This window comes from Pinus tabuliformis, chromosome 2_2 (assembly GCF_031772625.1).
Source record: "Pinus tabuliformis cultivar Carrire ecotype Pingquan chromosome 2_2, CPIR1, whole genome shotgun sequence".
Taxonomy (NCBI): domain Eukaryota; kingdom Viridiplantae; phylum Streptophyta; class Pinopsida; order Pinales; family Pinaceae; genus Pinus; species Pinus tabuliformis.
The window spans coordinates 690,395,356-690,467,444 of record NC_142300.1 but is presented as its reverse complement, the minus strand read 5'-3'; the positions used below and the strand labels follow the sequence as shown (position 1 = coordinate 690,467,444).

The following is a 72,089-nucleotide window of genomic DNA, read 5'->3' as shown; positions in this document are numbered from 1 at the left end:
GTAACAAAGCCTACTTACAAGTTAGTAATATCCATGGTAAACTGGGGTGAATATACATGATTACCAATCTTATTATATTGTAATTATTAATACTTAATTTAAAAAATATGATAAAAATAAATTAAATCAAAATATTATAATATATTTAAATTTTGAAAGGAGTTGTTGTTTTTGGTCATGTGGTATCAATAAACTATAGTATCGTGACGCAACCTATTTAGAAGTTAATAATATCCATGGTAAAATGGGGTGAATATTCATGGTTAAGAATCTTATTATGTTGTAAGTATCAAATTTTTATGTGCTTATTAATTAAATTTAAATATGGTTACAAAATCATTATTTATATGTTATATATTTAATGTGAAATCTATATTATGATTTTTATTCATTTAAAAAGTTGTCTATAATTTTATTAATAAACCAAAAAAAAATAAAAAAATTAGATATAACCTTTAACATCTAACACTTACACATCATTTTTTTTTTAATATATCTATCTATCTATATATATATATATATATATATATATATAATAATGCTTTTTCATATATTTAATTTTTATATTTTATTAAAATATTACATTATGGTGTTATATATATATATATATATATATATATATATATATATATATATATATATATATATATATATATATATATAAATAATTTAAGTGTACATGTTATAAACAAAAAATAAGATATTGAAATAGTGTGAAGATAAAGATAAACAAATAGAAATGAGAAATATTGTTAAAATAGAAATGAAAAATATTATTAAAAAAAATAATGTAAATTAACAACTTGACTCTCAACATACTCTGAAGGCTAACTTAATTTTTTTTTTTAATTTCATGTGATTCCATAATGAACCTAAAATGAATTTCCTAGAGTTTTAGATGAATTTATAGAAATTATTCATGTTTGTATTTGGCTTGAGATTTGTGAACCTTATTGAATGCAAATTGAATCAATTTTGCTAATGATTTTGGTTATAACTTATTTAATTCTTATGATTTTTTCTCAATTTTAACAACTTGAGATGTTTGATGAAGTGTGTGCATTGATGCTTATTATGGTTTGATATGTATCCACATTTACCAGCCGTTTAATTTATATGGTTGTGCTAGTTTATATGCTAGTTATGCCCATAGGAATGCCTATTTTGGAATAAGGTTTCCATAATTTTGATTCAATTCTTAATAATTAGGTGGATAGTATAGATTCAATATCTATATGATATTGTAGAATATTCTTAGTGACATATAGAAGCCAAGGCTTTAGATTTACTTCCAAATTAATTATGTTTTTCTGTCATTCTAATTAAATTCATTAATTAAAAAAAATGTGATATGAACTAGTGTCCTATGAAAAGAGTTATAGGTTTTGGGCATGTGCTATTAATAAGTGATGATATTGACCCATGACATTATAGTGAAGCCTATTTACAAATTAAGAATATCCATAATATTGTGGAGATGAATCTCTCTCTCATATATATATATATAGCTTGAGTAGGCCTAATGGTTAAGAGCATGTGTTTCCTCCTTAGAGGTCAGAACCAAACGGGGCAGAGTACAATGCCTTAGTAGACTTAGAGTACCAATTTGACAATTTGGTGTCTGGCTTGGTAGTGACCTTAAAATTGCATTATAAATAATAATAATAATAATAAAGAAAGTTATAATTTAGTTAATTCTTATATTTTTTTAATTTTAATAAATTGAAATGTATAATGAAATATATATATATATATATATATATATATATATATATATATATATATATATATATATATGGAAAGTTATAATTTAGTTAATTCTTAATATTTTTAATTTTAAAAAAGCTATGGTAATCATATTTGTTGATGGGGTAGAGTATGTATGCCTTGGTAGACTTAGTAGTACCAATATTGTGTTTGGCTCGGCTGTGACCTTAAAATTGGATTATATATATATATATATATATATAATAAAAATAAGGAAAGTTATAATTTAGTTAATTCTTGTAATTTTTTTTTTTTGATAAATTGAAATGTATAATGAAATAAATGATTTGATACTTTTGCAAGCTTTCTTGTAAAAATAAAAAAGCTATGGTAATCATATTTGCTTACGGGGTAGAGTACGCATGCTTTTGTAGACTTAGCAGTACCAATTTAGTGTTTGGCTTGGTCGTGACCTTAAAATTAGATTATATATATATATATATATATATATATATATATATATATATATATATATATATATATATATATATATATGGAAAGTTAAATTTAGTTAATTCATATATATATATATATATATATATATTTTAATAAATTGAAATATATAATGAAATAAATGATTTGATACTTTTTCACTTGCTTGTAAAAACAAAAAATCTATCTTAATCATATTTGTTGATGCCTTGACTTTGCACAGTGACATACAAATTTTTCTTGTGGATTGTCAACAGTCTTCTCCATTTCCAATCCAGCTCTCTTTATGAGATGTATAAATAACAACAAAATTTAAAAATTAAAATATATATTTTTAATTTAGATAAATTTATTTAATATATTTAACTTTTATATTTTCATGAGATATTACATTTCTATTATATTTATTTATTACTAGTACAACCACATTAAAAAAATTAATGTGGTTGACATAGCCTAAGATTTCATAAATATAACCAAAAAAACTATTGCAACACGAAGAATGTCTTACCAATGCACACATTTACCTAATTAACCATGTATAAGAAGGTTAAGAGTCAACTTTAACTTAAGAAAAAAAAAAGAATTATAAATTAATGTTATAAATAATAATGAGGAACTTATCATGGAGGAACTTATTAGAATTGGAATAATCTCAAATACTTAGGAAATTGGTGAGTGGGAGCGAGAATCTATTTTTTTAACTTTATTAAACGTAATGGACTATTTTTCTAAATAAAATTTTCTTATATATAAATGAATGTTATAACTTATTAGAATTAGAAAAATCTCAAATCTCTGGGAAATTGGTGGGTGGGAGCCAAGTGGTATAAGAATAATCTAATTTTTTAAATCTATTAAAAATCAATGGAACTTAATAAATTCTTTAATATACTCAAGTCCTTGATAAACATTAAGACTAAGCATATGTTGTGTGATGACCCCAGGAGAATGTAGATATTTAAATTTCACTACGGTAAAAGACTGAAGTAAAAATGACATTGCAAGACTATCTTATTATTTTGTTTTAAAAGAAAAGGACCTTATGAGTATTTCTTTTATTTTTCAAATGCATTGAAAAGGTTTAATAAAGAATACTCATGATTGTGTTGGCAACTCCTCGGAGGGAGTTGGCAAGAAAAGTCGGTTATTGGAATTGACTTTAACCACCCTCCCTAACTGGAAAAGTTCCCAGCGAAAAGGGAGGGGGGGTTGGCAAAAATCTGTGCTGTAGAGACAGGCAGAGAATAGAGAAAAAACGAGGAAGTGATTGAAAGACTAAGTCTGGTAAGGACCAGATAGTCAAGCACACAGTGCAACCTTGCTGAGGATAGAGATCCGGCAAGAGGGAGCTAGGGGGGAGACTCTGGTCTCGAAAGACGAGTCTCATGGATGGGCGGTAAATCGATATGCATGAATTTGCAGGTGACCTACTAAGGACTTAAGGCTGGCAGAGACCAGGTAAGTAAGACTGAACTCTTAAATTACTTTCTGCAAATACCTGTAAATCATTTGTGTTAAACCACGTAAGTACTTGTATGACTCATATGTATCTCTTATTTGTTTTGGGGGATTACCACTGCTACTGTCTGATGATGCTAGAGTGGGACAGAAACCCAAGCATATAAGCCTAGGAATCGGCGTCCTGCTTCCGGACAGAACCTAAGCGTGTAAACTTAGGAACCCGTATCCTGGGTTTGGACAGGGACCAAACAGAGTAGTTTGAGGGTCTCGCTGTCAGGGTAACCCGAGCAAGGGTAAATGAAAGCCGGTGGTAACAGAGAGGCTAGCGACCCTAACTTCCCGAACAGATAAACGGGGAAGAGAGTCGGCCAAATAAAGAGATTAAGGGTTATATGTATATCTATGCAAAGCAATAAAACCATAACCTCGGCATATTGCCGGCCGACATAATACCTCTTTCGAGCTTAGCTTATAAACTTGGAAAACGAACATGTAAATATATATAGCAGATAAAAGAAAGCATAAACATTTGCATCGGGTAACCCCTGTGATGCGGGCTGACCCTGTCTCATAAATCTCACTTTGAATCCATGAACAAAATATGTTACAGAATATAATACAGAATATATATCACAGGAAGAAAAGAATGTAACATAACTAAAGCAACGTAACCCCTGTGGTGCGGGTTAGCCCTGCGGGCAAGAATATTGTTAAAAGAAATATTTAACACTGCAAACCACTTGAGAACCTCAGAGCACATGTAAATATGCTAACTCAGAGCGAGAGAACCGGAATCTAAGCATGTCAACAAACAGAACTGTGAAATTAAAGCCAAGCCGTGTTCGGCTATCAACTCGGTTTTGATGCACAATAATAGCAGAAAACTGAGTTATGAAACAAGTAACCATTATGGCTCTTGGCAAGAGCAAATCTCGGGCTGGTTCCTTTCCAGAGTAAACACAGGGCCGCATAACCAAGCCATTTACTCCGCCCAAGGATAGTCGTGGAACAAAACTAAACAATAACGGAAGATTCTGAATATCTGCGACAATATGAATATGTATAAAACTTCTACCATAATCAAATAACCATAACGCAAATATTAATTGAGTTGTGTTGCAAGATTAATCAGCATCGGGTCGACAGAACCCATGCCACCCTTAATATAAAAAGAGAACTCGTAGCTGAACATAACACAGAACCAGATATATATATATATATATATATATATATATATATATATATATATATATATATATATATATATATATATATATATATATATATATATATATATATATATATATATGTTGCCAAAACTCAGACAAACCGCACGGCGGTAATCATTCATACAAATGAAGCAAAAGGGCTCGTGCCCATCAATTGTATGCAGTAGGCTGTGGCCTGAAACACTGTTAGAATACAAATAGTAAACAGTAAACAATGCAAATCATATTGAATGAAGGATGCGAACACAGTCCCCAAAAGTTCCATCGACTTCCAGCCTCAATATCGAACGCGCTAGGGTTGAGGGAACCCATAGCTAGCACCAGAAGGTCTCGGAATAAGGCAGAGGAGGGCCTTCCGTAGCCACCTACGACCAACCACAGCAGGGTTAGGTGGGCTACGGTGCGGCGTAAGGGAAACCCTCTGCCGGCAGGCCAAACAAAGAAAGAGAAATAGAACCTCATTCAAATATGCGCACCTTAGGTCTGTGAAGAACACAACCATCGCAAGACCGGAAGCACCATAGCCTTGAAGAGGAAGGGGCTCCTCATCCACATTGAACCCGGAGTGAGATCCATTGCATGCACACCCACGGTAAGGGCCATTAGTATCGTTCAAGTGGAATACATTGTGCGACTTGAAAACAAAGAAACAGCACAATGCATAGCATGAAACCAGAAGAGATGAAGCCGGTGGGATACCACCTGTGTCTTACCTCAACAGTTCGACAGAATGTATATGGTGAGCAGCGCGGGAGTTCGGCGTCTGGATACATGCTCGGCGGAGAAATGTGCGCTCGGCGCATTGAGAATTTCTCAGAGACTACAGCAAGGTGGCGCGGAGGATGGCAGAGAGTTGCCAAAGCTCATAATAAGCCGAACAGTCGAGAAGATCAACCTTATACCGCCATTACCCGGAGAGGGACACCTGGGGGCATCTCAGCCCTTGGATTTACCTCGAGCCATCGGCACCGTTGGAATAAGGCGGCAAAAGGGTAGCCGAAAGGGTTAATGTCAACCCATCTCCCCTTCACGTGAATGGATCAGGCGGAATGAATGCGGAGTACACCTGTTATTGCAGAAACGCCGGTGGCAACACTTGGGTTGCTAAATTGGCAACGCCGAGGCACATACGGAGACTTGCCTCGAATTAATCAAACATTCCAAAAATCATCCAAATAACCTTAGTCCTCATCGGTCATAAGGTGTGCAGCATAAAGGTTCACGCACTATGAATCAATTAGCCTACAGTAAAGATTGCACCATAATATTTATGTGCACATTCATATATAAACATATGTGTAGCCATACACGAGTCCATGTGTAATTAAGTCAGCGATATATATATTCATTGCATAATTATATATCTAAATCATACGCATAATCATGCGAAGTCAAGTCAACAAAGGTAAGGTGTTATTACCAGACCATATATATATGTATGTAAAAGAAATTTTTTTTTATGTAGACACGGGTATGTGACAAATTGGTATCAGAGCAGAGGTTCCCATACTGTGACCTCTGGGAACGAGCCTAACCTGCTAAATGGGAGGTGATCATAGTGTTGTATTTTTTGTAGCTAAACTGTGTAAGTAACTTATAGTGCTAATATTTCCTTAATTTTATACCAGGAAAGAAGAAAGAAGAGCAACAGAAGACACTAGATAGTAACAGCCAGTATGCAGAGAGCTAGCGGCGCCCCGCACAGGTCCCCAGCAGAATAGGGACCTGCAACCAATCCTAGAGATAATCCAAAGTTGTGGGTACAGCTTGGTGAGGAAACACGGAGCACGAACCTGGCTATATTGGAGACAGTCCAGGACTTGAAAAATGAGATGGCCCGGTTGCGGGAGGATAATGCGCGATTGACAATGGAGCAAGAAAGAATTTTGAAAAGTCTGTCTGAAAGGCAGAACCCACCGCTGGCCAATCCTAGTGCAGAACAGCAGAGGATGACGGAGGAACAGCACGATCAAGTGGAACCTGAAAGTTCGGCAGAAGGTGAGGATCGATCTGGCAATGCATCCGAGCTGCAGACCTCAAAACGTCAAAGGGTAGAACTGCAAGGAGAATTTCGAAAAATCAAACCCCCACACTTCGATGGAGAACAAGAGGAGGCAGCTGAAGCATGGTTAATTAATATGAACAAATATTTCCAGCTATATGAGTACGACCATAATTTGAAGGCACGATTGGCTATCTTCCAGCTGTAAGGGAAGGCAACCCTGTGGTGGGAGGAAGTCAAAATTGTTAAAGGGGTAAGTGAACGAACCATAACGTGGGAAAAGTTTCAGAAGTATTTTAAAGAGAGATACTTGACGGAGCGCTTTTATGATGAAAAGGCGAGGAGTTCCATGATCTGCGATTAGGACAGCAGACCATGGATGAGTTTATTAATCGTTTTACTTCCCTGCTTCGTTATGTGCCTTACCTGAAGGAAGAAAAGGCCAAAGTGCAAAGATTTGTTAGCAGTTTACCCATGTATATGAGAGAAAGGATTGAATTTGACAATCCTAGAACAATGGATGAAGCTATTCGCAAGGCCAGAATCTGTTATCAGTAGAACAAACAGAAAGGAGACATTTCCAATAGGAAATGGAGTGAGAAAAAGAATAGAAAAACTGCTGGAAACAGTAAAGGAGGTCGAGGAAGTGGAGTTAAAGGAAGCAGTAAAGAGCAGAACAATAGAGCAGCACCCAGAGGTTCGTTCAGAACTAAGACAATCGGCGAAACCAGAATGGGTGAGCAATCTACCAAGCTGGACAATGAAGGAATAACCAGACCTCCAGTGCAGTGCTGGGGTTGTGGCGGACCGCATTACATCAAGAACTGCTCGCAACGGAAGGGAACTAATCAGATATCCCAGATTCATGAGGCGTCAACTGTCGGCGATGTGGGACGAAGTGTGCCAAGGATAAATGCAGCCTTGGATGATCGCCAGGCGGAATACCAGCCCACCATGGTCGAATTTGAAGGTAAAATCTCAGACCTTTCAATCACTGTTCTAATAGATCCAGGAGCTACTTTAAGTTATATTAGCCCAAAGATAGTTGAACAGTGTAAATTACAACCTGAAAAATTCAGGAACCCTTGGCTGGTACAACTAGCTACGGGGGCTAAAAGGCGAGTAATGGCAAAGATTAATAACTGTCCCCTAACAATAGCAGGACAGCCAGTGGTAGCAGATCTGAATATGCTTCCACTTGGCTCATATGATGTCCTAATCGGAATGGACTGGCTGGAAAGGCATTGGGCAATAGTGAACTGCAAGACGAAAATCATTCGCTACAAGGATGATTTTGGAAAAGAACAAGAGATGCAAGGGATTAAGCGACCAGTTCAGGTCCGACCAATCACCGCATCCCAGCTAGCAAAGTGCATCAGAAAACGGTGCCAGATATATGCCATTCAGGTGGGATATGCAGAAACCAAGGATAAAACGGCCGCACTGGACAATATTCCGGTGATAAAAGAATTCGCAGATGTGTTCCCGGAAGAGATCCCGGGGTTACCTCCTAAAAGAGATATTGACTTCACCATTGAATTGCTACCGGGGGCTGCCCCAGTTTCGCGGGCACCTTACAGAATGAGTGTACCTGAGTTAACCGAATTGAAAATGCAATTACAGGAATTGCTAGACAAAAATTACATCCGTCCTAGTGTGTCTCCATGGGGAGCTCCGGTGCTATTCGTCCGGAAGAAAGACGGAACCCTCCGTATGTGTATTGATTACCGACAGTTAAACAAACTCACAATCAAAAACAAGTACCCCTTACCCCGGATCGATGAGCTTTTTGATCAAGTCAAAGGGGCAACGGTATTTTCTAAGATTGATTTGCGATCTGGTTACCATCAGATCAGAATTAAAGAGGAGGATATCGCAAAAACAGCTTTCAGAACCCGGTATGGACACTACGAATTTGTAGTGTTACCTTTCGGGTTGACTAATTCACCCGCCACCTTCATGTGCTTAATGAACAGTGTGTTCCATCAATTTCTAGACAAATTTGTGCTGATATTTATTGATGATATTTTGATTTATTCTCGTTCAAAGGAGGAGCACGAGGAACACCTCCGATTGGTACTACAAACTCTTAGAGATCATCAGTTGTATGCTAAACTCAGCAAGTGCAACTTCTACAAAGAAGAGATTCAGTATTTAGGCCATGTAATTACAAAGAAAGGGATTGCAGTGGACCCTGAGAAAATAAAGACCATAATGGATTGGCCTGTACCTAAGGATGTGCCGGATATCAGGTCCTTCATGGGACTGGCCGGCTATTATAGAAGATTCGTGGAAGCCTTCTCAAGGGTAGCATATCCTATCACTTCCTTGCAGAAGAAAGGAAGAACATTGAAATGGACCCCGGAATGTCAGCAAAGCTTTGAACGACTTAAGCATTTGCTCACCTCTGCTCCCATCTTGAGTATAGCCGATCCTGATAAGGATTATGTGGTATGTACCGATGCAAGTCGGGAAGGTGTGGGCGGTGTGTTAATGCAAGAAGGAAAAGTGATCGCCTATGAGTCAAGAAAGTTGAAGGAGCATGAGCAGAAATATTCTGCCTACGACTTAGAATTGGCAGCCGTCATACATGCACTTAAAATGTGGCGGCATTATCTACTAGGAAGGAAATTTCTGTTGTTAACAGACCATCATAGCTTGACAAACTATTTCAGTCAGCCCACCCTGAATGCAAGGCAAGCCCGTTGGGCAGATTTCTTAAGTGGATTTGATTTCGACATTAAACATCTGAAAGGAAAGGAAAACCGCGTGGCTGACGCACTGAGTCGAAAGGTGCAATGCTTATATGAAGTTACGCTCAGTAAATGGAAGAATTCCTTGCAAGAAATGATAAGAACAGCAGCAGACCAAGATGCAGTATATCAGCAAATGAAACAGCAAATACCACTTTCCAGCAAGGAAAGTCAGCAGGGGTATGAAGTAGGTGAGGATGGAATGCTGCTCTATAAAAAGAGGTTGTTTGTACCTAACGACAACAATCTTAAAAATCTGATTTTGGATGAATTTCATACCAGCCACTATGCAGGTCATCCTGGATACCAGAAGATGCTTACTGCGCTTCGAAGGGAATACTATTGGCCTGGTATGAAAAAGCACGTGGCTGAGTATTTAGCGCGGTGTTTGGAATGTCAGCAGATTAAGGCAGAACACCTACATCCAGCAGGGTTATTGCAGCCCTTGCCCATTCCGGAATGGAAATGGGAGATCATATCCATGGATTTCATAACTGGACTGCCTAGAACAAGGAGGAATAATGACTCTATTATGGTTGTAGTAGACAAGCTAAGTAAGGCAGCACACTTTATACCCGTGCAGTCTACCTACAAAGCAGTACAGATTGCACACATTTTTATGCAAAACGTGTTCAAACTGCATGGGCTTCCAAAGACGATAATATCAGACCGAGATGTAAAATTTACATCTGCCTTTTGGAAAGCATTGTTTACAGAACTGGGTACGCAGCTGAATTTCAGTACAGCTTACCATCCCCAGACTGACGGACAGACAGAACGAGTAAATCAGATTGTTGAGGACATGTTGAGAGCATGTGTCATGCAAAAACCAACGCAATGGGAGGATTATTTACACTTGGTAGAGTTCGCGTACAATAACGGATACCACACCTCGATCCAGATGTCTCCATTTGAAGTTTTGTACGGACGGAAATGTTGTACGCCCTCAAGCTGGAGTGGGCCGGAAGATAAATTAAGGTTGGGGCCAGAAATGCTCAAGGAAATGGAGGACATGGTAAAAAGAGTACGGTCTAATTTAAAGGTTGCCCAGGACCGGCAAAAGAATTTTTCAGATCGGAAGCAAAGGTTCAAAGAGTATGAGGTGGGCGACCATGTTTATGTAAGAATACAAGCCCGGAAAAGTACCTTGCAATGGAGTGGTTGCGCTAAACTCGCACCCCGCTATTTTGGACCTTTTCAGGTCTTAGCAAGGGTTGGGCCGGTAGCCTACCAGCTTGCTTTGCCAAGACATATTAGAATTCATAATGTATTCCATGTTTCCATGCTTAAAAAATACATTTACGACCCTAAGCATGTGATCAAATGGCAAGACATACGGGTAAGAACTGATTTCAGTTGAACTATTTGGTATGTATTTTTGGAAATGAAAATTGACTAATACGGTTGTTGCTTGCAGGTCGAACCGGAAGGAGAGGTCCTGGTCGAACCGTTGAGCATTCTCGACCGGAGAGAAGTGCAGCTACGGAAACGAATTATTACCCAAGTTAAAGTGCAGTGGCAGCACTATGGGCCTGATGAGGCCACCTGGGAAGATGAAGAGCTTCTTAAGGAAGCTTATCCGGGGCTGTTTTTGAACAGCAGACATCGAGACGATGTCCAATCTCAGGAGGGGGAGATGTGATGACCCCAGGAGAATGTAAATATTTAAATTTCACTACAGTAAAAGACTGAAGTAAAAATGACATTGCAAGACTATCTTATTATTTTGTTTTAAAAGAAAAGGATCTTATGAGTATTTCTTTTATTTTTCAAATGCATTGAAAAGGTTTAATAAAGAATACTCATGATTGTGTTGGCAACTCCTGGGAGGGAGTTGGCAAGAAAAGTTGGTTATTGGAACTGACTTTAACCACCCTCCCTAACTGGAAAAGTTCCCAGGGAAAAGGGAGGGGGGGTTGGCAAAAATCTGTGCTGTAGAGATAGGCAGAGAATAGAGAAAAAACGAGGAAGTGATTGAAAGACTAAGTCTGGTAAGGACCAGATAGTCAAGCACACAGTGCAACCTTGCTGAGGATAGAGATCCGGTAAGAGGGAGCTAGGGGGGAGACTCTGGTCTCGAAAGACGAGTCTCATGGATGGGCGGTAAATCGATATGCATGGATTTGCAGGTGACCTACTAAGGACTTAAGGCTGGCAGAGACCAGGTAAGTAAGACTGAACTCTTAAATTACTTTCTGCAAATACCTGTAAATCATTTGTTTTAAACCACGTAAGTACTTGTATGACTCATATGTATCTCTTATTTATTTTGGGGGATTACCACTGCTACTGTCTGATGATGCTAGAATGGGATAGAAACCCAAGCATATAAGCCTAGGAATCGGCGTCCTGCTTCAGGACAGAACCTAAGCGTGTAAACTTAGGAACCCATATCCTAGGTTTGGATAGGGACCAAACAGAGTAGTTTGAGGGTCTCGCTGTCAGGGTAACCCGAGCAAGGGTAAATGAAAGCCGGTGGTAACAGAGAGGCTAGCGACCCTAACTTCCCGAACAGATAGTCGGGGAAGAGAGTCGGCCAAATAAAGAGATTAAGGGTTATATGTATATCTATGCAAAGCAATAAAACCATAACCTCGGCATATTGCCGGCCGACATAATACCTCTTTCGAGCTTAGCTTATAAACTTGGAAAACGAACTTGTAAATATATATAGCAGATAAAAGAAAGCATAAACATTTGCATCGAGTAACCCCTGTGATGCGGGCTGACCCTGTCTCATAAATCTCACTTTGAATCCCTGAACAGAATATGTTACAGAATATATATCACAGGAAGAAAAGAATGTAACATAACTAAAGCAACGTAACCCCTGTGGTGCGGGTTAGCCCTGCGGCCAAGAATATTGTTAAAAGAAATATTTAACACTGCAAACCACTTGAGAACCTCAGAGCACATGTAAATCTGCTAACTCAGAGCGAGAGAACCAGAATCTAAGCATGTTAACAAACAGAACTATGAAATTAAAGCCAAGCCGTGTTCGGCTATCAACTCGGTTTTGATGCACAATAATAGCAGAAAACCGAGTTATGAAACAAGTAACCATTATGGCTCTTGGCAAGAGCAAATCTCGGGCTGGTTCCTTTCCAGAGTAAACACAGGGCCGGGTAACCGAGCCATTTACTCCGCCCAAGGACAGCCGTGGAACAAAACTAAACAATAACGGAAGATTCCGAATATCTGCGACAATATGAATATGTATAAAACCTCTACCATAATCAAATAACCATAACGCAAATATTAACCGAGTTGTGTTGCAAGATTAATCAGCATCGGGTCGACAGAACCCATGCCACCCTTAATATAAAAAGAGAACTCGTAGCTGAACATAACACAGAACCAGATATATATATATATATATATATATATATATATATATATATATATATATATATATATATATATATATATATATATGTTGCCAAAACTCAGACAAACCGCACGGCGGTAATCATTCATACAAATGAAGCAAAAGGGCCCGTGCCCATCAATTGTATGCAGTAGGCCGTGGCCTGAAACACTGTTAGAATACAAATAGTAAACAGTAAACAATGCAAATCATATTGAACGAAGGATGCGAACACAGTCCCCAAAAGTTCCATCGACTTCCAGCCTCAATATCGAACGCGCTAGGGTTGAGGGAACCCATAGCCGGCACCAGAAGGTCTCGGAATAAGGCAGAGGAGGGCCTTCCGTAGCCACCTGCGACCAACCACAGCAGGGTTAGGTGGGCTACGGTGCGGCGTAAGGGAAACCCTCTGCCGGCAGGCCAAACAAAGAAAGAGAAATAGAACCTCATTCAAATCTGCGCACCTTAGGTCTGTGAAGAACACAACCATCGCGAGACCGGAAGCACCATAGCCTCGAAGAGGAAGGGGCTCCTCATCCACATCGAACCCGAAGTGAGATCCACTGCATGCACACCCACGGTAAGGGCCATTAGTATCGTTCAAGTGGAATACATTGTGCGACTTGAAAACAAAGAAACAACACAATGCATAGCATGAAACCAGAAGAGATGAAGCCGGTGGGATACCACCTGTGTCTTACCTCAACAGTTCGGCAGAATGTATATGGTGAGCAGCGCGGGAGTTCGGCGTCCGGATACATGCTCGGCGGAGAAATGTGCGCTCGGCGCATTGAGAGTTTCTCAGAGACTGCAGCAAGGTGGCGCGGAGGATGGCAGAGAGTTGCCAAAGCTCACAATAAGCCGAACAGTCGAGAAGATCAACCTTATACCGCCATTACCCGGAGAGGGACACCTGGGGGCGTCTCAGCCCTTGGATTTACCTCGAGCCATTGGCACCGTTGGAATAAGGCGGCAAAGGGGTAGCCGAAAGGGTTAATGTCAACCCATCTCCCCTTCACGTGAACGGATCAGGCGGAATGAATGCGGAGTACACCTGTTATTGCAGAAACGCCAGCGGCAACACTTGGGTTGCTAAATTGGCAACGCCGAGGCACATACGGAGACTTGCCTCGAATTAATCAAACATTCCAAAAATCATCCAAATAACCTTAGTCCTCATCGGTCATAAGGTGTGCAGCATAAAGGTTCACGCACTATGAATCAATTAGCCTACAGTAAAGATTGCACCATAATATTTATGTGCGCATTCATATATAAACATATGTGTAGCCATACACGAGTCCATGTGTAATTAAGTCAGCGATATATATATTCATTGCATAATTATATATGTAAATCATACGCATAATCATGCGAAGTCAAGTCAACAAAGGTAAGGTGTTATTACCAGACCATATATATATGTATGTAAAAGAAATTTTTTTTTATGTAGACACGGGTATGTGACATGTTGAGCATATTCCATTGAGAATCAATCTAGGTCCTCAATTAAAAAAACAAAAAAATCAACAAATCCTCATCCACCTTAAGTTGAAATAAGAAGCTTTTGGCGACTAATAATTTCAAAGAATATATCTAACATTCCACTGAAATTCGTTTCAAGTTCACCAGGAAATCGCACAAAATTTAAAGAAATTAAATTATCTTTGGAAATATGCTAAGAGTCATATTGTTAATTTAAATATAATACAATTTTTTTTAATAATATTTTTCATTTTTATTTGGTTATCTTTATCTTTAAAATTTTCAGATGTTAATTTTTTATTCATACCATGTACACTTAAATTATATAAATTTATAAAACATTATAATAGAATTATAATATTTTAGTAAAATATAAATGCTAAATATTAAAAAAAACGCATGTAAAATAAAAAATATTTTAATCTTTTAATTTTTATTTAAATATTATATAATATAAATAAAGCATTAACACATATTTTTTTACTTATATATGTTTATTTTATATGTGATAAAAAGAATAAAAAATTAAAATAATTTTTAATTTACATGCATTTTTTAATATTTAGCTTTTATATTTTATTAAAATATTAGAATTCTATTATAAATGTTTATAAATACACAAATTTATACCATTTGAGTGTACATGGTATAAATAAGAAATTAACCTATCAAATTTTTGAAAATAAAAATAAAAAAAAAATGATAAATATTATTAAAATAAAAAAAAAATTATTATTAAAAAAAATTATATTTTATGTAAATTAACAATATTACTCCTAGGATACTTCCAAAGCTAACTTAACTTATTTAAATGTTACTTATCTCATCGTGAACTTGAAACAAACTTAAGTAGAATGTCAGATTAATTTCCAGAGATTACTCGGCGAATTTCCTCAAAATTACCTCAATAAATAATAAAATAAATTTTCCTCTGAATGAGATTTGGCCAACTTTGAATATAATCGATTGTGATTACTAGTGTTTGTGTTTGAATTGAGATTTGAGAACCTTATTAAACAATAAAATATATTTTCGTGGGAATGAAATTTCGCCAATTTTGAATTTAATCAATTGTGTTCGCTGAATCCAATGATTTAATTTAAAATTTAGTTAATTCTCATGATCTTTTTCAATTTGAGAAGTTATAGATGTATCATGAAATAAGTGTTTTGATGTTTATTATTAATCGATGATTATCGACATTTACCAATTATTTAATTCATGAGGCTACACTACTTTATAAGGTTGAGATAACCATGATGATATACATATTTATTTTGGAATAGAGCTTCCAAAATTTTAATTTAATTATAAAAAAATATTAAGTGCATAGTAAGGATTTAATATCCATATGATATTCTAAAATATTTTTAGTGGCATGCCCAATCTATAGGCTTAGATTTACTTTGAAAGAAGTTATGTCTTTTTTGTCATTTTAATTAAATTCATTAATAAAAAAATTATGATACGATTAAGTGTCTTATGAAACAAGTTCAATTTTTTGAGATATGTTATTGATAGGTAATAATATTTAGCATAGTATTTTAGTGAAACTTATTTTCAAATTTAAAATCCCCATGATATAATGTAAAGTGAATTTTCATGATTAATAATTTTATATATTTTAAATTTATATTATGTTAATTCATTATAATAATAAAAATAATAATTTTAAATTAAATTAATATCTTTTTTTTAATTTTTATAATAAAAATAATAATTTTAAATAAATTTTTTGGTTAATTTTTATATTTTGAAATTTATATATATTTATTTTATAATAATAATAATTTGAAATAAAATTATAATTTAATTAATTTTTATAAATTTTTAAACTTCATTGTACTTATCCAGAGTAAAAACAAAACGGAACGGAATCCTAATCAAATCATATTTGTTGATGCTTTGATTCTGTATACGTGACTTGTTGGAACACCATTTGTTTCCTGATTGTCAACGGACTTCCTCTCCGTCTGTTTCCAATCCACCTCTTTCCGAGATGTAACCTGTTTCACTCTTTCTCCGTTTATCCTTATTTTTGGGGGTAAATTTTGAAATATTTCAACAATTTAGCAAAGGTGGCTTATCTTTTGGGGATTTTGGAATATTTCAACAGTTTAACAGAGAAGTGAAATCAAATATGTTTAACTTTACTCGTGTTCCTGAGCTATTTCGGTGACCATCGAGACCTCTATTTAGATTAGTCATCTAATTGATAACGCTAATCAACGAGACGTCTTGGGATTCGCCTTCGCTGGTTGATTGTCAAGATTAGTCCGTAATTCGTAACCCTAATCAAGAAGACAACCTTGGATTTCCTTCGTTTGTTGGTTGTCAAGATGCAGAGAATACAGTTTTTTCTTCTGTCAATCCTTTTGGTCGCAGCAGTTGCTCAGACTCATCAGCTAACCTCTCAAGGTGACAAACTGCAGTCATGGCGCAGAGCTATAAGAAGCAGAAGCCGTACCATAAAAATTACCATGTGGGAGAGTGAGAGCGCGACTACCAGCTTCAAGAATGATTCCGAATATTTGACAGAGGAGCCCTCGCAAGAAGCCGATTATCTGCCACAAGGCCTGCCGGGGCAGCCGGCTGGTTTCAAATTCCGGCAGTACTCTGGATATGTAACAGTCGATGCCGAGGCCGGCAGAGCGCTGTTCTACTATTTAACCGAGGCCACTCAAAATCCCTCCAATAAGCCGCTAGTCCTCTGGCTTAACGGCTGTAATTCTCTTGAATATTCGTTTTTCACAGGTTTCCTATAATAATTGTATCTCTCAGTTCTCCTGGTTCTCACAAAAGAATGTTGTCGCAGTGCCCGGATGCTCGTCGTTAGGATTTGGAGCAATGGCGGAATTAGGGCCTTTTCGCGTTAACCCAGATGGGAGAACTCTGAGCGACAACCCGTACGCATGGAACCAAGGCCAGTACTGTCCTCGTTTATATCCGGAAATTGTAGAGATATACATACATGTTTATTCTTTTACCTCTGTAGATTGCTCTAATGGATTAGGTTAACATTTTTGCAACGTAAATTAGTTCCATCTGGGATAGGTCTAATATTACAGATCTGAAATAGCTTTCATGGTAGTAATTAAGACGGTATTAGCTTAGATTTACTAGAAAGCTTCTATCTTTTAGATTTCGATTTAGATACAGATTGAAATACATTAAATTGATGAAAAGAATATCCTTATATATTGATATTACTTAGGTAAAAATAATATCGTTAATTTTGAAGTATTAAATTGTTTTTTTATTTTTATTTTTTATTTTTTAATATTAAATTGATTTTTTTTCAAAGGAATGGGAAAGTGAGGGTTAAGATAACAATATAATATTTATCATCATCATGTTAAATTTGGGTGAAGAAGATAACAACCATTCTACCTAATCACTCATGATAACCTAATTGACAACAATGAGTTATTTTTGTATAATTTTAGATATCATTTTTCCTTTCCTTATGTTCCCTAAAATCAAGAAAAAATTACAAGAATGAAAAATTGAATCTCATGTTTTACATGATATACAACAATTATAATTTCAATTGATATATATATATATATATATATATATATATATATAGCTGGTCAAATAGCTTCCATTATATTATCTTGCAAATACGAAATACAAAATGAGTCGCAAGAGCTCTCCGAGCTTCACTCTGACCAGAGTATGCAAAAGAATTTTCTAGCTATCCTTTAGTTCTGAAGGGCTAGATAGACATACATGCCAAAAGAGAGACAAAATTAGAAGACATCCTGTGAACAACATATCAAACTGGTGGTTGAGGAGGGCGCATTGGAGGATGCATTACTAGTAGGCCAAGACGCTCATGCACGTGGAAATCTATGTGTTCTACTTTGACCTTCGGTTCATGCAGACGACCATTAGTTTGTTCTTTTCTCTTGCGTAAGTTGGCCAACTGCTTTAGAATCTCTGTCTGACTATATTCGATGTTGTTTATATACACCACTAATTTGTTCTTGTCTTTGTATCTATGCTCCCTAAGGATGACTGGGCCTGCCTGGATTCCCCTCAATTGTGCAGTTAGCGATTCCAAGGTGACTAGCAACTCCACACATCTCGGGGAGCGGCCTTGGTCCTAGAATAGTTCACCCTCTCTCTCCCTGATCGTTGAATCTACCATAGACAAATTGTCTCTATTTGCTTGAGCTGTGACCTACCCATGTTGGCCCTCACATCTCAGGGTCAACCCCTTTACTGGGGCATACATGCATAAAAACAAATATCACAGGCCTGAACCATAAATTGGTCGCCAACTCCCACAATGACACCTACTACAGGAACCTAGAACAAACACCCATAGACCAAACTATTAGAAATAAAGGTTGACCCCATAAAAATCAGAGGTAACGAAATTCTTAGTCGACCCTAGGTAGAGCTTCCAAATGGCGATAAGGCCTTGAAAAATAGAAATTCTTCCCCACCCTAACCAATACTCGTAGATAGAAAACGCGTTTCTATTGACAATGCTCCAATTAGAATTTTGTTGAGCAGTGAAACAATAAACACTATTAACCAATTCCAGGGGAGGGATGGACTGAAAGCACCTATGAATAGTTAACAACAGAAAGGAGAAGGACAAAAGAGACAAAGAGACTTTCCCACCCAAAAATTACTGGTAACACAATTGCCACCAGAACATGGAGAGGCGAAAGAACAACCCTACGACATAAATGCCCCACAGAGTTGGCCACAACAAGAGAGACCAATACCCCAAGCATGAAAATCCCCAAAATAGAAGCCAGGATCCTAAAACCTAATAAATGAAGGACCTAAGATAAATCCACAACAAGAAATTATAGAGTACCTAAATTCCAATGAACAAGACACAAGATAGGGGCAAACGCTACTAGAGGAAGTCGTCGCTAGTGGTTGCAGAGCCTAGCCAGAGAAGGAGACCATCAGGCAAAAATAATCGCGCTCTTGGATCCCAGATAAACACCTGAGGGCCGATCAGAACAAAAGCTCATGCATTCGAACCCTTTTTTATCCTTTGCTACCCATTCGGAAACTTGAGTGAGTCATATTGGCAGGGCTGCTGTTGAAACTTGTCATCCTACACTCTCTATTCATCTCCTAGTTCGCAACAACATTCCCCATTCAACTAAGCAACACCATAAAAATACCCGCCGCCTCTAGATGATTCAAAGGTTGGACATCATGTCATTTAATAACCATTAAGGAGAAGAACATGTTTTCCACATGCTAGATCGGGGGAAGACTAAGGCTATTTGGTCCTTTGACTGTTCACCCACATCGGGGAATTATTGCCTTCATCTATTAACTAGGAGATATTGGCCACCTCTCCTAGATCTAGGTCAAATGAACTTAGAGCTGAGTTCCAATTAGTTACTGCATCTTGATGTCCTTTGTGGTGCCCCAATATGCCTGCCAATCTGCCATATTATTGCCAGCTCTTTGGGAGTGAGTTTTGATGACATATGGGAAGTCATTGATCAAAATTTAATATGCCATGCATGTGATTCCAGTCTCCAGCTGTAAACTAGTTTAGATGGGGGGGATCCATATGCCATATTTTGCGCCATATGAATAATGATTTCTGAGTCTCCCGATATCTAAATCTTTAGGCAACTTAGTTTTTAAGCAAGGAGACCTTTTTCAAGGTTGGTTAGCTCAAATACATTGTTGGTTGTGAATCCACAATAACATGCCAAAATACCAATTGAGGATCTTATGGAATCTCGAATAATCCCTTAGAAACCCACTGGTCATTGTCGATTATCTTTTGAGGCCCCATCAAAATTTATTTTTACAAAACTGAAGGGGGTTTTACTGAAGATGGACAACGATATGATATTGATGTCTCTTGTAGATGGGTAGGTTGGGATATCAACTCCAGAGACAAATTGAGAAAGGAGAGAATCATTGATTCAGTCTGATCAACTTTCCATTCATCTTCCTCCCATTTCTCGGACATAAGGGTTTCCTAAATGTTCTCTTTGACTATCTTCCATATAGAGAGGCTTCATGGTTCCTGATTGTTGAAGACCACTATGTTTCATTCTTTCCAAATATTTCAGAGAAGGAAAATAAGTACTAAGATCCATGCTTGATTGGAAATTGGTTTTTTGAATCGGGATCACCTCCAATTGTCTACTGTAGTTAGCAGGTTGTCATGTGCCCAATATATTTTTCCAAAGATATTTTTGGCCTTTGATGATACCTCTTCTACTACTTGGCATTAATTCAATAAGTGGTTCATTGTTTCTTCTTTATTCTTACACAAACGACATTAGGACAACCTAATATACCCATTTTTTATCTGTCTGTCCCATGTTAGGATGCATTTATGACCAATTAACCATAGGAACTACGAGATCTTGGCCATAACTTCCACTTCCATAATTTGTCCCAAAATATTTCACATGACAAGGGATTGATGTCAACCTTAATGAGGTAGGCTTCCTCGATTGAGAACCATCCCAAAGACTTATAACCCCATCTAAGCTTATCTAAGGCTTGGGACATGGGGATACATCTTTATTACAATAGATGATTCAAAGCTGACCAAATTTCTAGGGTCCCTTATATCTTCCAGTCCCGCTTTATTTTCCACATACACCACTCCTCTTGACCGTGACCCTACTTCTATAAATCTTCCATTGTTCTTACATTTTGTTGATCTAGGGTTGTTTTTATTCCTTGCAAGTCATTGTTCCAATCTAGATGCAACAATTTATCCCAAAAAATTCTCCCAAAATAAGGTTATGGTTCCATTATGTATTTCCCAACAGTAATGGTCCATGATAATGTGACTGTTTTAGACGTCAAGGTTCAAGGGGGACAATCTTGTAGTCATAGATGGGTCTCAGAGGAGGGTGGTCTATGATCTTCATTGTCCATATTTATGCACCTAGATGTGTTTGCATTTTTTTGTACCCTCTTGGATGCAATGCCACCACAATTTGGCTCCCATGACCTCAATTATTTTCTCTGGATCTCACAACCCAACTCCTCAAAAATCTTTCGGGAGGCAGAGCTTGTCCTAAGCTACTAGAGACCATTTCCCATCCAAGTTAGCTCCTTACCAAAGGAACTTACAAAATATTTAAACCAGGTCTCTATAAACACATTTAGGTGTTGGGAGGACTGAAATATGGTAAACTAAGATGGCTTAGAGGACAAATTTAAGGAGGGTAACCCTGTTAGCCAGATTGAGCACTCAAAAATTTCAATTGGAATGTTTTTTCATGAAATTGTTACAGACTTCTCCCCAACACACTATGCGTAAAGGGTTAGCTAGTAATGGGACTCCTAAGTATTTCGAGGGGAGAGTATCAATAGAGAAACCCATTATACAAGCTATGTTGTTTTGCATAGGCTTAGGAGTGTTGAATATTAGACTTATCTTTGTTGATGAAAATACCTGATGCTACTTGAAATTCAGTAAGGATCCCATCCAAAGCTACTACTTCCTGAACAGTGGTTCTCGATAAATTAAGTTATCATTAATAAACTATTGGTGTGTCATAGGAAGATCCATACACAGAAGATGGAGGTCCTTTAGCTCATTTTCATGCACTGCAACATTAACTAAATGACCCAACCCTTCAAAAACAATGATAAATAAGAAAGGGGACATTGGATCTTCTTGTATGAAACCTCAAGAGGACCTGAAGGTGGTTGTGGGTGAACCATTAAGGAGAAATAAAAATAATGGGGTAGAGGTCAAAGACTGGACCCAACATATCCAGTCCTCTGCAAAGTCAAATCCCTTTAGAACTGAGAGAAGAAACTGCGAGCTTAATTGGTCATAGGCTTTTGAGAGATCTAGTTTCACCAACATACCAACCTGTTTACTACTCCTCAAAGAGTGGATGACTTCATGTGCAAACACTATGACATCAAGTATTTTTCTGCTTTCCACGAAAGCATATTTTTTCGAACTAATGATTTAATGCAAGATTGGATTCAATCAATGGAAAAGAACAATGGATAAGATATTATAGATCACATTACAGATGGCTATGGGACAAAGTATACTAGGATCATTGGAAACATTATATTTTGGAATTAGGGTGAGGAAAATAACATTCAATCCCAACCAAATTTTCTAATTCTTTCAGGACTCTTCCACCTGATCTTCTATTTCAGGGCCCAAGAAGAGCCAACAAGCCTTAAGGAATTCCAAGGTGAAACCATCAGGACCTAAAGATTTATTCGTAGGCAGGTCCTTCACTACAGCTTCAACTTCTTCGACAGTTATTTGACTCATCAGAGTTGCATTTTGTTCCTCTGACACAATTAGAGGGATGCATCGAGCGACTTGCTCTATATCCTTTGTTTGATCCTAATCATCTTTGACAGTAGATTGGAAAAGAAAGAGATCAATTCCTGCTCCATATCTTGGTGACTTCCCAACCTAGTCCCCTTCGTGGAGATGAGGGACAATTCAATTTTTTTTTTGTAGTGGCTAATCATGGATCTATGAATTTTTTTTGAGTTTCTTTCACCCTCCCTCAACCACTGAAACCTATATTTTCTACGCCACAAATATTCTTCCTATTGGCATTGTTCTTTGAGCTAGGTCACCAATCTACCTTATTCTCCAGCCAAGGCTTCTAATCTCCCTTCCCTTATGATATGGCTTTGAACTATTTCCATCCTCTCTTCCATCTTTTTCTTCTCCTCAAAGATGTCTCCAAACTCTTATATATTCCATATTTTAATCTGCAATTTGAGGGCCTTGAGCTTCCTACAGAAGGTTTGCATCTTCATACCCTCTAGCACCTCCAAGTCCTGCCACCATTCTTGCATCTTATCCACAAAACCCAAATTCATGAGCAAAAAACATTCAAATCTAAAAGCCATGTTTTAAGGAAGTGACTTGAAAGCAATATTGAGTTAGATCGGCCAATGATCAAAGCCTAGAGAGGGCATGATGGATGCTTCAATGAACATATCCCTTAGGTTCAGATTCTCCAATATGAGAAATATGTCTATTCGGTTAAAACTTTTTGTTATCCTCCCTTTCTATTGTTCGATGTATGGACTCCATTCTTGGTGGACACATATTCCAGGTGTAGCTTACCTATTGTCTCATTAAACATCTCAGAGACTCGAACCAACTACCTGACTCCACCTCTCTTTTATTCCAGGTTCCGTATCATATTAAAGTCTTTCCCAATGATCCATGCTACATTTGGAAATCATGATTCAAGTCCAATAACCTCTTTGAGGAACAAGCCTTTTGCCTTCAGGGTTGAGGGGCTGTATACTACTGTTAGGTTGATCCAGGTATCTGACCCGATACATCGAAAGCACCCCCACACATTATGATGGGCAGCTAGCCAGTCTTGGAACACAACCTAGTTAGGATTACATAAAACGACAATCCCTCTTGATGCTCTGAATGGATAAAGTGCCATGACTTCATTACCTCTTCAACGAAGTTGGCTCACCCCTTGGATTTGATCTCCTACAATCTTTGTCTCTTGATATAATATAATATCTGGTTTTACCTTATTGATTTTGATTTTCGGAGAACAAAGTTGGCTTTTACTATTCAATCCATGTATGTTCCATGAGACCATTTTCATTAGATAAGGGAAATGATTCAAGGGAAGTAATCTGTCAACTGAACCATTTTCTTGGAATTTAGCAAAAATTCTACCACTTCTTGAATTTCCTCCTTCTTCGGCTTTCGCCCATTTTTCCCTTTCACAGAGGAGCTCTGGTCTGGGTATGGGTGGGGTACAACTCCACCTTCCTTACTCAAGCCTTGAGATTTATTATCGCCATCCGATTTTGTCAGTCACGTGCATAATTTCCCAAACAGTTTCCAGAAGTGGATTAGATGACTAGAAGGGATGTCTTTTACATAAGTTTTGATCCAAACCTTGAATAATTCAAGTATTTTTCACTCATTGGATCTAAACCTATTATTTTTTTCCTCCGCTTCCAAAACCTTTCTAGTGTGAATAAGGATCTCCTTAAGTCTACAATCTTCTTCCAAGTCTTATGGTGGTTTCCTTTTTAGAATTAGATTTTCTACAATTTTAGAACTCTATTTACCCACCTCCATTGCTTGTAGATCCAATTGGGTTGATTGTCCTGTAGGTTCCTCTTGTAGCTCTAGATTCTCAAGAACTGTGAAAGGGTTATCAAACCAAAATTTTGGGGATTTAGCCTGTGGTTAGGTTGCCAGTGCAATTTCTCACAAAGGTGGACCTGGATGATTTCTTGGTTGAGGTGGTTGATTAGAAGTTGCATGATTGCGCCTTCCTCCCACTAGTTGGAAGCCACACTCATCCTTCTTGGTTATGTTATGTGCTTCTTCTTCTAGTGTTAGTAGGAATTTACGAAACAAATGGACATATTCATGACATCTCTGACATTTGAAGGGAACATGCTCATAATCTAGCGGTTGTGTCCAGATGGACTCATGGTACTCCAAATCTATTGATTTCAGTAGAGGCTGAGAAATTTCATGTGAACATAAATTCAAGCATATGCTGCATGACGTCTCCCCTTTGTGATTTCAAAGATATTAACAAAATATCATATCGCATTCCCAATCCCTTCGAGGATATCTGGTTCCCAAAAATACTCGAGAAGGGCAAAAAGGCGAACCTAGACTGGGGCTGCTTGAAATTGTTCTTTCTCGGGTCTATAACATTCATACAAGTATCTAATAAATAGTTTCACATTGTTCATGAAGTATGGCCCATTCTCAAATATTTCTTTTTTGTCTTCTAGATTGGCAAAGATTACTCTGAAGAAACCATTTGGGTGTAGGCTGAGCTACACCAGTCGTTTTTTATTCCATTTGGATTAGATCCATTGGATTATCTCCTATTTCCTTGGCTAGATATAGATGAACTTGCAGATCAGGGGGTGATCCTTCATGTATTAGTAGGATTTCTCTAGTCTATTGTTTGGTATTACAAACTTCAGGTTTTTCATAGCCTTTGGATGGTGTCAACTCCTTCCTCGATCTTGCCATGACACACCCATTAGTGGTCTCTCCTCAGTCATCGATGGATTCGATCTAGGCCCGTTTAGCCCTATCCTAAGAGTGTTTTCCTTGCTGGCTACATCATGGAAAGAGGAGCCACCCCCATCATCTGTGTGTGGTATCCTTGCATGTTGATGATGAATATCAATGCCACTTGACCAACCCACCGAGGACGAGTCTTGCGTCAGATTGTGCAAAACCTTGATGACTCCTTCCAAAAACCCTAACTTATAGTTGTATCGTACTTAATTTTAAATTATTCCATCTTAAATGAGATGTCCAATAATAATAAAATTTTAAAAGAATAATATAATAAATTTATTTAAATAATAAAAAAAATATAATTATCATTTATTTAATTTTATTACTTATCTTGTATTAAAATAGATTGAATTAAAAGAAACTATATCAAATGCTTTTGTGAGTCATGTATGTATAACTAGTGTATATCCACCTTAACTTTGAATCTATCAAGCGCCGAGAGGAATCAAATCTTTCGAGGTGCAAGCCTCTTTGTTGAGTGCAAAACTTGAGGAAAGGTTTGCACCTCGAGAGATTTGATCTATCGCGACGCTTGATAAATCTAGAGTTAAGATGTATCTAGGCTCATTTCAATTGTGTGCGACCAAAAAAAATGTAACGAACATATGATCAATTTTTTCAATAATATGTAAATTCATCTAATATTAACATAATCATTTTAAATATGCTAAATATGTCTCAGATTAATCTAGTGATTTTAATTTTAAATTTTGTTAGTTACCTCAGTTTGTTGGGATGATAAATATTGTTAATAATTTGGATAATGAAAAATGATGAAATAAAATTTTTGAAAGTAAAGGGACAATGTAATAGTGTTGAATGATAGAAAATATAAATAATAAGAATACAGTCAATTACAAATATTCATTGTGATTAATCTCAAACTATTTTCTTGTACTACTCTCATTGTCATCCTTGTTACTTTTGTCATCTTTTCATATTGATTGTCATCTTTTCATATCCATTATATGAAAATGACAAGTTAAATCGTAAACAATTTAAATATTTAGCTCGAGCTATTGTAGTAAACATCACACCTTGTCTCTCTTTCTCTCCAATATTAATAGGTTGAATTACTATAACACAAAAATCTAATGAACATATGATTAATTTTCTCAATAATATGTAAATTCATCTAATGTTAATATAATCATTTTAAATATGATAAACATGTCTGAGATTAATTTGGTGTTTTAAATTTTAAATTTTGTTAGTTACCTCAGTTTGTTGAGGTGATAAATATTGTTAATAATTTTAATGATGAAAAATGATGAAATAAATTTTTTGAAAGTAAACTGATAATGTAATAGTGTTAATGATAAAAAATGTGAATAAGAAGAACACAGTCAATTACAAATAGTCTTCATTGTGATTAATCTCAAACTATTTTCTTGTACTACTCTCATTGTCACCCTTGTTACTTTTGTCATATTTTCATATTGATTATATGAAAATGATAGGTTAAATCGTAAACCATTTGAGTATTTAGCTCGAGCTATTGTAGTAAACATCACACCTTGTCTCTTTTTCTCTCCAATATTAATAGGTTGAATTACTATAACACAAAAATCAAAGTACATTGTTAATATTTTTTTGTGCTTACACTAAAATCAATGCACAATTTTAATCTAATCACTTTAAACTTAGTGTTCCATCATACATCCAATTATATCAAATTATAAATCAACATCTACATTGAAATCAATGCATCTAATGAAAGCAATCAAATAAGATTAGAAAACAGCATTTTACACTAAAATCAATGCATCTAATGCAAGCAATCAAATAGGATTAGAAATCAACATCTACACTCAAATCAATGTATCTAGTGCAAGTAAAGAAATAAGATTAAAAAGCAACATCTACATTGAAATCAATGCATCTAGTGCAAGCAATTAAATATGATTAGAAATCTCCATCTACACTGAAATCAATGCATCTAGTGCAAACAATCAAATAGGATTAGAAATCATCTACATTGAAATCAATGCATCTAGTGCAAGCAATCAAACATTATTAGAAATCAACATCTACATTGAAATCAATGCATCTAGTGCAAGCAATCAAATAGGATTAGAAATCACCATCTACATTGAAATTAATGTATTTAGTGCAAGTAATCAAATAGTATTAGAAATCATCTACATTGAAATCAATGAATCTAGTGCAAGAAATCAATATCAATAGAGATCAACATCTACACTAAAATCAATGCATCTAGTGCAAAAAATCAAATAGGGTTATAAATCATCATCTACACTGAAATCAATGCATCTAGTGCAATAATTTTATTCCCTCTTCCCCCCCTACATCTATATCTATATCTCCCTCCATCTATCCTTACTTTTCTCTCTATTTAAACCCCCTAAACACACATACTCTCTCACTCCATATCTATCAATCTCTTCGTCCCTCCCTCCCTCTCTCCACCTCTCTCTTCTTCCCTCTTTTCACTTTCGATATATATCTCTATCTCCCTTTGTCTCTTTATATCAACCCAAAACATACACTCTCTTTCTCCAATCTCTCTGTCTATCCCTCCCTCTTCCTCTCCCCCTCTTTCTCTCTCTCTTCCCCTTCTCTCCCTCTCCCTTGCTTCTATCTCTCCTCCCCCCGTTGTCCTCTCTCCCTCTCTCTTCATCTTCCTTATCACTCCCTCTTTCTCTCTCCACCTTTCCCTCTCTATTCTTTCTTCTTACCTCCCTCTCTCTCCCCCTCCAACTCCATCTCCTTTTCCCTCCCTCTCTCCACTCTCTCACATCCCCTCTCTCTCTCTCTCTCCATCTTTGTTACTATATCCCTCCCTCTCTCCTCTCGCCTTCTCTCCCCTATTCTCTCCATCTCTCCTTATTTGTCTCTTTATCTTATCCCTAAAGATACACACACTCTCTCTCTCCATCTCTCCCTTGTCACTCCCTCTCTCTCTCTCCACTTCTCACTCTATATGTATTTCTTCTTCCCTGCCACTCTCCGCCTCCAAATTCATCTCCCTATCCCTCCCTCTCTCCTACTCTCTCCCTCCCTCTCTCCCCCTCTCGCATACTTCCTCTCTTTCGCTCCCTCTCTCCTCCTTTCTCTCATACATCCTCTCTCTCCCTTTCTATCTTACCTCCATCTATCTTCTGTCATCTCTCTCTCACTCTCTCTCTTTTCCCTCCAATACTCCCTCTTCCCCATCACTCTCATCCTCACTCTTAAGTCGTGTCTCTCATTCTTCCTCTCTCTCCCTTTCTCTCCTATCTCCCTCTTTCTTCTCCCATTACCCTCCCTCTCTCTCTCTCTCTCTCTCTCTTTGCCCTCCAATTCTTTCTCTCTCTCTCTCTCTCTCTCTCTTTTCCCTCCAATTCTCTCTCTCTCTCTCTCTCTCTCTCTCTCTCTCTCTCTCTCTCCTCTTCCTTTCTCTTCCCCCCCTCTCTCCAATCCTCTCTTTCTCTCCAATCCCCTCTACCTCCCCCCTCTCTCTCCAACTATGTTACTATATCCCTCCTCTCTTCTTCTCTCCCCCCTTCTCTCTATCTCTCCTTCTTTGTCTCTTTATCTCACCCCTAAACATACACACTCTCTCTCCATCTCTCCCTTGTCACTCCATCTCTCTCTCCACTTCTCACTCTCTATTTCTTTCTTCTTCCCTCCCTCTTTCCCCCTCCAACTCCATCTCTCTATCCCTCCATCTCTCCTCCTATCTCGCAAGTCCTCTCTCTCCCTTTCTCTCCTAAATTCCTCTTTCTTCCACCATCTCTCTCTCTTCCCGCCAATCCTCTCACTATCTCCCTCTCTCTCTCATTCTCTCTCCTTCCCCCCTCCATCTTTGTGTCTCCCTCCCCCTCTCTTACCCTTCTCTTTCTCTCTCACTCTTCTCCCTCTCTCTTTATTCATCCTCTCCCCTCTCCATCAATTTCTCTCCATCTCTCCTTTGCCACTCCCTCTATCTCTCCACCTCTATCACTCTATGTATTTGTTCTTCCCTACCATATATATCTAGAGTTAATATATATCATGATATATTAATATATATTATAATATAACAAAATTAATATTGTATTAATCCAAAGTTATTAAATTTAACAATATTAATATTAGGGTTAATAATGTTTATTTTTGCATGGTATTAATAATAATTTGGCCCATAGGCTTCACCTAAATAAAGCCTATTTTTGATTGTTAGTAAGTATAAATAGGTTTATGGAATAAATATGAAAAGTGGTTTTATTTATTTACCATAGCTTTGGTTTATTTATATTTTTATTTATTTATATATCTCTTTTATTTACCATGGTATTAGGCCCATAGGCTTCGTATATAATTAGATGTTGATTTCTAATCCTATTTGATATATTTTTATTTATTTACCATACCTCTTTTATATTTATTTTTTTACCATACTTCTTTTATAAATATGTCATTTGGCCCTTGGTATTAATAATTATTTGTCCCATGGTATTTGGCCCATAGACTTCACCTAAATAAAACCTCTTTTTTGAGTGTTAGTAAATATAAAGAGGTTTATGGAGTAAATATAATAGATGTTTTATTTATATTTTTATTTATTAACCATACCACTTTTTTGAGTGTTAATAAACCTCTTTATATTTTAAATTTATATGATGTTTATATATAATAATTAGATTGATTTTTAAATAAAACCCACATTAAATGTTAAATACATTTATTTTTTAAATGAGATCTGCCTACCCATACTAGACTCTAAAACCAAGCCAATAAACCTACATTATGTTCTTTACTTTTTAATAAATTTATAAAATATTTCACATTCAACTCTCCAATACATTTATAAATTTTATCTCGTATAATAATTACCACCCATTACCAATTCTTGAAAATTTGAGATTCCCATTAAAAACAACAATTTTTTTACCAATATACACACTTAATATTCTATTTTGTTTTTTATAAAATAGGTAATACTTATCCAGCAATAAATAAAGACATCATGTACTGAAATACTACAAACTCAATATTACTCCAACTCAATATTATTACAAACTCTTTCTCAATATTCCTACAAACTCCTTCTGGATAATGATCTTAGGATAAATTACATTTTTAACCAGATGTTAGGCGAAATTACTAAAGCGTCCATGCTTCCCACAGCGGCGAACGTATTGTTTTTGGAGTCTCCAGCAGGCGTTGGATTCTCCTACTCGAACACAACCTCCGATTATACACAAACTGGCGATAAACTAACGGGTAACTTGCGAATTTGATGCGATAAGCTTACCAGTAACTCGTGGATTTCTTAGAGGGTTTAAGCGATGCTAGGAAATCTAAAGTCTTTAATGGGCTTTTTGTTTTATTCCAGCCTTAGAATCGTATGCATTCCTGGTAAACTGGTTCAACAGGTTTCCACAGTATAAATTCCGAAGCTTTTGCATTGCAGGCGAAAGTTACGCAGGTAATATTGTTTGTAATCCCTGCAGTGCCTCTACCGTTTTGTTATTTTCAATTTTGTTATGATTAAAAGTTTGATGGGAGTAATTGCAAGCTGGTACACCAAAAATAATGCACGAGACTCGAGATACGATGCTTTTGACAGACACTGTAATGATACTTGTTAATAACTTTGTAACTCTTGTGATGGTAAGACGAACTATTTCAGCGCTACAATTAAGAATTCGAAAGCTGATTTGATACAGACGGAAATATTTATTTTTCAGTGAAGGTGTTAACGATGATTATTGATTATAGGATATTACATTCCCGAGTTGGCTTCAAAAATCTTACACAAAAAAGCTTGTTGCAGGCGTCGTTTATTAATTTCAGAGGAATAATGGTGAGTTCAACTCACGTTTGTGATTTATAGAAAACTTATTGGTCTCAAATCAAAATGCATATAGAGAAATCTATATAAGAATTTTTTGATGCGAAGATTTCGGGTATAAAAGTTGCAAACACCATATAAAGCCATCGTGCTAAATTCTGAAATGGGGAAACTTATGTACACAATCAATCTGAAGCGCGAACATTCAATTTCTGCAGGTGGGAAATGGAGTAATGAATAGTGATACAGATTTTATTGGAACATATGAGTACGCATAGAATCATGCATTAATATCGGATCAACTTTATGAGCAAGTAATTGGCAGCTGTAATGCTTCAAAATTCGATGTAGCGTTGTGCAATGAATTGGAAGAGAGCTTATGCAGAAATGGAAGGTATCGATATTTATAGTATCTATTCTCCCATAGGCATAGAGAATTCATCACAAACGGTGAGGGTAAGTGAAACTTTTATATACTATGGTCCTTTTCAATAGTTACCTATAGAATTATAATAGTTATGGATGTAGGTACATAGTCAGCAAACCCTGAACCATTACAAGTACTTAGCTATTCGTCACAACTCCACTTTCAAGTTCCCTCTAAACCATGTATTATATGCATGAAATCATTTTGCTAAAGATTGACTGCACTGATGATTGTTGTGTAAATAGCAAGAACAAGCAAAAATGCCAGGATATGATCCTTGCATCGATAACTACGTAGATGCGTATTTTAATAGGCCGGAAGTTCAGAAAGCCATACATGCAAATGTAACAAACATAACTTATAGCTGGAACCAGTGCAGGTATCATTTTTTGGGTTACTAATATCATTTTTTTGCGATAATTTATTTTTCCAATCTTCTCATACTCACAACTTGATGTGCTAAAATATGGTTTCACGTGACTCCGTACCAGTGATGTTCTGTCTTGGGCGGATTCTGTTTCAACTGTCTTACCAATTTATTGTCAACTAATTGCATGTGTTTTGAAGATACTTGTTTTCAGGTATAATATAAAACAATCTCAGTTACCGGTGGAGTTTATTATTAAATTGTTGAGTGAAAATAAAATTGGTTGGTATCTGGCTGATTTTTAATGAAAATTTGATTTACATCCATTTCCGAACAACCACTTCAATTAATTCCTATACCATAACCAAATTCTATGCTCATTGAAGTATTTATCAATAGTTTTTTCTTGTTTGGTTTTCAGCGGAGACACGGATGCCAGAGTTCCTGTGACCGCGACGAGACTCGCCATCAATGAGCTGAAGCTTCCAATTGAGACTCCATGGTACGCCCGGGTTAATGACGACAAGGTGCGTAATGAAATCAGTTTCATTGATTTCACAGATAAAATCCAGATGATAACATTAATTTTATGTCATTGAGTGCATGCGATCTCGTGGATGGTGCAGGTCGGTGGACATATTATTAATTTTTTTTTATATCTTTTTAATAATCAAGGAGTATTATTGGTAAATATAATTTTTTGATTTTATTAATTAATAATATGAATAATAAAAAAATATCAAATATTCAATAAAATTATATAGTATCAGTGTGCGTTAATTTTCTTTAGTTATGAGACACACTTTTGTACTTCACATAGTCTTTAAATTTACGAACAGAGAGTCATGAATTAGCATAACTATTATTAACCTTTTAAGAATCTTTATAGAAGATCTCTCCATGAGTTTGGATGTCTATTTATTGTTCCATTTTCAAACAATTTAGTCAATTCGAAACTCTGATTCCGTTAGGTTCTGGGGTTCCATTGGGTTCTATAATACCTTATTTCTTTTTAGGGAATGTGAAAAGAACTAAGATAATATAGAACTCAACGGAACATATGAATTTAATGGCAAAGAATGATGTTGTTTTTAACTTAGAGTTTGAATTCGCTAAATTATTTGGAAATGGAACAGTAAATAGACAAAAGAACTCATGGAGAGATTCTCTACAAGGATCTTGAGAACATTAGTAATAGCTATGTTAATTTTAATTTTAGCTAGGTTTTTCTACATGATAGTCTAGGTTGTTCTCACATTTATGTTATGCAAGATATTTTTTTCTTTTTACTTTTCTTTTTACTTTTCATTTTTCTTCAACTTCATTTTATTTGGTTTTATTTTTCAATATTTTTCATTTATTTTGTCTTATTTATGTGTTTTTTTCTACATTGTTTAATTTTCAACTACTATTAATTCAACTTTTCCATCAATCTCTGTAAGAGTAGAAGCAATATCTTCGTTTTATGTTATCCCATGGTCACTATCACAAAATATTTTTAACTTGTACAGGTACGCACACACACATACTATAAGAATCAACAACTAGGTCTCATATTCAAGTGACACTTGGGTCATTCTCATGCTACCACTATAACCCCAGGTGAGCCACGTCGCCCCAGCACATGACCCACGAGTAAAATTGGGGTCTTTGAATATGGAATTTCATGGTATATAATACTTCATTTTCATGGACATGGCTAATTAAGATTCCCCAAGGAGCCCTAACTTGTACACATATTAAAATAAGTCTCCAACTCATTTTATTTTGTGGGGTTAAATTTTGTATTTCCTTCTAAAAAAGGAAATTACATGAAAGCACTACAATTTTTATAATGGTTGGTAACTAGGAAAACTCGATAATATACAAAAATTCACCCTTATTAGAGAGGTAGAAGACATCAACGTGCCTAGAGATTCAAAATTTACCATATAGAGACTAAAATACCAGCCTTCATGGCCATGGAAATAAACCATGTAAATAGGAAAACAAGAAACTAGAGACATATCAAGAGACTAAGTAGATGTGTCTGAATTAATAACTACGACTAGGATAGGATCCTTTTTGTCCCCTGGTGTGGCTCCAAATTGGGGGAGGGATGCCAAGGTGCTATTCAACCATTGATCTAGGTCCTTCATGTGTCGGTGCAATTATTTCATGTAGTGGAGAAGATCTATTTTATGCTCATACTAGTCCAAGGCAACACTTCCTAAGATAAATTTCAAATTCCAATATAGATCCACTATGTTCATATATTCTTTAAAATACCCATGTGTATGCCCAATGTTTGGCACCCAATCAACAAGCTCATGTAGAACCTGAGTATCTAATAGGTGGTTCCCTTGGGAGGTCCCTTATCTCTCAACACGAGTGAGCTCATCCTTAATAGGGCCTCTGGTTATCTCTCTAAACCAAGTAATAGTTTCATCCAATTATTGATGAATATGTATACTACCTTGGTTGGAACGATGAGTATGTATACTACCTTGGTTGGATGGTTCTTGGTAATGTGTTGCTCTCGTCAACATGGGCACAGTAATGAGGCATGATGGATACACAAGAAAGGGGAAAGGCTAAATACCTAAAAGATGGGTGTTAGGAGGTACACAAAGGCCCAAAGTTAGGAGCGTCATGTGAGAAGGACAAAGTCATAAATGTGGTACGAAAAAAAGACTGAGGTTAATGGAAAGTAAGAGAGATGGGAGGATAGTCTGCAAGGAAAACTGTCAAGTAGGGGAAGTTTTACCAGAGAAGGAAGCCACAAGCTGGAGAGAGGAGCTCAGAGAGGAAATGCACATGGAATCATCCAAAGATACAACACTGAATGACCACAAGGGATGGAAAACTAATCAATAGTACCATGAGTAGAAAACCAAATAAGGAATTATAAAGGAAGATGAAGTATTGTGTGTAAGGGAAAGGATTCTTGACAGGTACAAAGTTGTTCCATGGTGGTGGGATTTTTTTCCCAACATTGAGAGATGCCATAACCATTCACATGAAGAGTTTCAAGCTCAAAGGAATAAATGTTCTCGATGTGCCTACAGGGAAAGAATGCAAAGCTCTCAAGCGAAATGGAAATAATTCTCTTCAAAGATTTTTTTTCAATATGGAAGTGGGAGAACTTCACTCACTAGATTTAAGGGAATGAACCAAAATCTATTGATCCCTCCCTAGAAAGCTATATAGATTGATAGGGATATGAACCAAAAATACAACCCAAATATTGTTTGCAAATGCCATTATCAGGTAATTCTTGGTGCAAGATTCTCCAACATATGACATTATTAAAATTGTGGAGTGCGAGAAATGAGGCTGAAGTTTACATGCTTAGAGATTGCAAGGAATGATTCTTCAGATGGGAAAATGTCTAGCATACACACTAGAGGATTAGGTTATAGTCGAGGTAGATGTGATTAGTGTGAGGGATGCAAATAACTTTAATGACCATGGTGTGTATTTTCAAAGTTGTGTCACCTAATGCGAAAGGAAACCATGAACATCCACTATGGGGTTATGCTATTACATTCTTCGGTCGCATGCCCAAGTGGGATGGTGGTAGACCACCCCCCACCTTTTTCCTTAAATAACACCCCTCCTAGGGATGCAAGTCTCTAACTCATTAGTTTAAAGGAAATGACCATAAATTTAAAACTAAAAATAAATAAAAATATTCTTAAAGAATATATCTTGTATCATATATATCCATCTTCCTATATAAAAAAAGAAAAATCCCTTCACGTAAATGTATAAAATCAGAAGCTTCCAAGGAAATATAATTAATGAGTATATCATAAAGTATCCTTTTAGTTTGGATTCTTTATAACCATGCAAAAAATGCAACACTAAAGAATTAAAACCCATTCTTTTGATGTTTTCTTTCTGTGCAAAATTGACTCACTATGAGTTGAAGTGCTTAGAATATTTATTGAAATTCAATGATTACATGGTAGTCAACTATATATGGTTTGTTAGAGACAATTAAGAAACTATCAATTGATGCTAATTTAGATGGATTTATATGAGAGACAAACTAGTCTTGTTTAAAGAGTTTTGAGACTTCTAAACTTTTTAAGGAGATGTTTTAGCTTCTTATAGTCACATACTAAACATAAAGCAAGTATATCAATAGTTAAATCCATATTTTTAGGGAAACCAAATAAAATGGGTGGATGGGGATTGAGTATTTGTTTGCAAAATCTTTGATACTCAAAAGAACTTGGAATATTTTGTTTCTTAAATGTCAATGGGGAAGATTATGAAATAAAAACACATTAATTATTATTATGTAGAAAAATGGATTAGAGTTTGACCAAAGTATACTAGAGGAGCATGGAATATCTTTAATATATGGGGGCTTAGTGCAAGAATGGAAGATTTATACTTAATCACTTTCCCATAATGAAATCCATTCTAATTGAGGAGGAAGATCAATTAGTTTGGTCATGGAATAAGGATATATGTATTCTAACCTAAACATTAGGGTTTGAAACTCTTTCTATCTTTGATGAGGAAGGTGAAGGTAAATGATGGTGGTAAATATTTTGTAAATGGAAAATTTCACCAAAGCTTATTTTTATTTCATGTAAATTCGGTGAACCCAATATATTTACATCAATTCTTTGGTGAGAAACCACTCACAAGAGGCCCCATCCCGCTTAGATCAGTAGGCAATGACTTTCTTGAGTTACCAACCTCAAATATATATAGGCACTAACCTTCTACTACCAATTAGATATACTATTTCACGGATCTTTCAAAACGAGACCTCCAACAATGTTCTTTAATTTAATTACAATTTGTTACCACTTGTTACACACAACCACTTCAACTTTTGCAACTCACATATTCCTTATCATGCTCTTTGCTTCTCTATAGGAAAACAAATATATACAATATACATCACCATTCTTTTGGTATGCAATCACTATTAGGTTCAACTTCCCTCAAATCACATTCTCTTCACTCTATGCCCTCACTCTAGCTATCTCATACACACTAACTTCTCTCTTGCTCTTCTTTTTAATTCCAATTCACACTGCTTGAGAACAAGCACTTCAATTAATTCTTCTTTGTCTCGAGGAGTTACTTTAGTTCATTTCAACAACATTTTGTTCTAGATTTCCTTTGACACACTATTCCTTCTCCTTGGAATGTCAAGAAGCTCCAAGTTTAATTCCACCAACACAGCTTTTCATTTAAAGATTTCGTATCTTCAGTCATGATTTAAACAACTACTAATTCAATCTTGTGTTGAAATGTCTATGGGTGGTTATCCATCACTTCTCATCACAAAATTAGATCCCATCCTCTATTTTATGTATTTATCCATTGTGACTCTAATAATGCAACACAATCATTTAATTTCATAACTAATTTCGGTGCCAAATTTGTAACTAACCAAGATCTTCATGACTTGAGATCCTTTTTGGTATCACCCTAACTGTTACCAAGTTCTTACCACATGATGTGTTTACGTTTCTATTCAGGTTTAGGCCTTCTCCATTGTCATACTTGAGAAAAACATCTTGATGAATAAGCTACTAAACAACTCATGTTTCAACTGCAATTGAAATCCAAAATTTTTATAACACAAAAAATCTTCCACAAACGCAACTTGTAGGCACATATCCTAATGCTATGCCACATCATTAGTGGGTGACATTTCTTTCATCATGATGATATCACCCTACCACATGTCATCCTATGAATGGTTGTATGTGTCACATGGATTTGGTCCACACGACCATCCAAAATATGCAAAATTTCATGCCACATGTCCCTTGCATAAGGTGCCACATCTTCATCCATGCCTAGTCCGCATCACCTCACAGTCCACATCCTTATACCATGTCAACCTATACGAAGAAGGAAGGTCAGGTTCAGGTGTTATCCTTGTGTTTCCTTTAAAACAAACCTCTTGGGATAAATTCTTGATCAACATTGGAACTTTGCCATCATACAAAAATCTATTCATGAGCTCAAGTTCAAGACCCGTACACAGCTGCACCCATGAAAAAATCAAATTCAAGACATCTTTAACACCTACACCCCCAAATAGCTCGACTAAATTGAATAGTCATATATCCCCCAAACTAGTTTGGAGTTCAAACCTTTCTATGATGCACTCCTTATTTTCTTCTCAAGTGGCCCAAACCTCAAAACTTCTTCAACCAAGGTCTATTTCCTAACTTGAACTTGCAATATTTATTCAACCCTTAATATATTTTCTAAGTGTGGTATATCGCTGGAAAGGTCACCTAGTGGGATACCCATCTAGGAATTCTACGAGAGCATTTGACTTAATGATTTTCCCATAAAATGACTACACAACATCAATATCCAAGACCAATCATAAGTGCCAACCAATGACAACATTGTGTCCAATAATATCCCCTTTTGGCATAGATGGAAACTATTCCAAACATGTCTAAAGAATTGATGGAAACAACATGTAGCCACAACACTCAGCATGCAATAACACTCCCCTTGACACCAATCAGTCTCAATCTTTTCTATGTTCAATACTATCCCTTAACATGATACTTATTATATCTGATCACATACTATGCCTCGTTGAGATACTTTTCTGTAACAATAGTCTCTACTCTCCCTTTTATGGTGTGTGTAGAACCTTCTTCCCTGTATCTTAATTTTTTGAGAAAGATTTGAGTTTGAGCACCGCATCGAAGTTTCTGAGCACCGCATCTTCTCCCCTTGCAACCCAATGTTTAGGGAAATGTTTGAGGATGATATCTTCCCCCTCTTTGACATCAATGGTAAATGGTATACTGAATTGACATATTTCCCCATGAGATCATGCCTCTTCATAGTGAAGAGTGCAACTAAATAAGAATTGTTCCTGCAAACATACAAACTGAATAAAAAACTAGACATTTCATCATTCTTCTCCTACAACTCATTCGTTATATTGCTTTAGGAACATAGTAACTTCTAATTTTTAAACAATGAGTCATTTTGATGAGGAAGAGATCACTCCCTATTTGTGTTTGAGGTACTCAAAGGGCTCCTTCGGTAACGACTTTGTAAAAATATCTAAAACATGTTCATTAGTAGCCACATACTCTAATATCACAACACGATCAACAACTTGATATCTCAAGAAATGATATTTAATGGGTATATTTTTTTTTTATCTTTGAATGCATAACAAGGTTCTTGGAAATATTGATGGCACTCATATTCACACACATAATGGGGATTGGATCAAGTTCAAATTTGATATACTTTAACATCCACTTTATCCACATAATTTGAATCCAAGTAGATGCAACTATGTACTCATATTCAACTGTAGATAAGGAAATGAAATTCTTCTTATTGCTCACCCACAACATTAGATAATTCCGCAGAAAGAAGGCTACTCCACTAGTACTCTTCCCATCATTAATAATTCCATTCCAAGTAACATCAACACAAGCATTTAAAATAAAATATTTACCTTGTTCATGTTGGAAAATATGGTATCCATGGTCAGCGTTTTCATCTTGAAAAACAAATGGAAAAAATGAATTTTTAAATTTGGCCTCCAAAAAGAAAATTAATAGGTTAGCTAGGCCCCTAAGAGGCACCCATTCAACTCCACTTGAAGGCTATATAAAGGAGATCATTTCTCCTCATTTCAACACACAATCTTTTGACACACATATCTTTGATCCAACTGAACTACAAGAGGGTTGAATGTCAATAGGGTCAAAATTTCAGGAGGAGCTAGGGAGGGCTGAAATTTTAGGAACATGGTTTTTGATAGGACACTTCATCATAATTTTGATTACTGGTTTGGATATTATTCTGCCATGTTCATTTATGATCTATAGATGAATATGGAAACTCTCTCTCTCTCTCTCTCTCTCTCTCTCACATAAGGAAGAAATTTTCTAGATTTTCCCATTGTGGGTTCTTCCTGGCTATGTGCCTAATTTTTGTGGTCCTTGTCTCATTTTTTATGGTTACTTTAATCATCTTTCATATTTATTAGTTAATTTTTTTATTCTGCATAACTGCATAAATGATATTGAATTCTAATGCGATATGAAGCTAATGTTAAATTGATCATTGAAGTAGTTATTATATGAAGAAAAAATGTACTCTATGAGGTGACCTAAAGAATCAACATGGTATCATAGCTAGAAAAAATGAAGAGCAGTATGGAAGGCGAATTTCTGAGATAAATCTGAATTAAGGACCAAAAAATACTCTATTCTTCAAGATCAAATTATTTATAGAGAAGAGATGATTCTCCTATAAAGTGTATTCATGAAGTCTATTCATGAGGTATAAAGTATGTATATCAATATCCAAGGTAAATTCAATGAATTATACAAATAGATCTAAATCATGTGATAAATTACTATGATTACAAGCAATGTACCGCTATCTCTCTCTATGGAATATCTTAAAAATTCTATGAAAATTCATCCATGCATACAAATCAAGTTTGTGGTTTATTTTCCATCTTTGAAATGTGAGCCTCACTGTGAAATTTGGGACCTAAGGATATGTGTCTCTATATATACGAAAGTCTAGAATGTTTGCAAAAATGATAGTGAAAATTCTACACATTTCTCAAGGTATGTAAAATGATCCAAAATTTTAGTGGCATGTCTTGCAAGTCTGAGCTCATTATACAAAATTTTGTTACATCACTTACTCTGTGAATTGATTTGAGGTATGAAATTCTATGAACTTTTTGATCCAAGTTTGTTTATGGTACATATCAATCCTTTATTGTCTGTATTCTAAGACATGGACTCTCAAATTTATAGTTTTTTCAGAGTCAAATATCTTATGTTACATTACAGTTGTGGTTTATGTTTGTGTTAGTTTTGATATAGGTCAAACATAAAGTATTTTTAAAGGTATGTGATGTAGGTTGAATTCTATCTCTATAATGAATCTGAGTCCCCGTAACTATCATTCTCTCTCTCTGTGCTATAATAATATTATATTGTTTCATCCAAAGTTACTATATGCATAAAGTATACACAAAGTTTGATCCTATGTTGAGGTTCTATACATAAATCAAGATTAAATTATTCATTTCAAATAAGGCTAACATTATTAAACTAAAATTCGAGAAGCCGACCCTTCAAGTTTTCACATCCTAGACTGTGCCACCTCTAAGATCTAGTGTATATGTTTGAGAGCCATACATCTCTTCAAGTTTTCAAGAATATGATCTGTTAAAGTCTCTCTAATAATCTCCCTTTGAGTTCTATACTAATCTATGGAAAAATCAATAAATAGTTGGGGAACTATGTAAAAGTCAATATAGATGCAACTTGTGTCAGGACTCTAAGAAGCGAAAGATATGCTAAATTTATAGATATCTCTTCAAGACCAATGCCTCTTATATGCTGGCATGGACAGTCAAATTAGTTGCAAAAGGAAATGCATATGATATCTTACGAAATGAAGCATGGTAATTGGAAATAATTACTCTATTTGATAAGAATGCCTCCTTTCTAAGTCTGATCAAAATGTTGCTAAGAATTTGAGGCTTGATGACACAGGAGCTTCACTCAATGAACCTCTAACATATTGCATGCATTCATGACAACCTAAACAATACCCCTAATTTGACTACATATTGGGAAATACCTCTAAAACTCACATTATTTAACCCTCTATCAATATGAACCCAATACACCTCCCTAATATAAAAAACCCCTACTAATATGTTTTTGTATGATTAGTTTTGTTGTTCTAATAAAAATTACATATTTATAAACATGTACTTGCTTCTTGCTTTTTGTGTTGAGGTTTCCCTAGTTGTTGGTGCTTACAAAAACGTAAATTTCCTTAAGTTAAACAAGACATTCATGAGAAAAATAGCTTCAAAAATGAATAATGAACAACAAAAAAGTACAGTGCAGCAAACCATCAAAGAGACACATTAACACAATGTTTTGATAAAGGAGTTCACCCCTCCTGGGCTACATCTCCTTGGTCCAGCTTCCATGGTTTGGACCTCTGTATTAGCTCAATGTGGAAAAAATGATGTTTACAAAGCTCTATGGCTCTTGATACCTACACCAATATGGTCAAAAGGTCCAAATTAGTGAAGAACACTTCTTTCTGAGCTCAATTTGGTCGAAAATTGCTCAAGTTATGCTGCATTCAATTTTTTTCCTAAGAATCCCCACTAAATCTGGAGAGACTCCAGTTAAGTCCGCCAAAACTGGTAGTTTCAACCAAATTTGGTGCGCCACGAAATACGTAGCCAACTTAATCCCAAATTTAAGAAGTTTTAATTAAGGATTAAATGGAATTAGTTTAAGAAAACGTGATTAGCACTATGCGCTTCCATTCACTGGCCCTCGGTCCCGCACTTGTGGTCACATGGGGTGGTGACTAGCCCGTAGTGCTGGCTCCCACCACCCCCGCCGTCGGACATAACTACGCCATTAACTTCATTCTTGTGGAAATGGTTCTCAAACCTTCCATTGGTGGTATAACGGGAAAGCATGGAATTCAAGTGGGAGAGGTTATGGCTTCAAACCCGACTTTATATGAGCCATTCCACTTTGGATATATGCGAATTGTACCATAATATATATGAGCCATTCCACTTTGGATATATGCGAATTGTACCATAATATATATGAGCCATTCCACTTTGGATATGTGCGAATTGGAATATTTGGACGTGTGCCATAAATGTGAATGCCTTTCTATATAGTTCGGATTTAATTTGAATGTGTGGATTTAATAAATAATGTATATATATATATATATATATATATATATATATATATGTGTGCCATTCCACTTTGGATATCTGCGAATTGGAATATTTGGACCATAATATATATGTGCCATTCCACTTTGGATATATGCGAATTGGAATATTTGGACCTGTGCCATAAATGTGAATGCCTTTCTATATAGTTCGGATTTAATTTGAATGTGTGGATTTAATAAATAATGTTATATATATATATATATATATATAAAAAAAAAGGAAAATCTAGATAATATAAATATTAACTATATATTATATATAGTTCGGATTTAATTTGAATGTGTGGATTTAATAAATAATGTTATATATATATATATATATATATATATATATATATAAAAGGAAAATTTAGATAATATAAATAATAACTATATATAATATATAATAATATTTAAATAAAAAACAAATTCAAATTCCACCTTGGAGTCAATTAGACAATTTCACCTTCTCACAACAAAACTGGCGAATCTGGAGGTAACACTTGTCACAACCCTATTGGGTGAAAACTGAAGAAGATTTCCCTTGCTGACTGGACTATTTACTGGACTGCCATGCCATCATTTTGTCCCATTCTGCAATGTTTTTAGTTGTTTAGGAAAACGAATAGCAAGCCTTTTCTCCTTCATCCATACTCCATTTTCGGTAAAACGAATTGCGTTGTGATCATGTTGTCGAAACGGACACATTTGTAGAATTTTTGAGCCAACTTGAGAACTTTGATTTTTGAGCTAAATACTAAGCACCTTATCATTCCTCCCCACTAGAATCCTTTCAGACCCCAAAAGATACGATCAATTGTTCAACAAGGGAGCATACAACTCTCTCACCTTTTCGGTCTGCAACCATTTGGTTTGAGAATTCTTTTGTCCCTTGAGTCCCACTCTAAGGTATTCGACATCCCCTCCCTTTGAAGTTTTGGTTCTTCTGTCAAGTATGCGATCTTGCTGAAGCTCATCTAGGTATTCAAGTGAGAAATCATCTATTGACAGTAGCTAAACACGCTCTCCTTGATCATCAATCAAAGGAGGCTTAAGCAATCTAAAATTATCAACATTAACAACACAGTATATTTGCATGTAAGGAGGCAAATCAAGCTTGAACGCATTATTATCAATCTTTTCTAGAATTTTTAAAGGACCATAACAGATTGGTTTCAACTTTTTACCTTCCCCTTGAAGTCTCTCTTTGCTAATATATAACCAAACTTTGTCACGAACGTGAAATTTGAGATCAATCCGGTGTTTTTCATGCCTTGCCTTGTAGATGCTTTGACTTTTCTCAAGGTGTTCTTACACTGTATGATGTATCAACTGAATTTTGTTTAAGAACTTCCTTGCCTCATGATGTCACTGTGACCTTCGATAGCAACATATTTCTCAAAGATGAAGTCCAATGGTGAGCTTGGCAAGTATCCATAACATGCCTCAAATGTCGATGTGTTTGTGGAAGAATTCTTTGCCCTGTTGTACGCATGTTGTATGTAATGTAACTGTTCATCGCACAACTTGGGATGTTTGCTGCAATATCCCCTAAGAAGATGAATAACTATTCTATTGACCACCTCGGTTTGTCCATATGTTTGTGGATGAAATATTGAACTCTTCTTCAATTTTGTGTCCATCATGTCCCATAAATTTGACCAAAAATTCCCAATAAATTGAGAATCTCAATCACTTACGATAGAAGTAGGAAGACCAAAACGAACCCAATTTTTTTGAAAGAAAAAATGAGTTGTTTGTTCAGCTTAATTTTCTTTTTACATGGTGTTAGTATGCACATCTTGCTGAACCTTTCTACACCTACATACAAGTAATCATGACCTTTCCTTGACAATGGAAGACCTCCTATAAAATCCATTGAGATACTCTCCCATGGACGTGAAGGTACTGTAAGTGGAGTGTATAAACCAATTTTCCTATTACTAGGCTTACTTGTAGCACATAAATAACATCCTCTTATGAAATGAGAAACATTATCCAACATGCGTGGCCAATAACCATACCTTTGAAGATTCACTACTGTCTTGCCTACACCAATGTGTCCAACAATCAATGAAGTGTGTGCCTCTCTTATGATACTGTTTCTTTCTCCCTATGGAATACACAACTTGCCCAAGTGATACAACAAACTGTTATGTACATGACAATCCAACTCTTCTATTTGGTTTCCTTGACTCAAGCTTGCATATACTTCTTGAAAATCACTATCATTTTCATCTTGTTCTATGTAACTTTCATGCCAAACATAATTATGCTTGAGTATAACATATGAATTTACAATAGGCCTCGAAAACATATCAACTACCTTATTGTAGATTCCCTTTTTATAGTTGATAACCAAATGAAATTGTTGTAGAAAACCCATCCATCTGAAATGGCATGACTACTGCAACATTGACTGTGACTGTAAATACTGCAATGCTTGATGGTCCATATGTATGATGGTTTCCTTCCCCATAAAATCGTGCTTCCTTTTCTTAACACTTTGTATCAATCCATAAAGTTATTTGTCATATGTGGGATAGTTAGTTACATCTCCATTAAAAATTTCAGAATGAAATGAAATGGGCTTACCATGTTGTAATAAAACTGCTCCCATGGCATAATCACTTGCATCTATTTGAATCTCGAATGGTTGTCTAAGATCCGGAAGTGCTAATACTGGTGCTAAACTTATATTTTTCTTCAAAGCATCAAATTATTTCTATTGTACATCTTACCAATGGAATACTTTCTTGACACTTGTCAATGCACGTAATGGAGCTGCAATAGAATAAAAATAAGTAATAACTTTCTCCAATATTGTGCTACCCCCAAAAAGCTTCTTACCTCTATAACTGTATTGGGATTGGGCCAATTCAGAATGACCACAAAATTAGAGGGGTTTATCTTCAGTTCACCTCCTCCAACAATGTGTCCCAAATACACCAAAGAAGTCTTACCAAATTCACACTTCGACATCTTTAAAAACAACTTTTCTTTTCTCAAGACATCAAGTACTTTGTTTACATGCGTGACATGTTCATCTCTTGACTTGATGAATACAAGGATATCATCTAAGTATAAAATGACAAAATCATCTAGAAATGATCTCAATACATCATTCATTACTCTCATGAAAGTAGCTGGAGCATTTGTAAGACCAAAAGGCATAACAAGCCACTCAAAGAATCCTTGTTTAGTTTTAAATGCAGTTTTCTAAATGTCTTCTTCAGCGATCCTAACTTGATGATAACCACTTCATAAATCTAACTTAGTGAAATACTTTGCATAACTCAACTGATCAAGAAAATCATTAATTATTGGGAGTGGATAACGATTCTTTACCGTGATTTTATTCAATGCATGAAAATCCACACACATACGCCAAGTGCCATCCTTCTTTGACACCAAGTCAATGGAAAAACCACATGGTGAAGTATATGGGCATATGATACCTTTTCTCATCAATTCTTGAATTTTCTTTTTGATTTCCAAACTCTACACAATAGACATGCAATACATGCCAATGTTCGGAAGTGGAACATCTTATTGCAACTTAATCTCATGCTGAATCCCCCTCTTGGGAGATAACCCCTTTGGTTCATGAAACATCTCGCCATGCTTTCTTACCACATCAAACAAATCAAATTTCAATTTATCATAACAACCTTCAAAAGATTCATAATCAATATCATTCTTTTTCTTGATCATGAGAAGCACACAAGTTTTACTTTCATTTACTAGTCTCTTCATTTGCCCTGCATTAACCAAAGAAATGTTAAACTTTTTGTGATGGGCCCTCACTATGTACTCCACCCCATTCTTGAGAAATATGTATTTGTTATCATGGCGATAAAATATTGCTTTTCTATCATACAAATAAGGACTACCCAAAATGATTGTTGAGATTTCAAGTGGAACTACATCTAACTCAACTTCATCAATGAACTTTTCAGTAATGGCGAACTTGAATAAACACTTCCTTGTAACCTGTAAGTTTTCATTGTTTGCTATCCAACCCAATGGATAGGACTTTATGATGAGGTACAGGTTCAAGGTTTAGTTTTTTAACCAAGTCTTCTGAAATCAAGTTTGATTGTGACCCACTATCAAATAATGCATCAATATTTGTATGATTTGAAATCACTCTAACATGAAACAACTAAATTCTTGACTCTTCATTTGGAGTGTTGTTTTAACTATGTGATGAACTAGTGCTTGCAAAATTTTCTTTTCCTTTTGTAACCATGGCTGAAATCTTGGTCTCATTACCAGAATTTGAACCGAGGTCATGTTGTGTGATAGTTGTCATCTTTTGTTTTCCCTTATTGTTTTTTTTCTTAGGCCTTAATTCTGGATGCAGTTTCCAACAGTAGGCTTCATCACGCCCCTCTTTGGAACATTGTTTGCATGTTATTTTCTCCCCTTATTTCTTTAAACTTGTATTCTTCTTTCCCTTCCATTTTCCACCCTTTTCTTTCTCCTTACTCTTGAATGGCTTCCTCTTACTACCCTCTTCTTGAATGTTCTTTCCTCTAGATTCAAGGTGCATGGCTTGCACACATACCTCATCTAAATTGTTTTGGTTAGCATAAGGATAATATGTTTCAAATAGGAATGTAAACCCCCAATATATTTCAACAATGTATCTTGGGAATTCAAATTCTCTCTTAATAATAAAGCACTTTTTCTAAAATCTTGTGTATAATCTTGGACTATTTGGCCCTTAAGCTCCCTAAAAGTTTGCCAACTCATAATGGATTTTTTAATATAGGCTAAAGGATAAAATTGTATTTTAATTGTAGAAACAAATTAAAACCAAGTGATGGATATCTTACCATGGATTCTCATTTCCTCTTGAGTCTTTCCTTCCCACCAAACTAGTGCATCTCCTTCTAACCTCAGTGAAGCCAACTCGATCTTAATGTCATCTGCTTGAAGGTTCTAAATTCTGCAGTATACCTCCAATTGGCGTATCCAATTGTCCAACTTTTCTGCCTTCACCTCTCCTTTGTACATGGGAAGTTCGAATTTTATGTCCAATTTCAATAATGGAGTTTTCCCTTTTAGGGTTTTGGAATGAGTATGGGTAGTTTCAGTGGTGGTAGGGGAAGATGATGTTGTGTGAGATGATGGAGATGATGAGGAAGATGATGAGGATGGTGGAGATGGAGGTGGCTTTCCACAATTCCCTTTAGAATCCTTCTTCTCATATTTTTTTTCCTCTGAGCTTCCTTCTCCATGTGGAGGTTTAGAACTCTCTCCAACCATTCTGGTGTTCCTCTCTTCATATAGGACTTTAACAATCTCAGTCAAAGTATAGAAATCTTTCTTAAATTTTTCCTCTTCTGAAGAGGGATGATTAGGCTCTCTTTCTCTAGACATAATGGCTATGGATTCAGGCTCAGAAATTTGTACTGATTCTACCTCTTCAATCTCAGTTGAAGGCAAAACTTGAGGATCTTCAAGTGGAGTTGGAATTGGAACTTTGGGTGGTGGAGATTGTGGCCTTGTTGCTCTCCTTCTTCTGGGCATTACCTCAGGAGTTGAAAACAATAGCTTACCTTCTCCTCTCTACAACTTTAACCTTGTAAGCATTACAATTTTTCAACCATTAAAATCCTAATTGCACAAACTCAAGCAATAAAGAAATTCAACCTTGGGCTTTGATACGAACTTGATCTATTTTTGTATGATTAGTTTTGTTGTGCTAATAAAAATTATAGATTGATAAACATGTTCTTGCTTCTTGCTTTTTGTGCTGAGGTTTCCTTAGTTGTTGGTGCTTACAAACAGGTAAATTTCCTTAAGTTAAACAAGACATTCATGAGAAAAATAACTTCAAAAATGAATAATGAATAACATACATGTACAATGTAGCAAGCCATCAAAGAGAGACATTAACACAGTGTTTTGATGAAGGAGTTCACCCATCCTGGGCTACATCTCCTTGGTCCAGCTTCCATGGCTTAGGCTTCTGTATTAGCTCAATGTGGAAAAAATGTTGTTTACAAAGCTCTATGGCTCTTGATACCTGCACCAATGTGTTTAGAAGGTCCAAATTAGCCAATAAAACTTATTTCTAAGCTTAATTTGGTCAAAAATTGCTCAAGTTATGCTGCATTCATTTTTTTTCTTAGGAATACCTGCTAAATCTGGAGAGACTCCAGTTAAGTCCACCAAAACTGGCAGTTTCTGCCGAATTTGGTGTGCTTCCAAATCTGCCACCAACTTAATTTGAAATTTAAGCAGGTTTAATTAAGGATTAAACAAAATTAGTTTAATAAAATGTGATTAGTGCTAAGCACTTCCATTCGGTGGCCCTCGATCGCGCACTTTTGGTCGCATGGGTTAGGGGCTGGACTACACGGCTAGCTGCCACCACCCCCGCCGTCATACATAACTGCCGTATTAACTACAGGTTCGCGACAATTATTTTCAAACCTTCCATTGATGGTCCAATGGTAAAGCATGGAGTTCGGGTGGGGAAGGTTATGGGTTCAAACCCACCTCCACCCAACCTATATATTTTTACCATAATATATGTGCGCCATTCAACTTTGGATATATGTGAATTGGAATATTCAGACCTGCGCCATAAATGTGAATGCCTTTGTATATAGTTCAGATTTAATTTGAATGTGTGGATTTAATAAATAATGTTTAATATATATATATATATATATATATATATATAAACTATATAATATAAATAATAACTATATATAATATATAATATATTTAAATAAAAACAAATTCAAATTCCACGTTGGAGCCAACTAGGCAATTTCACCTTCTCACAATCAAACTGGAGAATCCGGAGGTGACACTTGTCACAACCCCATTGGGATAAAACTGAAGAAGATTCCCCTTACTAAGTGGACTACTGACTAGACTGTCATGTCATCATTCTATCCCATTCCGCAAATTTTTTAATTATTTAGAAAAACGAACAACAAGCCTTTTCTCCTTCATCCGGATTTTGTTTTCGGTGAAATGAATTGCATTGTGATCGACTTGTTGAGATGGATGCAATCGTATAATTTTCGATCCAATATGAGAACTTTGATTTTTGAGCTAAATACTAAGCACCTGATCACCTACGTTCACTAGATATTGTAGGTATCCATTTTTTCATTAACTTTGAGCTCCATTTTTTATACCTGCCAAAATAAAAGCCCTTTTCCCCCTATATACCCCCCAATATGAACCCACATGGTATGGTATTTCTCACCTAGTGAAGCCCTTGTTCCTGATGAAATTGCAATATCTGGGGTTTGAAATGTGTTAGACTTACAAATCTCCATTAAGGGTTTGAACATGAAAGTTATATCATTTGTAATACTCTCAGTTTGTAAGAATGAATGATGAAGATAAGTGTGAAAGTTTGTAACATCATTAGGGTTTGAGGTTAAAAGCCCTAGCAAATCAAAAGGGTTGAAAATAAAAATCCTACACCTCTGGATGGATTACTTCCAATCAAATAAAAGGAAACTTTATCTCCTAGAAGATTTGACATCTTGATGATGAGGTTGATTTCCAAATTGTTTTCAAGAAGACTAAACAATAAGAGGGAGTTGTCACAATCTCAAGAAATAAGTATCTTGTATTTCTTTATTTTAATTAATACTAACAATTCAACTGTCTATGATATGTAAAACCCTAGGTAGGGTTTGAAGAAAAATCTAAAGACTAATGGATCTAACTCAAATTGCTTGTTGTTGATGTTGAGCACTCCATAATGATATGAATAATATGAGCCTCATGATGATGTGTCCTTCTTGATGAAGTAGACTCCTTGATGTTGATAATATGGTTGGAATCCTTGATTATGAGGACCTCTTATTCCTAACTATATGACTCTTTGATGCTGATAATGTGGATTCTATGAGGATGTGATGATGTGAGATGAGTACTCCATGAACAATCTAATGATGCCATGAACAATTTTAACTTCTTGATAACATGGATGAAGTTGTCTCCATGATAGTAATATATGAAAGATTTATTGATGATGTGGATGTTGATTTGGATGATGGATTCCTTGATGATGTGAGCTCTTTATGAACGAGGATAATGATATGGACTCCTTGAGGATGTTGATGTGGACTCCTTAATGATGAATGACGCATGATGATAAATAATCCTTTCCAACATGACTCATTGATGACATGGACGATTGAACTCCTTGATGTTTACTCTTTGATGATGATGGTGATCTGAATGATGATAATATGGACTTATTGATGACATGGAATTTTTGATGATGTTAGTGATGATAATGTGGACTAGTTCATGACATGGACTCGTTAACGATGAATTACAATACACTCCTTGATGGTGATGATAACATGGACTCATTGATGACATGGATTCATTTTAAATGTTAATGATGATAATGTGGACTCGTTGATGACATAGACTCGTTGATGATGTAGACTCTTTGATGATGATGATTATGAAGATATGGAGTCAATGATGATGTAGATTTCTTGATGATGATGATGATGACATAGACTTGTCGATGATGTAGATGTGGATTCCTTGATGACATGAACTCCTTAATGACGTGGACTTCTAAATGATGTAAAATATTTGATGATGGTATGGAATGCTTGATTATGTATGAGATTGACTCGATTTGAGAAGGCTAAAATCAAGAGGGAGATGACACACTCTCAAAAGGTAAGTATTCTCTTGATTATTTCTATTGATTATGTCATTATGAGTCTCTTGGATTTCTTGGTTATTCTAGTTATTCCATAAGCTCATAGTGAGGATTGTAGGTACATAATGAAGACTGCCAAGGTGTGAAAATTGTTGGAATGATGGAAGAACAATGTGACAATGAATCATGATAGGATCTGTACTCAGAGGGAGCGAAAAAGATCAAACAAATTTCTATGAAGAGGATATTTGTGTAAGAAGGAGCTACTTTTGAGGCATAAAATTGGTGATATCCTTCACATAATGGATTGCATATCCATTGAAAACTCTTTGATGAATGATTTGAAGAATCCACAAGACGTTGATATTGAGTTTTTCATTGATCTATTTGATGATGTTTGTTTCTTCTGAATCCACTTAGCATTTGTTGGATTCACATTAGGGGAACTTTGAGGTCTAAAATGGCTCTCCTAAGAAAAATGTACAACCAAAATAAACTTTCTAAGGACCTATAGGATTCAAGATGATGATGTCAACCATGGGGGATGATTCACCATTTTTAGAGTAAAAAAGTAAAAATATTAAAAAATAATAAGATAATTAAACTACTTTTTCAACTCGTATTTTCAACTTATCTCCCTAAGGTTTTACTCAAATTTTGAGTGGGAGTACTCATTGGATGAAAAATTTAAATCTTCATGCAAGGAGTATGCATGTTGCATACTTTTGATGGACTGTGCTACACGAAAAATGAGAAATACATGAAAAAATGAGATTGCAATCATGTTTTTCATGTATTTATCATTTTTCGTGAAGTAGGGTCCATTGAAGGTATGAAACATGGGTGCTCCTTAGATGAGAAATCAAATTCTACAACCAACAAGTGTTTCTTCTCGAAATATGAGTAAACATATAGGGAGATAAGTTGAAAATACGAGTTAAAAAATAATTTTTTCTCTTTTCCCTCTACAATTTGATGATGTAATGTAATCTTATTTTATTATTTTCACTGCTATTTCATAATTTGTTGAGGAGGCCCATTTTAGGCCTCAAATTTCCCCTAATGATTATGGTCCAATGAATTCTACTATGGTTGTTGATGCTTTCTTCTATAAGAAGCCACATATCATTTGCTAGATTCAATTATGGTCCACTAGATTCTACTATGGTTGTTGATGCCTGCTTCTATGAGAATCCACTTATCATTTGTTGGATTTGATTATGGTATGTTGGATTCAACTATGGTTGTTGATGCCTGCTTTTGTGAGAATCCACTTATCATTTGCTAGATTTGATTATGGTATGTTGGATTCTACTATGGTTATTGATGCGTGCTTCTGTGAGAAGCCATTTATTATCTGTTGGATTTGACTATGGACATTGATATTCACTTCTATGATTTTCGATGCTTTATTTTGTGAGAATCCACCGCTAAGGTCTATTATTTTATATTGACAACTGTTTATGTTTTCTTCTGAGAGAAGCCCTAGCTGAAGTTGAATCAACAAATAAACTTTGAGATCCACTGTGGATACATTTTTTATGTTGAATTGGTTGCTGAAACTGGATAACTGAAAAAATCCCTTGAGAAAGGAGCATTAATTACATAGCATCATATTATGGACCATCTTTTATAGTTTGTGTGTCATGAGACTATTTGGTCTGAGAGATGTATTGTTGGTTCCTCCTATAGGATGTATGTTATAAGACCATGTGGTCCGAGAGATGTATTGTTGATTCCTTTTGTAGGATGTGTGCCATGAGACCATGTGGTCTGAGAGATGTATTGTTGATTCCTCCTGTAGGTTGTTTTTCATTATGATATTTGGTCATGAGAATGTATCATTGATTCCTCCTATAGGTTGCGTGCCATGAGACTGTGTGGTGGGGGAGATGTATTGGTGATTCCTCCTATAGGTTGTGTGTTGTAAGACCATGCAGTTCGGGAGATGTATTGATGATTCCTCCTATAGGTTGTGTCATGAGACTGTGTGGTCCAAGAGATGTATTATTGATTCCTCCTTTACATTACGTGTTGTGAGACCTTGTGGTTTGGGAGATCGTATTGTTGGTTTCTCCCTTAGATTGTGTGTTGTGAGACCTCTTGGTTGGGGAGATGATTTAAGATGGATGGTATGCATATTTTTTTATGATGAGACTGATGATCTCTCCCCTAGGCTGTGGGTTGTGAGACCTATAATTGGTCAAGAAGATTGATGTTGATAGAGAGAGAGAGATTTGTATTTGTGATCTCTTCTTTAGGATGTGGGTTGTGAGACCTATGATTGGTCAGGAATATTGATCTCGAGAGAGAAAATGAAAAGTACCTCCCTGGATAAGATGGAATGTTGGAAAATATGGTAGTCATGGTTCGTATTTTCATGTTAAAAAATAAATGGGAAAGTTGACTTTTTAAAATTTTCCTCAATTTTTCTTTTTTACAGGTCAACTGGGCCCCTAAGAGGCACCCATTCAACCCCACTTAAAGGCTATATAAAAGAGATAATTTCTCCTCATTTGGACAAACAATTTTTTGACACACATCTTTGATCGAATGAAATTACAGGGGGGCCAAAATTTCAGGAGGGCCGAAATTTCAGGAGGAGGCAAAAATTCTAGGGAGGGCCAAAATTTCAGGAACATGGTTTTTGACAGGGAATTTCATCATGATTTTCATTACTAGTTTGGTTATTATTCTACTACCTTTATTTATGATGTGTAGATGAATCTAGAAACTCCCTCTCTCTCTCTCTCTCATAAGGAAGAACTTTTTTGGGTTTTCCCCTTGTGGGTTTTGCCTTACATGTGTGCCTAATTTTTGTGTCTCTTGTCTCATTATTTTATGGTTACTTTACTTCTCCTTCATATTTATTAGTTGATGTTTTTATTTTATATAACTGTGTAAATGATATTGAATTTTAATGCTATGTGAAAATAATGTTTGATTGAACATTGAAGTAATTATCAAATGAAGAAAAACCCTATCCTAGCAGGTGACCTAGAAAATCAATATTTCATGGGACAAACAATAGTCTATCATGCCCTGGAGATACTTGAATATCCTATTTATTGCATTAACATGGATTTATTTTATATTTTCTAGAAATAAAGCCACCAGTTCTACAACTTGCATGATATTCAGTCTAGAAGTAGTTAGGTACAACAAACATCCAATCATGTATATGCATGTCGTTTGATTTACAGTGGGATACTCATATTCTATGCTTAGTTTATAACTAGTTGTTGTAGGTGTACACATAGTTTTATTGTCATCCATTCCAAACTTTTCGAAGTTTATTTTAGGTACTTGGATTGAGAGATGAAAATACCTTTGGTTACCATGTGATTTGTAAGCTAAGAAATAATGAATAGCTCTTGCAACATGGACATCTAAAATTCTTTTTTCATTTCTTCAACAAATTGTGTCCTATCTACTCCAAATCACTTCCAAATATGATGTCATCTACATACAAAACAATAATAAGCAAGTAATCATTTTCAGATTTAATATATAAATTACTGTTTGTTGTTCCTCTTTTGAACCCTTGTTGTCATAAATACTTAGCCATCCTAGTGTGCCATACTCTTGGAGCTTCCTTCAGCCCGTACATATATTTTCTTATTTTTCACACATAGGGTTTATTGTCCAAGAGAATAAAACATTTTGGTTGCTCAATATACACTTCTTTTTCAACATCATCATTAAGAAAGGCTAATTTGACATCCATTGATAAACCTTAAAGTTTTTGTCACAAGAAAATTCCAAAAACATTCTAATCACTTCAAGTATATCTACAGGGGAAAATATTTCGACAAAATATATATCTTGTACTTTAGTGTAGCCTTTACAGATTTTTTTGGCCATGTTCCTCATAACCTGACCGTATTCCTTAGTTTACTCTTGAACACCCATTTAGTGCCAAAGACATTCTTATCCTTAGGCCTAGGAACCAATTCCCACATAATGTTCTTCTCTATTTGATCTAGTTCTTTGAATCTTTCCTTAACCCAACACTTGTCTTCACTTTCCTACCTGAAATCCCTGGGATCTATCTATGACAATAGCGCAAAGTTTTCTAATCTAGGACTGCCTATAAATATCCATTTGTTATGCACATCTACATCTTTACTTCGAATTATCTAGCTGTCAGGATGTTGCTTCTTCCGATATCTAGATGGAGTTTTATATTTTTGAGATGATTTTTGTAAATCCTCATATTTCTTCCCATTTGTACACAGAACCATTGTCCACATATAATTTCTCCTAAGGCTTTGTGGTATGGTGAATGTCTTCATCCACTCAAACATCAAGGCTTTATTCAATCCCCATAGTTCTTTTGTTATAACACATGTAGCCTTTTCTTTTGATCATATATCCAAGGAAAAATTCCTTCATATGCATGAGAGTCAAGCTTACCAATTTTTTTTCCATTCCTCTTGATGTAATGCTTTCTACTAAACACATTGATATTATTCATTAGGCTTGTATTCATTTCCACAGTTCATAGGGGGTCTTATTGTTGTTCAGTCTGAGTTTAGTTTTGTTTTCCAAGTAAACAATAACTTGAACAACTTCACTCGAGAATGTGTTTGCCACTTTTTATTCATCCATCATGGATCTACCCATATTCTGAATGGTTTTTTTCTTTTGGTCTACAACTCCATTCTATTGAGGGGTTCTTGCAATGGAGTATTATTTTCTAATTTCATATTCTTCGCAAAACTCTTCAAAATCCTTTGAAGTGAACTAACCTCCTCTGTCTTACCACAAGAATTGATCTTAAGATATTTTTCATTCTCAACTCATGCTTTAAACGCTTTATATTTTATTAAGGCTTCTGATTTCTCTTTTAATAACATGATCAACATGGCTATTGTGAAAAAGTCAATGAAAAATATAAAATACCTTTCAACGGTCAGACTTTGTGCTCTAGTTGGACCACTGATGTTTGTATGAACAAGTTCTAGAGGTATGGATGTGGAATACTCCCTTGTTTTGAATTGCACCCTTGTCTATTTTCCACAATGACAAGACTTATATACTGAACTATTTCGTTTCAATATTTTTGGTAAACCGCTTTTTTAACCCTATTTTGTTGACCTTCATCAAACTGTCAAAGTTAACATGATCCATCCTCCTGTGTCACAACCATGTCTCATCATCTTTGCTTAAATAACACTTCACTCTGGAATAATAGATGACATAGATGTTTCTAAGAGTTCTGATTTCTTTCCCAACCATGTTTTTATTCTCTACCCTTCTAATTTCAGAAGGCCTTGTCAAAATAATTAGGTTTTATCAAAATTACTCGTAATTAGGGGAAGGATTTTCCGAAATAAATAACTTTTTTATTGAAACTTCTCTCATTTGAGTCTGAAAAAAGATGTCCTAATAATTGTTATTGTCCACATATTCTCTTTGTAGGAAAGGTTTTTGGAGCAATATCTTGATATCCCAACAAGGAGATTTCATTTTTGTTTCCCATATGCATTAATTGGAATGCAAATTCTATTATTGCAAGCATATAATCAATGGGATAATTCATTTATGATTCTAATTTTTCATTTACTAAAGTAAATTATTTTGGGTGGAGTGTATTTTAAATTTTTTTAGGAAGAGTTGAGGATAGAATTCATTCTTGGATTTAACATTTGTTGTTAGTGGGCATTTATTGGAATGCTATTTCTATGATTGTAAGCATATAATCATAGAGATATTTCTTTCAATATTTTAATGTTTATGCTGACGTTCATGTCATTTTTTTTTGTCCATTGGAGATTATTTAGTGGTGATTAAGATTAGGAATTTTTAATGGTAATTGAGATAGACATTGTATTCACTCAGCAAAAATCTCAAAACATATATGATTCTCTCATATAAATTTGTATATAGTATGTATATAAAGAAACACAACAATACCATATATGTCCTAGTCCACGTGCGAAGCGAAAAATTGTACTACTAATATCATCATAAGTCACAACCAATATTAATAACTATATCAATAAATACACATGTGATATTAATGAGAATAAGAATGGTCGATGAAGATAATAATAATTTATATATATATATATATATCGAGGTATGTTGGAGATAAATTAGTGAGGATAGATGGTTTTTAAAGATATAATTCATTCGTAATTGAGATGAGATTTTTTTATAACTAGTGTTATTAGTTTAGTGTTTCAAGTCCGTTGAATGAGATTTAATGGACTACATTAACATCTAGGTTCATGGTTTCAAGATTTTTAATTAATTTTAACGGTATAAAAAATCACTTAAAATTAAAATTAGTTTTAAAATGTGTTTTTATTTACGAATAAATTTAATATTATGAAAATTGATTATATAAATTTCATAAATCAATTTAAATTTTAATTAATTTCTATAATTTTTTATAAAATTGATAAAAAAATAAAAAATTCATCAACACAACTTACCATAATTTTTTTATAAAATTGATAAAAAAATAAAAAATTCATCAACACAACTGACCATTTTCACACTTTATATATTTTTAATTCTACTAATAGAACTTTATAGCATTTCCATAAAATTAATATTTTTAGATCAAATTAAAATTAATTTTAAAGTTGAAAAATATTTATCTACAGCTCAACCTAACATATTGACTCGCATAAATCACATTTATTTATATAATATATTGTTTTAAAAATCTATTAAAATTAATATTTTTCTTATCAATTTTATTTTAGTTATTAAAATAAATAAATAAATGGATGCATAAATCACATTTATATTGTTCCGAATATGTTATTTTAAAAATCTTAAAATTAATAATTCTCTTTATCATTTTTATTATTAATTATTAAAAAAAATAATACCTATTTACCCATGATAATTATTTATCCAAAAAATTAATAATAAATGACAATTATATAGACTACGTTTTCATACTTTAACATGGGTGACGTGGACAATGGACGTCCTTTGCACTATGGATATAATTTATATTATGAATATGGAGTAAAATGCTGAACTTGCCATATGATTAACTAAGGCCATAGGTGTAACTATTTCAAGTTGTGGACGAGGGTATGATTAACTAAGGCCATAGGTGTAACTATTTCAAGTTGTGGATGAGGGTTTGACGAATTTTAAATTTTTAATAAATGAATGTTGTGGACGAGGGTTCGAGGAATTTTAAATTTAAAAAAATGAATGTCTATATTATTGGTTGTATAGCTTATTTGAACGCTATGATTTTATTAAGCTCTGTCATCTTTTCTCTTACAATGTACAATAAATATTTTTTCGATTGCTATGATTTCATTAAGGTTTGTCATCTTTTTTCTTACAATGTACAATAAATATTTTTTAGTACTCAAATCTGAAGAGTCGTGGGTAAGGGGAAGTGTAACAACCACTGGTTGTATTTCTTCGACTGCCGCTTAGATATTCTCTTTTGCCTGCTTGCCACTCTCAACAACCACTGGTTCTATTTCTTCGAATATTCTCTTTTGCCTGCTTGCCACTCTCTTCAAGCATGCCTGCCATGGTGGTGCTCGCTCCGACGTTGGTGTGCAAGCACTAGAGACGTTCATTTTTCCTCTTTTGCAATTTAGAGCATCTTCTTCTGCCTTCCTCTTCTTGAATCATTTCCCACTGTTTTATTTTAATGTAATTGTGTTGTGTGCTACATTAAATGAAGCTTATTTGCATTGTGTTAAGGTTAGTTTTAATTTCTTTGGTTTCCATGAGTTTATGTCGATAGTTGATTCTCCGAATATTTAAGAATCAGAGATACAAAAGCACAATTAAATAATTGATTGTATCCATGTCTATCAAATATTTAAAAAATCAACCATAAATATAAAACTGCCCTTTAGTTTTCCCCTTTATTAAATACTATTTGATTGTTTAAAAGTAATGGAATCAAACCCTCTTGCTTTTTAATCCTTACCAGACATATCCAATCCTAGGCTTAAATAAGAATTTACCAATCTTTAAGAAATCTTTGTTTTTCCTTGTACAGTTAAAGTAACAACGATTTCTTTTCTTTACTTTAGTAGTAATGGGAATAGGGATGATATTGTATTCGAGCATGTAACATCCTTCAATACAAACTATGTAAAATAAAAAAATTGACCGTAAAAAAAAATAAAAATTAGTTGCTACTTCTTTATTATCTTTCCATGTGATCTAGCTATTCTTTAGCAGTAGTAAGTTCCTAACCAACTTGATGAAGAGTATCATATATATTAAATATTATGTGTACATATAATGCTAGTTTGATCCCATCATTCCAAACTTAATGTGATGTCCCTATGCTCTCATGTTTAACATGATTAGATCACAAGCGTCGATTTCCATTTTAGTATGCCTACAAAGTGTTATGTAATAGTCGGTGATGAATGGTATCTAGGACGTGGTAAGCCTCCCACTAATGTCATGGGTGACCTTATGGATTCTTTTTCGATGGACTTATGTCTTTCTGCTGACTTACAGGTGGCAACAAAATTTCCATAGGATTGGTTCTAGAGTCGACGGTGCTCCTGTGCTAAGGTTGGTTGGGAGTGACTACTTGCTTATCCCCCAGCGGCCCTTTGACCATCTTGAAACCATGTTCATGTGGAGAAACTCTTTCACAATCTTTAACCCTACCCAAACTTTCACATATGGGTAACAACTTCCGTAATAGTTAGGTAATTCATTGTTCCAAGTCCAATCCAAGATAATCTCAGTAGCTTATTTTTTTTTTTACATTTCTTTAATTGCTGACTGATAAGAGGGGGTTTTGTTATAGGTTGGAGGAACAATGGTCAAAAGTGTTGGCCCAACTTCGAGTTGTATTCTTTCCCCCTTCAAAACAGTCTTACACCTGGTAAGCCCCTAGATTGTCTTTGTTACTCCACTAATTCTTAAGTATGATTATATGTTTCGATTCAGGTACAAGTTTCTTATTTTTGAGCCAGCATCAGAAGGGTTTAACAGGTACGGGTTACTCTAACTTAGCCCTTTCATATATTTCATTTTGTGATCTTTTTGCCACGAAACTAAGCTCGTCTTTTCTTTTTCCTTCAGGTAAGGTCTCTTGCTCTAGGAAGAAATGTTGTAACTTCAATACCCATTTGTCTTCCCTTCTACATTGGTACCTTTGGCTTCTCACGACTGTCTTATCTGGCTGTCATAGACGCCTAATCTTAGTCTCTGAATTTTGAAGTCGTTTATGGGAGAAAGGGTTCCTTAGAACCCCATGTTCCACTTGCATGAAGCTTAGGGTCTCTTAATTTTGAAGTCGTTTATGGGAGAAAGGGTTCCTTAGAACCCCATGTTCCACTTGCATGAAGCTTAGGGTTTTATTTTAGTTTTCATATTTGTCTCAGAGGCTGACGACTTATATTAGTTTTTCTTCATTCATTTAAAAGAAAATTTCATTGTTTTTAGAAGAAATCACATGAGAAGAATTTGGTCTACGCTTTTCGACAAGACGAAGAGGTTCATATCTTGTCCTCTTCATATTTAGGACAAGATGAAGAAACAGATCGAGACGGTAAGTTAAATAGGAGACAAGTCATCCTAACGGTTAGAATAAAACCACTATATTTGACTTCTAAAAGAAAAGGGAGATATTTTATATTATTTAAATATTTTTTATAATACTTGATAGTATTATTATTATTTATTTTGTTTTAAACAATTAATTTAAATAATCATTTTCTATAACTAAATAATTTAAAATATATATAAATTAAATTCATAAAATTAACTTTAGACTTGACTAGGAATAAGTTATACATAAATATATCTGAAGGATTATAACAAACTCATAATTTAGGGAAGAGAATAATAAATAATAAACATTATTCCAAGATGAAACACCGAGAAATATAACTTCCTAAGATAAAGTAGGAATAAAATAATTTTAGATTAATAATAATATATCAAATGTCAAAAAAATAAAATAATAAACGATATAAATAACTATGGACATTCCTTTCTACATAATTATAAAGGATTAAATATGACAATCTAATCTTTTAGCATCATGGACCGGTTATGGACATCACATCACAAACTAAGTGGAGCCTAGAGTTTTTTACATTTTCTAGCATATGTAAATATTTTATGCTTTTAAATTATCAGATGTATATACACTCTCTATGTGCTTTTAAATTATCTATGTACTTTTAAATTATCAGATGTATATTTAGCAGACATACGCTCTCTATGTAGAGTTATACACTCTCTATGTAGAGTTATCTTAGCAGACATACACTCTCTATGTAGAGTTATACACTCTCTATGTAGAGTTATTTTAGCAGACATACACTTGCTGAACAATCTCCGTAGAACAATTCCTCCCTATGTGGATGCAAGACATTAATTTTTGTTAAATTGGATACTCTTGTTTTCGACACACACTTTGCCTCACATACAACATATGCACTTTGCATATACAACATGTAATTTTCCTTTACTAATGAAAATTACGATTTTTTCCAAGGGGAAAAAATCTTTTAACTATAAATTAAATGGATAATATATATTCAACATTATAAATTAAAGAAAAATATGACTTATGACTTAACTAAGAGAAATAAGAATAAGAATATAAATATATATGGATTAAAAACAAATTAATAAATCGAGGCTAGGGGGAATAACCTATTGCAATGAATAAGATTAAAATTACATAAAGAGGAAGAATGGAAAAAAGGAGGATTGATAAATCATACCAGGAGAAATCAGAATAAAATACAAACAAGTAAAAACCAAGAAACAATACAACAAGTAAAAACCAAGAAACAAGACAAAAAGCCTAGACAAAGATAGAGAAAAAGATTAAGAAGAAAGGGTGGGAATCCAATAGTTACTAATTTTCCATCCATCATCCCTATTAAGATTACTGGATGTACTCTCAATTTCAATGGCTTCCCTAAACTTACGGTGATGAAAATAAGAAATCTTCGCAATCACCTTAGCCTCCTCAATGCATATATGATGCTTGGTCTTCTCTGCATGTTCCGACAAAGTTGAAGAGTGGGTCCTTTTGTGCTTGATATCAGTAGTGTTTTGCTTAATCCTCTGGTTAATAGATCGACTAGTTTCACCAATGTATGAGGTTCCACAAGAACACGAGATGATATAAACACCTTTCATATCCATAGTGTTCATATGGTATTTAACCGATTTTAGGGAACTTATAATGGTGTTGAGGGGCCTAGAGGTTGAGGGATCATTATGATTCTTTAGGATTCTCGCAATATTGTCAGTCATCCCTTGGATGAAGGGGATGTGAAATTATGAATTATGATCAATGGGGTCTTTCTTAATCTTACGACCTTTTCTAGATTTGAGGAAAGTTTTAATACCCTGTTGCCTACTATATCCATTATAAACAAAAACATTAAGGATATGGGACTTTTCTTTAGAAAGGTGGTCTTCATTAGAAATCCTTAGAGCACGAGTGGATAACATGTTGAGAACACCTATCTTTTGAGAAAGGAAATTATGGGAATTGGCATGAAGATACTTCTCACTATGAGTTTTCTTTCGATACACTTGTTGGGAGAAAGATCCACCAGCTTTCCTTGAAATGAGGACATCAAGGAAAGGAAGGAAACTCTCAAATTCTTTCTCCATGGTAAACTTTATGGAGTTAGACTGATTATTAGGATGCTAGAAAAGAGATCTAACTTATCAGGCATGTGCTGCCATATGACACAGGTGTCATCAATAAATCTTTTCCAAAGCTTAGGTTTAAATATAGTTGAGGATAAAGCTTTGGATTCAAAGTCTTCCATAAATAGTTTAGAAACGATAGGGGATAGGGAGGAGCCCATGGACACACCACAGGTTTGTTCATAGAACTCACCTTCAAAACAGAAAAAAGTAGAAGAGAGGCAAATCTCAAGTAATTTAGCAATGTCAGGATCAATGAGGTGGAATATGACATCAAGGGCTTCCTTAATGGGAATGTTAGTGTATAGGGAAACTACATCAAACCTGACAAGACTGTCTCCAAGATCAAATTTCATATCCTTCAACTCATTGACAAACGATGAGGAGTCTTTGACAAAGGACTCCGTACGTCCAACCAGGGGCTTTAGCTTTGTGGCTAAATATTTAGCTAAAATATAGGTTGGCCCACCTATGGTGTTGATAATGGGTCTAAGGGGGACTCCCTCTTTGTGGATTTTGGGAATCCCATAGATCCTGGGAGTGATAGGGTTACTCTCAATAAGATTATGGCTAAAGGAGCCAACAGTGCTACTGGACTTAATAGCAAGAGAAACCATTCTAGATATCTTTTTCAAGGGATTCTTGTCAAGATTTTTGTAGCTTCCACTATTAACCAAGTCATCCAACTTATTCTTCTGATAATCCTCATCAAGGATTACAACGACCCCACCTTTGTTAGATTTTAAAACAACGATGTCTTGGTTATTATTCAAAGATCTGAGGGCTTCGAACTCATCCTTGCTAATGTTATTCTTAGGGGGATTTGCTTTCCTAAGAATAACAACGCAGTCTTGCTAAATAATATCTTTAATATTATCCAATAAACCCCTTATCCAAAATTCGACGTCACACATAATACCACCCACCAGAATTTTCATGCGAGCAAGGGCAACATTTAATCCCTTCTCCAAAAGTTTAAAGACTGGAGGAGGAAAAGAAAAACTTGACAAATTAACTACTTTATTATTAGGATTATTATTATTATTATTATTATTTCTCAGCTCTTTAATAGAATTAATATTGGGATCAACAACAATATTTTTATTAATATTATGATAATTATTATTGCCATCTTTACTATTATTTATATAACTAGATCTAATATTATTATTATTAATATTAATATTGTTACAATTATTAAAACTGTTAATCCAATTGTCATAAGAAATAGACAATGGATGCGAGATATTACAAGCGGTATTAAAGGAGATCACAAGTGAACCTGCACCAGAGGAATCCTAGTCGGTGGAAGGTTTAACAGGATCACAAGGAACCAAAGGATATATATGCGGGCTGGAGAGGGGATGACTAGATGAACAAGGTGAAGGGCTAGAGGGGGAGACCACGATCGAACCTACGCCAGAGGAATCTTGGTCAGCAGAAGGGTTAACGTGATCAAAGGGAAAAGAAGGATCTACATGTGGGTCGGAGAGGGGATGACCAAATGAAAAAGGTGAAGGGTTGGAAGGGTTGAGCATGACAGAGGATGCAACAAGGGTTGATGGATGCTCAAAATTTAATGAGGAGCCAATAATTTAAGGTGGTATTACATCAACGAGATGAGGTTTGGTGGAGGAGAGATGAAGATTAGTGGGGCTGGTCTGCAAAACAATGCCAGGATGAGACCCTAGATCAAAAGCTAAAATGCAAGGGGGACAATTATTATCAGATGTTGATTGATCTAGACTTTTGGGGGAAGTGATGGCAAGAGAAAGAGAATTTGAACGAACAGAATCGAGCTGAGGACAACATTCTTCAAAGAAACAAACCTCATGGCTGAAAGGATGACTGAGAGAGCCCAATCCACTACTTTCGTTAAATTTAGAAGCTACAAACCCATTTTCACAAAGAATATTGTTGTTAATCCAGAAGCTAGGTGCATACACTTGGCTGTTAGTAAATCTGTTATTTGAGGAGAAGCCAGACGAGACTGAGGAATCTCCATGGGAAGAGGATTTATTGGAGAGTTTGATAAATTTCACATGCTGTTTTTATGTCGAGATATCTTCCATGCACCGAGATTTTAAAGTTGAGTAGGCTTCAATTCTATTACATAGCTCTGCAAACAATAAGCCGACACCTCCAAATGTAACAAAAATAGATGCCTAGAAATAAAATCAATCTTGCCCCTAACTCTATAAATCTCAGGACAAATAAGGGAAAGAATAGCATTTAGAAAAATACGATGATTACCGGACTTGTTAAGGTGATGCTTAATCTGAGCAAAAAGAGGAACAAACGAAAAATCCCTGCATCTCTTAAGGAATGCAAGATCTGCCTTCATCTTAGAAACCTGCAAGCCTGCTTGTTCAAAAACATGAACCTTGATTGTAACAACCTTGCTGTGCAAGATAGCTATATTCGACTTCAAGCTTATGTGATCGATATCTTGAATATCTAAAACGTTTTCGAAAGAAATCACATTATAAGAATTTGGTCAACACGTTTCAAACCAACCAGTGTCGTTCATCTTTAGGATAAGATGAAGAAACAGATCAAGGCAACATTTTAAATAGGAGGATAGGCCATCCTAACGGTTAGAAGAAAATGATTATATTTGACTTGGAGAAGAAAAGGGAAATATTTTATATTATTTAAATAATTTTTATTATAGTGATAATAATAATAATAATTATTATTATTATTTTTAATTTTAAACCAATTAATTTAAATAATCATTTTTTATAACTAAATAATTTAAAATATCTATAAATTAAATTCATAAAATTAACTTTAGATTTGACTAAGAATAAGATATATATAAATATATCTGAAGGATTATAATAAACTCATAATTTAGGGATGGGAATAATAAAATAATAAACATTATTCCAAGAAGAAATACCTGAAAATATAACTTCCTTTTTCCATTCTTCCACTTTATGTAATTTTAATCTTGATTCATTGTTATAGGTTATTCCCCTAGCCTCGATTTATTAACTTGTTTTTAATCCATATATATTTATATTTATATTCTTATTTCTTTTAGTTAGGTCATAAGTCATATTTTTCTTTAATTTATAATGTTGAATATATATTATCCATTTAATTTATAGCTAAAAGATTATATTCTCATATTTAATCCTTGATAATTAGCCAGAAAATAATGTCGAGAGTTATTTATCCTTTATTATTTATTTAATTTTTTTTTATTTTTAAATTTTAAACCAATTAATTTAAATATCAATTTTTATAACTAAATAATTTAATATATATATAAATTAAATTCATAAAATTAACTTTAGATTTGACTAAGAAAAAGATATACATAAATATATCTGAAGGATTATAACAAACTCATAATTTAGGGAAGCGAATAATAAAATAATAAACATTATTTCGAGAAGAAATACTAGACAATATAACTTCCTTTTTTCCATTCTTCCTCTTTATGTAATTTTGATCTTGTTTCATTGTTACAGGTTTTTTTTTCCACTGGAAAAATCATAATTTTATTAATTAAAAATGATCAAAATTACATGTTGTAGATGCTCAAAAGCATATGCAATATTAGTAGGTTCTAATTTCTCATAATCCATATTAGAGTAATCTATTTTTTGCTACCTTTCTTTTTTTTTCTAGTTTTCGCCAACCACCAGTGTTGGCAGTGGATGTTACAATAGTCATTTGAGTCTCATTGGTATTGGCTTGACCTTGCTTTTCAGAATTAGATCCCTCAGAACCGTGAATTTGTTTGCTGCCACTTCTTTCTTTCCCTATTGTGTGCTGCTCAAACTGCTGCGAAGAGTTATTGGTCCTCTGTGTTGTTGCCATGTTGTATTATGTCTTGTCCTTCTGTGGGCTGTTCTGTACTATATGTACATTATTATCTGTATTGTTTTCTGTTGTCTCTTATTCATCAACTTCTTCTTCTCTGATCTCTGTGCGTTGCAAGACTTTTGGCTTTTGGGTCAGCTTCTTGTTTCTTTTGGGATATTTTTTAGCATGTGGGCATGTGCTATGGAGATGACCTATTTGTTGGCAGCTACGATACTGAAATGCCATGTTTTCATAATCAAGGGGTTGAGTCCAATGAATATTGTTTTCAATCAAAATTATGCGGTCAGGTAAACCTTGACTCATATTTACTTCAAAACATATTCCAAAAAAAGTAAATATGCCTCTTGTTACTCTATCTGCATCAATCTTGAGGAATTTTCCCAGTGAATTCCCAATTCCTGCTAAGACTTTGTGATGCCAGAAATGTAGTGGAAGATTATGTATCTTAACCCATACAGGCATTTTAGATACCACCATAGTGGTGGCATCAAATCTTGGGAACCAAGGGATCATGAATAGCCCTACATTACCCCAGAACCATGGTCCCTCATTAAGGGCATATTCCTTGTCTTTTTCTGCATCAAATTTGACAATAAATAATCTTTTGGAGCAAAGTTGAAGATCACAATTCGTTTTCCAGGTAGAGAAAATCCATTGGTATAATGCATCTGATTTAGGCCAAAAACCATTGAATCTACATATGACTGCTTTGGTATGAAAATATGCAAAGAGTTCATTTACCTTAGGCATAAAGACTATCAAGGTTGGTATTTGTGTTTTTTTCTCCATGATGTAGGGTCTAGGTAAGTCTGTAGGTGTTGCTGGTTTAGTTTGGGCTTCATCCTTTCCTTTGACCACATCTTTAAATGAGCCTGTGCCCTTGGAATTGGTTCCAGAGCATCCACCTCGCAATCTCAGATTGATAATGATGTTCAAATCTGAGACGATACCATAATCCTATAGTGTTTGATTATCTTGTCAGCTCTGTCCTACGTGAATAAGGTTTTGCATGCATGATGGAATGCCTAGGAGTGTCTGGATTTTGTACTTAAAGTCTTGGATCCACCTCGCCTTCATGATCCTCTTGCAGATGCTCCTTCCTTGTAGTGTTTTGATGAATATTTGAAGTAGATCTAGATCAGTAGGGGGTAGATCTATTTGAAAAAAGGATCGGTCTACTTCCAATAGAGATGGTTTTGTTAGACCTGGCTAGATTGGTATTCGATATCTTCCTTGATTGGCCAGATCAAGGTCATGGAAGCTTTGGGTTTGGGTATACACCAGTTTTTTCCATAGCGTGTGTCCAATTTCTATTGTAGTGCAAAGATCTTTGTAATCTATGAAGGTCTACTAGAGATATTGTGTTCCCCAAACTCCCGATAATGCTTCCCTTGCATTCCTTTATTGGCATTCCCGGTCTGTGAACTGGAGTAATACTTCATATAGACATACTCTAACCTCTGGATCTCACCAGAAAATTATCTGTGCGATCTTGTGGATGTTTGGATTTGTGGGATCTTTGGAAGATTTGGGGGTAATGCTACATTTTTCCGGGGAGAGGATCAAACCAGGGAAAAACTTGGTCTACGGAAAAACTTCGGATTCATGGTATGGACACTCAAAGATCCATTTGAACGAAACCAAGCTAATATCTGCAAAATCCCTCTTTGTCGCCTCCTCAAGCTCTGCTATGCATTGGGTTTCCATTTTCTTAGCCCAAACCTCCATTATGTATTTTCTCTACACCATCTTCATCCATCTGTCAGGTGTTTCAGAAGACCCTAATTTGTATTTTATCTCGAGATCCATGAATCTGCAAAGGGTAAGCCCAAATCTAGGAAAAACTTCCAGATCTGACCAAAACAACAATTGATCTGTGTTCTGGGTAAACCGATTTGATAAGATCTGACCCTCTTCATGGAAAAAAATTAGATCCAAGGAAAGTGCAATCATCCTTTGCCAATGGAAAAAAAATTCCATGTCTAAGAGATCTTGGAATTTTCAAAGAGAGTTTTTTTTTGACATAAGGTGTAACTCCCTCCTCCAGTCTGTTGTGGAGACTACGAGATCCCACCCTACATCCTTCCTTGTGATCCAGATCACTTGGAAGAGGAAACGCTCCGGCACATACAACATTTTCAGAAACTCTCGCCATCGCAAATCCCATGTGATCTTTGAATTCAATCAATGTTCATTCATTGTTATAGGTTATTCCCCCTAACCCCGATTTATTAATTTTTTTTAATCCATATATATTTATATTTATATTCATATTTCTCCTAATTAAGTCATAAGTCATATTTTTCTTTAATTTATAATGTTGAATATATATTATCCATTCAATTTATAGCTAAAATATTATATTCTCATATTTAATCCTTTATAATTAGGTAGAAAAGAATGTCCATAATTATTAATATCCTTTATTCTTTATTTATTTATTTACTTTTATTCATTTTTAATTTTTAATTTTTAATTTTTATTTTAAACCAATTAATTTAAAAAATCATTTTTTATAACTAAATAATTTAAAATATATATAAATTAATTCATAAAATTAACTTTAGATTTGACTAGGAATAAGATATACATAAATATATCTCAAGGATTATAACAAACTCATAATTTAGGAAAGGGAATAATAAAATAATAAACATTATTCCAAGAAGAAATACGTGAAAATATAACTTCCCTTTTTCTATTCTTCCTCTTTATATAATTTTAATCTTGATTCATCGTTATAGGTTATTCCCCCTTGACTCTATTTATTAATTTGTTTTTAATCGATATATATTTTTATTTCTCTTAGTTAAGTCATAAGTAATATTTTTATTTAATTTATAATGTTGAATATATATTATCCATTTAAGTTATAGCTAAAATATTAGATTCTCATATTTAATAATTTATAATTAGGTAGAAAATAATTTCCGTGTTTATTTATATCCTTTATCACTTTTTTTTATACATTTGATATATTATTGTTAATCTAAAATTATTTTATTTTTACTTTATCTTAGGCAGTTATATTTTCCGATATTTCTTCTTAGAATAATGTTTATTATTTTATTATCCCCTTCCCTAAATTATGGCTTTGTTATAATCCTTAAGATATATTTATGTATATCTTATTCATAGTCAAATCTAAAGTTAATTTTATGAATTTAATTTATATATTTTTTAAATTATTTAGTTATAAAAAATGATTAATTAAATTAATTGGTTTAAATAATAATAATAATAATTATTACTATTACTATTATTATTATTATTATTATTATAAAAAATATTTAAATAATATAAATATTTCCCTTTTCCTCTCCAAGTCAAATATAGTCATTTTCTTCTAACTGTTAGGATGGCACGTCTTCCTAATTAACCTACTACCTTGATTTGTTTCTTCATCTTGTCCTGAAGATGAACCACATTTGTTGGTTCAGAACGCGTCGACCAAATTCTTTTAATGTGATTTCTACCGAAAATGTTTTAAATATTCAAGACATGGATCACAAAAGCTTGAATTCGAATTTAGTTAGTTTAAATGATATGGCGAAGATGTAATTATCTTAAGATGCTTCTTAAACAATTCTCAATATCGACTACACGGGGTGCCAGGGTCTCGATATTATTTTTTTGTTTGTAGACTATGAATTATGTTAAAATGTAATTTAACGAAGGGTTGGTATTTTTGGGAAGAGTATTACCCTCATTATTCATAAGGGTATTATGGAACAAATAATTTGGATTTCACTTTTATTTCTTCTCTTTGATGTTGGGTAATGATTTATAATATAATTCTATTTGTATAAGGATCATTACACCTTCCAAGGAACCATTGGGTTCAGGTAGGGTTTTGGGTTTGTCGATCTTCAAACATAATTCTCATTTGTGTGGCACAAAGATTATTTAGCACTTCCTTGACTTTTCTACAACCCTCGCTGAGTCAGGCTGACTTTTGTTTTATATTTATTCATTCTCACGATAATGGTAGTTTAGTTTGTGTTCCGAATTTATTTACATGTGTACATAGTTGATCCTGTGTTGTGTGAGAAGGGTCACCTTGAATTTCCCTTTGGGGCATGTCTATTCCACCCTTTGGCACCTAAGGCTATTTTTGCATAGGGTCTTGGACTACTTCCTGACAACTTTGGTTTGCAATAGGAAGCTAACTACCCCTAGAATATATTGTCTATGATTATTATGTTTTTGGAGACACATTCTTGGTTTATGTCATTGTTTAACCTGTATGTGCAAGTCTTTTCAAAGGAATTAAGTAATTATTTCTGACCCTAGTTACATTATTAAACTCTCGACACAAAGATAATAATTAAATGAATGATAAGCTAGACATTATTTTTAGAATTTCACTATCCCATCGATGATTCAACGCAAAATATAGATATTCATTTCTTCATAAAAAAGCCATTTTTATTTGCAAATGAAAATATGCTTATCTGTGCTAGTTAAACCACCTCCCACTCTTGGCTTTTTCCCAAAATTGAGATGTTTTGATCTCTAAGGGAGGAGGATGTAATTGTCTTAACTACCTAAAAACTAAATATTTTATCTTTATATTATTTTCCTATAATTTTCATGACTTAGCACAAAAATTAAAAGAAAACAAAAAATTAAATAAACTTTTATATCCAAGGTTCTTTTACTATAATTTCACCCATTATATAATTACCATGTCTTGCATAGTAAAAAAAACTTAAATGACAATTATTTACATGATTAGGGGGGTGTTACATACCCCCCCCCGTGTGAAACACTATCCTCAATGTTCATTATTTCTTTTGGAACATCTAAGGGTATTATTCTTGCATAAATCTTTCATCCTCCCAGGTGGTCTCTTCTGCTCTTTCAGGCTAAAGTGCCTCCACTGCACTTTAATCTGGGTGATAACTTGCCTCCATAACATTGTTTTTGTCTGATCGAGAATACATAGAGGCTCTACTAGGAATTCTTCGTCTAGTTATACGTGTTCCACATCATAAAATTTTCATCAACTTATATTGGTATTTGGTAAGAATTATTAATTAACAAAATAATATTATTTATTTA

General features: G+C 34.8%; 1 protein-coding gene across 1 annotated transcript; it reads left to right on the top strand.

Moving 5' to 3' along the window:
• The first annotated feature begins 16,838 nt into the window (after positions 1–16,838).
• On the top strand, positions 16,839–49,104 carry LOC149194546 (serine carboxypeptidase II-3-like). Its single transcript, XM_089407705.1, has 10 exons — positions 16,839–17,223; positions 17,315–17,422; positions 30,662–30,757; positions 30,870–30,962; positions 31,256–31,315; positions 31,714–31,784; positions 32,001–32,134; positions 32,247–32,336; positions 32,544–32,649; positions 49,009–49,104. The coding sequence occupies exons 1-10, from the start codon at positions 16,839–16,841 to the stop codon at positions 49,102–49,104; spliced, it is 1,239 nt and encodes a 412-aa protein (XP_089263831.1).
• The last annotated feature ends 22,985 nt before the right edge of the window (positions 49,105–72,089 follow it).

Bases quoted from the DNA above. Each gene is read 5' to 3' on its own strand.
- LOC149194546 (XM_089407705.1), top strand. From the start codon at position 16,839: ATGCAGAGAATACAGTTTTTTCTTCTGTCAATCCTTTTGGTCGCAGCA. The intron at 17,423-30,661 runs GCCAGTACTGTC...TGCTTCCCACAG, and splicing joins CCCGTACGCATGGAACCAAG to CGGCGAACGTATTGTTTTTG. The intron at 32,650-49,008 runs GTGCGTAATGAA...TTTTTTTCTTAG, and splicing joins CCCGGGTTAATGACGACAAG to GAATACCTGCTAAATCTGGA.